Here is a 72,089-nt window from a genome sequence, read left to right on the forward strand (position 1 = left end):
CACTTCGTAAAGGTGCGAGGAGCGAGCGACAGCCCGAACGGCAGCACTAGGTATTCGTAGGCTACGCTCTCGAATGCAAACCTCAGAAACTGCCTGTGTTTCGGGTGTATAGCCACATGAAAATAAGCCTCTGTTAGATCGATTGTCGCGAACCAATCTCCCGGGCCGACTGCATTCAAGAGCTGTTTGAGTGTTAGCATCTTGAACCTGTACGTACGTAGATACGTGTTCAAGACTCGCAGGTCGAGGATGGGACGAAGCCCTGCCCCTCTTTTCGGAACAACAAAATAGCGGCTGTACCAACCTTTGTCTGTCTCCGAAGCGGGGACCACTCGTATTGCTCTTTTCTGCAATAGCGCCTTTATTTCCTCTCTGAGTATCATGGCTGCCTCGATGTTGACAGTCGTGTTTACGACTCCTTGGAAACGAGGCGGCTTGACCCGGAACTGCAACCGGTAACCCATGGCAACGGTTCGCAGCACCCACGGAGAGGGGGCGCAAGCGCGTCACTGAGGGAAGTGAGCAGCCAGCCAGCTGACCTGTAGCACTGTCGGCGGGGCGTTGTCGCCCCCCAGTGTGTCTGCAGGGGACTGCATCACCTGCCTGACCTGGCTCATTCTGCCCGCAGGCTGAGCATTTGTGATTGTTTGAGAATAAACAACACTCTTTATTGATTGTAACATGGGAACATGTACATTCATACATTTTGTTGGAGGCACCTTTTCTGGGGCACAACAATGAGAAACAGCGGGAACACTTGATGTGGTCACCTGAACATTTAACACACCTGAACAGGGAGTTACCTGAGGCATTTTGTGTGCAGGGGTTTTGTGCTTGGGAGACTGTGTTAGGAAAGTGCAGCGCCTTCTGGGGCTGACAACCTGAACAGAATTAAGCGGCACCTCTTGGGCGGCAACAGAGGGGTAAAAGCAGTGTCTCCCTGCTGCTGGACCCCTTCTCCACTCGAAACCACAGCTAGGAGGGCTGAGGCTTCTTCCTCCTGGGCGTCGGGTCCCGCCGGGGGCCCGAGGGTGGGCCTCTGCTCCAGGCCGACTGGCGTGGAGCTCGGGCCGGAGGATGTGCTCTCGCTGGCGGCACACCCACTTCAGCAGTGGGCGCCGGTCTCTTGCCAGTCGGCAGAGGAGCGGCGGGCCTGTGAGAGCTAGCAGCGATCCGAGCTCCGCCAGGCACATTGCCTGGTACGTCTGGAGCATGGTGACGGAGCTCATGGCGCGAGCAGTGCCGGCCTGAGCCCGATAAATCTTCTCCAGCTGCGAAGCAGAGAATCTGCAGTGCTTGGACGGCAGAGTTGCGGGGCCGCCGACACCATGGTTATGGGACTGGGCCAGATAAGCAGCCAGAGGGGGTGGGTTAGCTAAGCCAGCCCCCTCGGCGCCGTCCAAATCCATGTACTGTCCATAGCCGGGCACAGTGACGCGGGTAGACAGAGGTTTGTCCCATGATGCTGTTAGCTCGCAGAGAAAGTCTGGGAACATGGGAAGGCAGTTTTTGGCCGTCGCGGGCTCCGGTGGGAGGAAAAAACCCGCGAACCGCGACGGCTTCTGAGCTGGCGGAGGACAGGGCCAGTCCACCTGCAGCTTCTCAGCAGCGCGGCGAAACAGGGAAAAAAGAGAGGTGTCATCGTGGCCGACCGGCGCAGCAGCGGCGGCACATTGGGCCGACAATGAGCTCTCCTGCTCATCCTCCGACAAACCATGGATGTCCAGGCCGATGTCCAGCACGTCATCGTCTTCCTGGGGAGCGCTGGCGGGCTTCAACCCAGGCTGAAGCCCGTCAGCGCTCCTGCATGGTTCCGGCTCGTCATCGGCTAACCCGTCAACATATTCCATATGGTCAGCCCAGCTAATTGCGGGGACATCGACCGGAAAATCCTCGTCTTCGGACTCAGACGAAGCCGGGGCTCCAGACTCGGAAAGGAGAGGGTCATGCCGTGCGACAGCCGAGCGTCCCAGCACTTTTTCCACAAACGTCACCCGTCTTTCCAGGGTCGAACGCCGGAGCTGGCGACAAAACGCACAGGCTTCGGGCTCCGTCAACGCTCTCCTAGCGTGGACGATCCCCAGGCAGACAGGACAGGCATCGTGCTGGTCGCTGTCGTGCAAACAGAAACCACATCCCTGAGGACAGGAGCGAACCGAAGATTTCTGCTTTGCTCGCTTCGGTTTGGAGTCCATTCCAAAATGCAAAGCGAAACGCTGCACAGGAAAAACTTGAAATTAGCGCTCCGCGGGCAGCCTACACACCAACTGCGCGGTGGAGGCTAACACCAACAGGGGCAGTTAAGCTAAGTTCAAGTCGGCAGACAACGGAGCTAACTAGCAGCAGCTAGCTAGCCCAACTCAGCAGAGGTGTTCTCAGCGAGGTGAAGAGCATAAGAACTGAGGGATGACTGTGATGACAGCGGCTATATGTGCAGGCGGGGCCGTGCGCGTGTCATCACACGTCATCTGCCTTAAAGGCGTGAATAAAGGTTTCTTCAGCCAGGACACGCGAGGGCGTGATATCCCATACTTATGTGCTGTACCGAGTGAATCGACTGAAAGGGAACTTATTCTCTGAATATGTAATGTATGGTGCATTTTGTTTGTATGTTATCTTTACTAATAAAGTTAAAAAAAAAAAAAAAAAAAAAAAAAAAAGACAGAAGCTGTGTCCCAAAACGTCGGCTGCATCCTTCGGAGGACCCGGCCTTCGTGGTCTACGTGGGCCGGGTCCTTCGAAGACCGAGAAGGCCGGAAGCAGTCTGCTGCTCTCGCCGGCTTGAGCGACCAATTGAACCCCCCGGCTTGCTATCGAGTGGTTGGGTAACAGACGTCTCCGAAAATGTCGGCACACTTTTGCAAATATGCGATGTCTTGATAAACCAAGCAGATATTTGAAGTTTACACAGCTACTTTCTCGCCTGAAAATATGTTAAAAGTTTATTTTGTGACCCAGAAAGATTAATAAGACTAATTTTAAAACTTAGTAGCGGCCGCCATTGTTGGTAGCTGAAATTTGGCTGGGTCGCGCTATGAATTCTGGGATATGGTGGGCCACGAAGGACACACCGGACCCATCCTTCAAATTCGGGGAAATGAAGGACGCATTTGTCGGCCGCATTTGAAGGAGTCGACGAATTGGGACAGCCTTCGTCGCCTGGCTGTGACGTAATCGGCCTTCAAATGCGGCCTCCGGAGGATGCAGCCGACGTTTTGGGACACAGCTAGAGCAATCTTGTTTTGATTCGTGGCCTGCCAAGATGGTGCTGTGCTCCCACAATGCATTGCGACATTACGTCAACTCCAAAGCCCTTTGCGTGCAGGAGAGTATGCGCATGCGCATTGCCATGGTGGTTTAAAAAATAAAGATATAATGAAAAGTAATTAATAAAAATTTAATATTTAAACATTCCCACAAATGTGCAATGAACGTTCAAAAATTCTCTTTATTAGTTGTTGCTGTTTCTTTCTTTCTTTCTTTCTTTCTTTCTTTCTTTCTTTTTTTTGAAAAATAACGACGTCTCTGAGGCGCGAATTCCGACAGTGAGAGGAACGGCTGGATACAGGAGACGGGAAGAAACAAGCCGATTATGTTCGCTTTAATTAAGTGGTTGGAAGATGTAAAATTCTCAATTCTGCCAACTGAACATATACGAGATTTTAATGAGGATGAATAATTAGCCGGCATGGAGGAAACGGACCTTTATTTGGTGGAGTGGCGACAAGAAGCCAAAAGGCGGGTGGCCGGTCTATGAAGCCTCCATCATCAAGCTAGCAGGTGCCTTTTCTCATATAATATTATTTTATTCTCACTTATTTGGCACGGAAGCGTAGAGCTGCCACCCAGGCAAAAGAGAAATATAAGTATATCACGTTATAACGTGAAAAGTTTATCGTTCTAACAATATACTATCATGTTTATACAATATACTTTTCATGTTTGAACAACATTGTACGAGCAATGTACATCATTATCACGTCCGTACAATATTGTGCGAACGTGATAATTATGTATATTGTAATAACGTGATATTATATTATACAAACATGAAAAGCATAATGTTAGAACAATAAACATTTCACGTTATAACGTGATATACTTCTATTTTTCTTTTGCCTGGGTGGCAGCTCTACGCTTCCATAATTTGGTAATCAAAATATGTAACTTAATTGATTATATTGTGACGTACTTTTGCCTTTTCTTATTATTCTGCCTTCTCAGAAAGGGAAAAAAAAATACAAATAAAACTGTTTACACTTGTTATATACAATAACTATCAAAACCTATTCACATTTAATTTGGCTTTCACAGAAATCCCACCTGTCCTTCTGGCTACAGAGTACTTACCAAGGTTAGAAACAAAGCACAGTTATGCTTAATTAATGTTCGCTAATTACAATGTTCCACATTTCCTTGCTTTTTAAGTCATTTTTAGGCTTTTTAGAGTTTTTGTTTTTTGTTTTTTTAGCAGTAATGTTTCTGCCTATTTATTTCAGCCCATGAAATCGAATGCAGATCTTCCTGATGTGAGATTTACATAAATGTAAGTAATTTTGTTTGTCATTGTCATTAATGTTGTTGCTGTTGTTGTTTTTGTGCAGTTTGCAATCATATAAACCTAGCAAGCATCAGTCAGCACAGTGACTAACCTAAACTGATTCTTGCTTTATTCACATATATTATATGTAATTATATATACCTGCACATTGTACCTTGGGTTGCAGCCACTTGGCCCCACCCCATTGTTGTGACAGCCCTGATTGTACTTATACACTGCATCTGAACAGGGAACAGTCTGCCACATTAATGTATTTTTAAGTGACTTATTTGTAATACATGAATTTGTTTCTTACAGATGTCAAAGTCTCAACGTCATGCTGCCCTCCCCCATCCTCCTAAAGTAAGTATTTGTTGTTGTAGTTTTTTATACAGTGTCTGTGTCACATGCTAATCATAATTATTGAAATAACTGTTTTCTAACAGATTTTCCAAAACACTAGTTATGTTTGTTGTCATTCAGACCAGTACTACTGCTTAGACATTGCTTAGTGGTCATGCATGTTTGACAAGCTTGTTATGATACCAAAACAGTAGGCCTGTCACAATAACCGATATATCGACTTAACACACAATACATGTACATGACCTCAATAATTGTTGATGATGCAATTTATCTGCTGATAGGTTTGTAGCTTAAACCTATTCGCTGGAACGTTGAAGGCAATGTGATTACACAGCAAGCAAGACACGAGTAGGAAACATTCTTTATGTTTCACGTGCACGGGAGAGAACTGGACAGGCGCCGTTCCTTCGCTTGACCCCAGTTGCTCTCGTCCGCTCTCCCGTAACACTGCTCTTTTATTGTGGTTACATGAATATGCATAGGTTCATTAACATATGACATCTTATAGGTATACATGTGAACAAAGAATACCCTGAGTGTGTGTGTGTGTGTGTGTGTGTGTGTGTGTGTGTATGGGGTCAAGATGTAACCCCAGGAAGACTCCCCAAAGCTGGTGCCAGGAGTCTAGCGGTACATCTGAACAAAAGGCTCTTAGACTCAAACAGATATACGTGTGTTTGCTATACCATATATCAGCAGGAGAAGATACGACCTCTCCTAGGAGGTGTGTGATCTATGCCAGAACACTCTGAAGAGGAGTGAACGCACTCCCCTCTTCATGCTACACAGAGTTGTTACAGACCTCCTAGGATGAGACATTCTTTCAATCTACAAATGATTATATACTTCTAAGCATATATGAGTAAATATTTCTAAGCATAAATGACAATCAACAATACAAATCTAACATTTCCCCCCTTTTGACAATTATGCTAGAAAAGTACCCAGTTATGATCCCGTCATGTCTGACAGTGTCAATGCAAACATTTTTATACTCAGCATATGTAAACGTACACAGGTTCACAAATGTATTAGCAGTTATCCAAGTTCTCATTGATCTCATACAATGGTAACCTGCATCCTACAAGCAAACAAATGAATTGTTAATGGTCATAAGAGAAATTAACATTTTCAAAAACATCCCAGCTTGGTTGTGCTCCTCCACAAGACATGTAAATCACACGTCTCTCTGCAGAGTGGTTTAAGTTCTGCAGGGCATCATAAATGTGTCTTCCAGTTGTTTCCATCACTGTCCATAGGACCAGAGTCGAAATGTATGTAGAATAGACATTCAAACATACCAGTTGAGTTTGTTGTTTGTCAACATGGGTCTCAGCTATCGTGAAAGCTGCAGGCCTCGTCAGCACTCTAGTTTTATGGCCTCTGCCAACCCCCATCACCTCACTTCAGGCCTCCTTGTCCTGTGGGGGATATTTATGACTCCTCCATTGTCCATCCTCTGCAGGAAAAACCCTCTGTGTAAAGGGTGCTGGATCCCGTTATCTTACTGCTGTTATGATTCCAGCAGTCTTCAGTGTGCCATCATGCACAGTATAGTGACACAGCATTAGGTGATGTTCATAGGAAACTGCTGTCATCACCACCATAGCTTCTGGTTCCTGTGCTTTTCACAGAATCATGATGTCATCCTTGGACTCCCCCTGCGCTGTCGGTGGAGCTTGGCACGCTCCCCTCATCCTTCAAGTGCCCGTCTGTTGTCCACAATCTCCTCTGTTGGCCTCTGAAAAGCCCCCTTGGCACAGCTCTCATTCCAACGCAGCTTCGTGGTCCTTGCTGTGGAATCTGATCTCCCAATGGGCCCCAAACAGCTCGACCTTTGACCTCAACCACTGCCTGGGCTGTCAGCTCTGCCTGGAATGGGTTCTTGCTTCTCACTGGGCCTCTGAAGATTCCTTTCAGCAACACTCTGACTGCTGCACCTGTATTTCCTTGCTAGGAGGAAAAACTTCTATTTGGAGTGCATGTAAACCACCATCAAACCACATTCTTTAGTTCAGTGAGCTTCATTTATGGACCATCAAAGCCTCATCTGAACATAGATGCACCACTTGCATAGGTTTAATACCCGTCTGAACTGTTAATCACAAAGATCACACAAAAATCATAAAAACATAGTTCAGAAAACATAGAAAAGATAGTTTCATGTAACTCTGTAATTCTGGACCCCTCCTCTTGACGCATGGACACTCCCATGAGTCAACTCATCAAAACCTAGATTCCTGCCTGAAAGAAAAAGGTTAGCTAGATCATGTCCCAGGCAACATCATGGCATCTCCTCTGGAGCAGCGCCGTAACCCTGCAATAAAAGATGTTAGTGTGTTTTGCACAGTAAGTGTGCTCAACATCTGGCTCTGCGTGGAGCCATCATACACACCATCATGGCCTGGAAAACAAGATCTGGAAGTAAAATCAAACTTCACACTTATAAACAATTGTATCGTAAGTAGCAATAAAGCATTCAGCATCAGCAGGACAAGTACCACGTGCAGGTTTTCTCAAATCAGTAAACTACAATTATTGGCATAATTTGCCTCAGACATGGATCATCCCATGTACTCAGTTAACATTAATGTAATCGGTGACTTCCCTTAAGCAAAGTCACTCCATGTATTTAACACTAGGAGCTCAGTAGTGGCCAGCTAATGAGCCCCATATCAAACTATTCCATAAACACTGCATCTCTTAGTTGCTTTCTCATGTTACTTGTCCGTCTCCGCTGAATCCTCTACATGCACTCTTAGAAAAACAAACATCAGCAACACACATGGACAATCCTGGAGGTCAGGCACAAGTTGACAGGTTCCAGAGGTGCTACAAAAAGACCATAAAATTAGCCATCCATAGCTGTGGAAAGAAGTGACACTAGTTTCAACACAGGGAATGTCTCACATGTTATTCACATCATTAAAGTAACCTTTAACATTTTCCCAACAACACAGTGTAACAGCATCACCGACTCATAACCTGTAAACACAGTTTTCTTCACACATGAACCCAGAAATCCTGTAGTAGAAAACATCAACCAGCTGTCCTGGTATAAATCACATGATCAAATCACATGAAGAACTGTAATGCTGTAGAAATGTTAGCGCTGCGCAGGTGTATACACACTTCCCCACAGTCACCTCTGTGAACAACACAAGGTAGTGAATAACACCCCTGGTAGATGCACAGACACAGAAAGTGGCATTTAAACGGTTAAGTCGGTACAGCCAAAGCTCACGCAACCTCAAATGTTGTTGTCATCTTTCTGCTCCTGTAAAAAGAAACACACATAGATTCATCTGCACCTTTGTCAGGTGGGGGTTAACTTCGCACAGTGATGTCAGTCAGTCTGTCAGCTTCTGTCCGCTTTTACCAGTCAGTCAGTTTTATTTTCTCTCACTCATTCATTCATGCATTCATTCATTCTTTCTTTGCTGACAGTGGGAATTACCGTCGCATTTTCATTTCCACTTCTCAGCAAAATGACGTCATTTCAAAAAGAAAAGAAGAACTTTATATGGGATTATCTCGCTTAATCCTTTTTGGGTAGGGACCTATTTTCTAATTGTCCCATATAAGTGGCTTTCTCCAGAGCCCATTGTAATCTTTTGGAGAAACTCAATTGCAACAATTTTCTCGACGACGCGTCATATAGCGCTTCAGTTCTAATCGTGCAGATCTGCTCAAACAGAGGTTATCAAACAAAACTTTCAGTGCACTATGAAAGTATCAAAATAAAAAGGCCTCGTTAAGTCATGACACATGCTCCTCATCTCAGGAGGGTAAATCATACCATTAGCATGATTTATCATACCATCATACTAATTGGCAGGCTCAACTTCACAACAAAAGAAAAATCATCAGCTAGATAAACTCCAAACCAACCATCAGCCACACAACACACAACATAAGCCTCATGTCTCATTAGCTATGAATTTTAATCCCCAGGACTGTACTTTTTACTCATTTAGGCCACAGATTTTATTTAGTTTTCCTTTTTCCCCTTCATCATAAAACATGTGACATGTTGTCATGCATTTCACAAAAGAAGTTTGTTCTTATGTATTCAGAGTTGTGTATCTGGGTGCAGGATTCACTCGCACATCACAACAGGAAACTCAGTGTTTTAGAGTCTCCACTCTTACACATCTCATTCACTCGTGCTAGAATTCAATCACCTTTCATTAATCTAAGAACCATCAACTAATTTGCATATCAGCTATTAACCCACTAAGATGACAGGACAACAGAGATGCATGTTCAAAATATTATCACAAAAATAGAATTTCCCTCATACAGTAAATTACTTGTGCTGCATCAGTCAAGCAGAAAGCATCTCCCAATTTACTATATTACCAACTAAATTTGTTGTCTGATCACTGGTTGGTCAAACCAGAATCCTTTTTTTCCCACAAAAGTTAAACTGTTGTCCTGCAACCTAGAGAGTTAACTGTCAGCATTGGATAAATTCAGCATTTGATAACAAGCATCTGTTAAATTTACACTACTTTAGCACTGATGAGAGATAACAAGCTGATTTTCATTGCATGTGTGTTTGTGTTATTAGGCAGGTTTAATCAATGTGTCTGGAGCTGCATCTCCAGCAGGGCATGTTCTTAAAGCTGCCTTTCCTACACACTCCTCTGCTATTATTTGATCCTTTCTTAACTAATGTGCTATGAGTCCACTGGTCTTTGCATCACACCAGGTGACTTGGACAAGATGATAAACAGACTCACATGCTCAAGATGGTGCCTAATCTTCATGGGCTCTCTTGTGTTTGTGTTAGTAGGGTTAATGCATGTTCTGCTTGTGTGTGTGATTTTGTATATGTTTCTTTTTGCAGTGTTTCAGACTCCTTCACAATTTTCCACTTAAGCAGTCAGTTTTCTTTTCCCCAGGTTTGCTAACCCAAATTTTGATTTCCCACATTAAACAACAGCACTCTCTGTGTTGTCACCTACTCACTCTGTTGTCCTCTCCCACTTCAACAGTCCAACAGCCGGCAGTTCTTCTTCAGCTTTGTCCTGTGTTCCACTGTCTCTTCTTGCCATTTTCTCCAAAGGCGGCAAATGTCAAACTCCAACAGTCTCCTCAGTTCTCCTCAAAAGTTCTCTTCACAAGCACAGTGAACTTTGCAGCTTGTTGGAAACACAGTGTCATTCATCCAATCAGGATGATGGTTTGCTCTTCTTCTCCGATGCTGTTTGTCCACACTGCTGCTGCTTGCTGGGTCTCTTTGCTCAGGACTTGCTGCTGTCTCTTTATCTGCCATGTTATTGCTCTTTGGAACTGCATTCCTTGTCTTCAGGGAGGAGTGAGAGCTCACTTGTGAGGATGAGGGACACATGGAGCTGTAAATAAGTTAGCCAGAAATTGGCCTGAACGTTTCCAATGATGTTAAACTATAACTTTATTCCGACCGCTGCATGTGGAAAATGGATTCATCTGAAAGTGACAAAGCTAAGACATTTTCATTATTATCATCACTGCTTAACCAACACACATCTCTCTCTCTGTTTTTTGAACTCTCCTTTCTTAAAAGTAGAAAATGAGATTGTAGTTGTTCTTGGCTGATAAACACAAAACCTTTTTCCTATGATTTTTCATCTACAATGTAGATTTTGTCTCTGTTTTACTCTTTTTTTCTTATAACTGGTGACCTGCAGAATCACCGGTCTCACAATTGGAGATAATTACGTTTACACAGCGCACACACACTGCGACGTCAGACACATTCACACTCATTTTTTCATCTGCATAAATAAACCATATGGCTGATGATATGTGCCATGGTGATCCATAAGTATGATCACAAGTTTATTTAATTATTTTTCAACCCAACAAAACAAATAAACAAAAACATGATGCTGATGCTATGAACACTCTACACACATGAATCAAGATCCAGGAAAACTGCTGCGCATCTGAAAGAAGAAGCTGAACTCACAGATACGCTACATACTCGAGTTATCATAGTTCTCTTCCCCTTTCTTTGATGAGTTCTCAGCCAGCTCCTGATCTGATAATGTGTAGCTTGCTCATCAGCTCAGAAGAGACAGCAACACAACCTCACACAGTGGTTGCGTGCTTTGCCCACAGTGGCAAAGACTTGCACTTTCATATTCAACTCAGCTTCTCCATCATGTAGTTTTCAGCTGTTTCACACAGGGTTCAGCATAATAGTTGTTTTCATAGGTGTGCTCTATATCTCAACAATGGCTCATAATAAGACAGTCTTTCAAACAGGTCAAGTGCCTCTATGCATGTAATTAGGTAAAATATTTGCCTATTGTACTTCATCTCATATGTCATTGTACTGAATTTGAACAACCTTAAGCTTAATGCAGATTACTTTTAACAACTGGTTAAAGTAATGGTCTGGAGCACAGGCCATTGTTAATCAGGGCAATCTAAAGAATCATCTAAACATTTTGTGTCAGCACGGGGTGGGGGAAAGCCATTCACCAGAGCATGGCTTAACTGCTGCTGATGTGGCTGGCCTTCTCCACACGCTCTTCAAGGCTGCTGTTTTCCTAAAAACTTCTAACATTTGAGATTCTCCCACGACCAGTTTACGCTCATGACAATTATGAGAATATAAATACCTCGCGCTGCTGGGAGTGCATTCTTGCATGAATGTGTCATCTCCCTGTGAGGCAGTCTTACTTGCTCGGGAACCCATGATAACAACAACAACCGTGTCCCAGACCACGCCTGCTCCGCAGTCATTAACACAGACACACTCAACACAACAACAACAACACAAAATAGGCCTATTGTCCAGCACAGTCTGGACTCCGCGGAACTCGCCCCACTAAGACGGTGAACCAAAAAAGTTCGAACTGCGCAACTCTGCGACTTAATGCTTCTGTACAACAACTTCACTGAGCGGTTTTGTACATCGCCCCACTAAGACGGCGAATTTTAGCCCCACTAAGCGGCCACGGACAACGCTCCACTGAGCGGCGAAGACGTACAGTTATAGAGATGTACTCTAAACTTACTCGGTGTTGCTTAGCGTGTAATATCAGCCTCGGATCCCGCCGATCGTCATTCATCGAAGAGAGAAAACAGACAGCTAATCCACCGGCCCAATGACAAATTCTCACGTCTCGCTGATGTCAGGGTTCTCTCCTCGGTGAATGCCGACTCCAGGGATCCGGCTCGAAGGACCAATTAATGATAGGTTTGTAGCTTGAACCTATTTGCTGGAACGTTGAAGGCAATGTGATTACACAGCAAGCAAGACTCGAGTAGGCAACATTCTTTATGTTTCACGTGCACGGGAGAGAACTGGACAGGCGCCGTTCCTTCGCTTGACCCCAGTTGCTCTCGTCCGCTCTCCCGTAACACTGCTCTTTTATTGTGGTTACATGAATATGCATAGGTTCATTAACATATGACATCTTATAGGTATACATGTGAACAAAGAATACCCTGAGTGTGTGTGTGTGTGTGTGTATCTGTGTGTGTATGGGGTCAAGATGTAACCCCAGGAAGACTCCCCAAAGCTGGTGCCAGGAGTCTAGCGGTACATCTGAACAAAAGGCTCTTAGACTCAAACAGATATACGTGTGTTTGCTATACCATATATCAGCAGGAGAAGATACGACTTCTCCTAGGAGGTGTGTGATCTATGCCAGAACACTCTGAAGAGGAGTGAACGCACTCCCCTCTTCATGCTACACAGAGTTGTTACAGACCTCCTAGGATGAGACATTCTTTCAATCTACAAATGATTATATACTTCTAAGCATATATGAGTAAATATTTCTAAGCATAAATGACAATCAACAATACAAATCTAACATCTGCCATTATATTTACAAAAATAAAATATAATAATAACAACACAATAACATTAAATAACATTGTTTTCTATTTGTTAGAAAATTTACTATTTATTCAAGTTTTTATGGTATCTAATATTTTGATACCTAATTTCCATGATCTAAATATTTATTTATTTTATTTTATTTTATATTTTGTTGGTTTGTCAATTGAAAGTGTGTAGATCTTGCATTATTATGGTGTTATATTATGATTATACATTCAAAGACATAAAATGGTCTTAAAATGACAATGACATAACTTGTCACAATTGTTTATGGGTCAATATACCGACCAACAAAAAGTTGTTATCGTAACAGGCCTTCAAAACAGACGGTTTTATGATTGATAAATTCAAAAAATAAATACATTTAATTTCTCTGAGATTCTCTAATATTCAGTTACAGTTCACAACACAGCTACCTGTACATGCAGTATTATACTGTAAATATAAATCTCTGCATTTAGCATCCCACTAGAAGAGTCACAGTTACTGCCTCTTTTTTTTTTTTTTTTTTTTTACAAATACCTGTACTATTACTAACACATTTACTGTTTTACTTTTAGCCTGTGGATACAAATGCAGATTTCCTTAATGTAAGTTGTGCATTTACATCATGTTATTTTTTATTATTATTTATTTATTTTATTTTACATTCAAATATTTCAAGCTTCTTGGTTAAAGAAGCTTGATTGCTAGTAGGTAAAGAATAGTTCACCTATAATTGATATTCCCAATTAATTTCTCACCTCTGATTGAATGCCTTTGTTTGTTTGCCTTTTTTGATTATAACAAAACATTTTTGCAGGATATATATGGTGAATTTATATGCATAGATACAGTCGTAGTGCTTGACACATGCACAGAGCAGTAGATGTACTAAAAAGGAAATAATTACAATCATGATGTTGATTGCTGATGTCAGTATATATATTTTAGAGGAATGTTTTGTTTTTCACCCAAAATGAACTATGCTTCGGAAGAGATTTATTACCCTACCTGACTCTTATATATTGTTCTGTTTTTTGTTTTATTTTGTTATTTTCAGGTTCAATGGTGCGTGTTCTTCTAATGGCCGCCTTCCCACTGGAGGTTTTGATCCACAGCAATTTAAAAGGTAAACAGCTTTGAAAGTCAGTTCAAATGGTTAGCTAATAGTATTCTAAAAAGCCTACTTCTCTGTCACCAGTTTCTTTACCAAAAAGTACCCATAAAAGTATATCGCATATCATTGTAGTTCAAATGTTTAGTTGTACAAATATCAGATTTTTGGAAATCTAAAACTAGTCAAACACTGAAATGTTCATGCTTTTTAAAGGAGGACAGAGCAAAACGGACATCGGCACAGAGCGAAGAACTGCCCTTCATAAGGACACTATGACAGCCATATATAGTAAGTGAAGACTTTCTGTGTATCTAAAATTGCATACAGCACAAGTAACTTACTTTGCAACCATTAAAATAGGTTGTAAAGTAAGTTACCAATACAAATAGGTGATGGTGCATTGTAGTGGTTGGTCTCAGACAAAGAAGGTCAACAGATTTATGAATGCTGGAGGGTAAGGAGAGACGATCAAAAGGGGTGTTAGCATTACTGTAATGTGAACTGGATAGACTTTCCATCTAGGAAAAAAAAGAGGTAAAATTAAGCGTAAAATATATCTGTATTAATATCTGTATCTATATAAACAGAAATATCTGTTTGCTAAATTAAGCCAGCTAACATAAATCATATTTTTATTTTAATTCTGATAAAAGTAATAGAACTGTGACTTTTGTTTGTTACAGTGGCGGTAAGGAAGAGGTTTCCCAATGTGTCCAGAAGGGCTTTGAGGATTGCAGTGAAAGCTGGGGGAACTGAGACTGCTGGAAAAGGAAAAGAAATTACATTTTAAGTATGTTGACTTATGTTCATACAATCACACACACATATATATACACACACATATATGTATATGTGTGTGTATATATATATGTGTGTGCGTGTTTCTTTTAGAATGTTTAAGTATGTAATGAGAATAAAATTATAAAATGAATATTCCTTGCTTGATTGATATGCTATATGTATGTTTTAAACATCAAATAAAGATTTCTTTCAGCTGTTACATGTGAATGTGTTTTCTTAGAAATATATGAAGGGTTAAATTTATATATTTTTGAATGATTTTAAAGAAGTTTAAATTGTATTTTGAAATATATTTTATAAATATATTTCAAAATATTAAAAAAACAGCCAAAAAATATATGTGTTAAAACACATTTCAAAATATATTATAAATATATTTTTTAAATATATTTTAAAATATACAAAAAATGGCCAAAAAATATATGTGCTAAAATATATTTCAAAATATATAAATATATTTTAAAATGTATTTTAGCACATATATTTTTTGGCCATTTTTTGTATATTTTGAAATATATTTCAAAATGTATTTTAAAATATATTTTTTTACCGTATGGGATACTTTATTGATCCCTGTGGGGAAATTACTTTTTTTTTCTCTGCATTTGACCCATTCACTCAATGAAGCAGTGGGCAGCCACTAAGCAGGCGCCCGGGGAGCAGTGTGTAGGGACAGTACCTTGCTCAGGGGTACCTCAGGGTAGCTGTTCAGCAGATTCGAACCCCTGACCTTCCCATCATAGGGGCGACCAGTCTACCGACTACTACCTACTCTACCTAAGCTTTATTTATGAGAAATAGTGCCTCAATTTGTAACCTCATATTTCTCTCTCTGTACAGACATGTCGACCAAGGTTGCAGTGGTTACTGGCAGTAACAAAGGCATCGGTCTGGCCATCGTCCGAGCGCTCTGCAAGCAGTTCAGTGGAGACGTTTACGTCACCTCCAGAGACGTGTAGGTATCTTTACCTGGTACCACCTGGACTGAACCTGGGTCATGTGGGACAAAATGTAACTGTAGTCACATCCTTAACTGCAACTGGTTATGCTTTGACCCAACTCTACCCAACTATCCAACTCTGTGTAGATTTAATAGCACTTGTCGACATTATTATAATATCCTTGAAAACTGGGTTTTAAGTTTTAAAGATTTTGGAAAAATGTAATATTCATGTAAATATTCATGAATATTCACCAACTGCCAGAGTTAACGTCAAAGTCACTTTCAATGTCAATTTTATTTCTATAGCACATTTAAAACAACAGTTGACCAAAGTGCTTTACAGCTTAGTTAATGAACAAGCGGAAAATAAATACAGCAAAACAAGACATGAGAAGAAGCAAAGACAATATATTGGGGCGATTGTGGCTCAAGAGTTGGCAGTTCGTCTTGTAATCAGAAGGTTGCCGGTTCGTGCCCTGGCTCCGACAGTCTCGGTCATTGTGTCCTTGGGCAAGACACTTCACCCACTACTGGTGGTGGTCAGAGGGCCTGGTGGCGCCAGTGTCAGTGCGCCCCAGGGCAGCTGTGGCTACAATGTAGCTTGCCATCAACAGTGTGTGAATGTGTGGATGACTGAAAGTAGTGTAAAGCACTTTGGGGCCCATAGGGACTAAGTAAAGCGCTATACAAATACAGGCCATTTACCATATTGTGAAAACATAAACAAAAACTTGATGGTACACAAACTGAATTCGAATTAAAGGCCAATGTGAAAAATTGAGTTTTAAGACAGGATTTAAAAGACTGTATCGACTCTGAAGTACGAATATCAAGTGGCGAGTTATCTCAGAGTCTGGGGGCTGCAACTGCAAAGGCCAGATCCCCTCTATGGTTTAATCGAGACTTCGGTTGTACTAAGAGCATCTGGCTCGATGATCTCAGTGCTCCTTGGGGTTAAATATGTTGAGGTGTTTGCTTAATAGCTGGGTCCCATACCATATAAAACTTTGACAGTAAGTAAATAAATCTGAAAATCAAATGCACAGGGAGCCAGTGCAAATTTGCTAAAACTGGAGTGATGTGAGCACGCCAAATAAAGAGAACTGCAGTAGTCCAGTCTAGAGGTGATGTAGGCATGAACACGTTTTTCAAGGTCTTTTGAAGGAAGATAAGTTTCACTTTGGCAATTTCATGGAACTGATAAAAATTTGTCCACACAACTGTGGACGCTTGCTGCTGTAATTTAAAAGTGCTATCTAAAAACACTCTAAGATTTCTTACAGTCTGGGAATGATGACAAGCAAGAGGACCGAGGGTATCTGTTAACTTATCCAACGGGGTATGACTTCATAAATCAATAACTCCAGTCTTATTTTCATTTAAGGTAAAAAAGTTCTGTGTTAACCAGTCTTTAACATAATGTACAGTTAAACAGTGGGACAGACACATCCAATCCAATGGATGGCATCAGCATAACAGTGAAAAGGAATGTGTGGCATTTCCGATCTGGGATTTCAGATCGGCGGGCAGAACACAAAAAATTATATGGAAAACTTTCACTTGGAATAAATATTAAAATGTGCTTTAAATATTAATATTAGCACCTTACTTTGGTCAGTGCAGGGTGTTAGAAATAACAATTCTAAAGAACTGTTATTTCTAGTTCTTTATGAATAAAGTTGGCTTGGCTTTACGTAAATGTAAGATTAAAAGGAAGAGAGACTTAAAAAACCCACTGAGCACTGAGAGTAACAGTAAATGAAACATTTTTGCTCCTTTTGCAGAGGTCGGGGTGAGGCAGCAGTGAAGACTCTGAACTCAGAGGGACTGAAACCCAAGTTTCACCAGCTGGACATCAATGACGTGAACAGCATTAAAACTGCTGCTGCCTACTTTAAAGGGAAGTATGATGGAGTGGACATTCTCATCAATAATGCTGGAATAGCATTCAAAGGTAGAATCATAAAAATGCACTGATGGATGTTGTACTGGATCCACATATACAATAATCTGAAACTGCAGCTATAAACTGAATTTGATGACTCAACATGTAATCTCTTTCCTTTCAGCGGCAGACACAACTCCATTTGGTGACCAGGCAGAGGTGACCCTGAGGACAAACTTCTTTGCCACCAGAGACATGTCGACTCACTTCTTGCCACTCGTCAAAGCTGGAGGTACAGATGCAGAGCACATTCCAGTCTACTGCTGCTGAAGTTTTCTTTGTTTTAATTTTCATAAAAATATTCAGACTAACTGTAAAGCATGGTGGAAGTAGCATCATGCAAGGTGTTGCTTTGGAGCAACAGTGACGGGTAATTCCTACTGATGGTTTCCATAAAACCTAGAGGAAGGAATGGGAAGCATTGCCCAAATCCAGGTCTATAAAACTTTGTCCTACACCACAAACACTGAATAGAAGTAAAGTATAGTACTGAGTACTTTAGGCATCTGTTTGTATGTGTTGTAGGGCGTGTGGTGAACGTCTCCAGCATGCTTAGTGCCAGCGGTTTGAAACAGTGCAGCCCAGAACTCCAGCAACGTTTCCACAGTGAGGACATCACAGAGGACGAGCTGGTGGCACTGATGCAACGATTTGTTGATGAGGCCAAGAAAGGCGAACACAAGCAAGGCGGCTGGCCTGATATGTCGTATGCAGTATCCAAAATTGGAGTGACGGTACGACTAAACACTTTGTCTTTAGGTTTTTACCTGACGAGCTTGCAAAATGGAGGAATATTCAGATAGGGCAGGCTAAAGTCAACCTGCAAAGTGATCATTCAAAACTCAAAAGATTTGCAAAACTTCAAATACAAACTTCAATTAAAATGCTTTTGCTTTAGTTTTAAATTCTTGGAGACTTTCATTTATTACGCTTGTTTGTGTTTAAGGTGCTATCCATGATTCATGCTCGTCGCGTGTCTAAGGAGAGACCAAAAGATGGGGTAACGGAAATTTATGATCTTAAAATCAAATTATAAACAACTGTCTTGATTCTTCTATGCTGCTCAGCATACCAGTTTGTTTTATTGATATAGTGCCAAATCACAACACCAGTTGTCTCAAGGCACTTTATATTGTAACGTAATAACAGTGTGGAAATAAATTAAACAGGACTTAATATGATATTATGTATTCTCAAAGGTTTTGTCCTGTCTTTGAAGCTTCCCTTCTTATACTTGTTATTCTTTTTTACAGATCTTGATTAATGCCTGCTGTCCAGGGTGGGTACGCACGGAGATCGCTGCGCCAGGTGCCCCAAAGTCACCAGACGAGGGCGCCATAACACCAGTCTACCTGGCCCTGCTTGCCCCCGGAGCCACCGAGCCTCATGGAAAGTATGTCTCTGATAAGGAAGTTCAGCCATGGTGATAGAAAGTTGTTCTAAATAAATGACAGTTTTCATCAGCTGATGTTTTAACAAGTGAAAAGTAAACTTGCTGTTTCTGAAGCTATTTAAAATAAAATAAAATAAAATGCTTGTTATTAAAACTTTACTGTGATTTTTTAAAACAACAAATTAACTTTAGGTTGAAAATGATTTTTAAAGAACACAATCGGTTTATACCTGCAATGTAATTTTACACATATATATATATATAAATAAAATTAAACCATGGCGGATAATTGTCGAAAAGCTTGAGGTCTGAATCAGTTTTTAGAGCATCTTGATTTGTTAATTGGGGCAGTGGTAGAGCAGAACCACAAAGGAAGTGAAAACATAAACATCCTGTCCTGACAAAATGCTGTTTGCTGGACAAAAGCACATACTCTGTTCTAAGCCTCATACTTTTATATGTCAGTAGTGCTACAGATTAGAGATGGACCGATCTGATATTACGTATCGGTATCGGTCCGATACTGACCTAAATTACTGGATCGGATATCGGCGAAAAATAAAAAATGTAATCCGATCCATTAAGTATCAAAAAAAGCATCTCACAAAACTTGCAACACGGCGTAACTCGGCTCATAACCGTAGCACATCGGAGCAGTATGCCTCACGTGATTGAGCGGCTGTGTGTATTTGTAGCCTCGCTACCAAACCAGCATTTCATCTCCGAGGAAGTTATCCCAGAGAGAAGTAAAGCAAGTGTGTAAGTTCATCTCTGAATGTTTGTAAAGCGTTCCCATGTTAAGCTTAACAACCGATATATGGAGTGACTGCCTCTCTCTCTCCCTCTCCTGCCGCTACTTCAATCGTGAAACTGCTTAACGATCAGCTGATCGGCTTTTCTGTCGCGAGTCCGTCTCTCTTCTTTGTTTTTGGCCCACTTTGCACCAGAAAGAGGAAACCAGCGGCGGAACAACAGCAGCACGTTTAACCTTGATAAGCTGTTGTTAGAATTTATTTAATATTACTTTCTACACCAGGATCCTTTTCTACGCAGCTGACGGCTGGTAACTGTGCAGGGGCGGATCTAGCAAAGTTTAGCCAGGGGGGCCGATAGGGCATGAACAGGGAAAAGGAGGGCACAAAGACATACTTTTCTTTCTTATTCTCATTTAAAATATGTAGCTTTTAATAAATAATTATCTGAATCTTACACCCAAAGTTTTAATCTGATGTAAAATGTATAGAAGTCCATTACTATATATAGTAACTCTCAAGTCTATATACCCTAGTAAGCTATACTACTTTTTCCTTTGGGAAGGTACCGTCTGTGAATTCTGCAATTCTGTTGAAGAAAGATGTTGAATCTATTTAATTATTCTTGAAAAATAATTTGTTTCTGTGCATTTTTTTCCACCCTGCATCAAATTAAAGTTGATTACATCGATTAAGCATCAAGAGGTGGAGGGTGGGTGGTTCCCTATTTTTTTTTTTTTTGCTGGGAGTTTGCAACCCTATTAGTTAGGTTGCTTAATATTTCTGCTAAGTACTCTTTAAAATACCAGAATAGGGAGGATGGAGTAGGTTTAAGTTAGGTTTTAAGTTAGGTAAGGTTTATTAGATTGATCAGTGTTGCTGAACTATGAAATATTTTGGGTGCAGTGTATTTTTTACACACAGGTATAACAGAATAGCTTTAGTGTTGTTGTTTATTTAAACTTGAGTATGAACTTATACAAAATGCAGCAAGATATTAAAAAAAACAGTTTTATTGATTAAAAAACACAATATCGGATTCATATCGGTATCGGCAGATATCCAAATTTATGATATCGGTATCGGTATTGGACATAAAAAAGTGGTATCGTGCCATCTCTACTACAGATGCAGTTATACGCTCCACGTTGGCCTTTGACCCTCTTGCTGAATGTGTAGCTGCAGCAGAGGATTGTGGCTCTAAATGTGCAGAAAGGCTTGCTGGTTTGCAAATTGCACAATGTGATCGGATCAATAGAACAAACTCAGGCCACTTGTTTAGACGCGCAGAGGACTTTTTGATTTGTGTGATTTGACAGTTGACTCGAGTACAGCTGCAGAAATCACTCTGCCAAGTTCACATGAGAGTAACTGGGTGTGTCTGTTTCTTTAGTTTGTATAATTCAATAGTTGGTGTTTAATCAGCAGGCTCTTGCTCACATATCTAACTAAAGAATATATATTACAGAATGGCAGCTTCAGAGGCCTCAGAGATAAAGCAGACACTGTTTTGCCTTCATCTTTATAAATGCATCAGATTAACAGAAAGATACGTTAGTTTAAAGTTCCACACCCTTCCACATAACCTGTACAACTTGCTTTTGTGCTGCATGGGACTCACCTGAAAGTATGTTTAAAAGTGAAATGATTAGAGAAATAGGTGAGGCAGCAGCAACAGGCCTAAGCATTGTGCAGCATATCAGTGATGTATGTTTTTAAGGACAATGTAGTCATTAATATGGGCTGGCTGAAAGCAGTGGAATGAAAATTTGCCGTTGTGCTGTGCCCTGACTCTTTGCACGTTAAACTCTGTGTGACCTTTTGATATGTGCAGCTGATAATGGGAACTAGACACTGAGGTGCAGATGCATGCACGCAGGTGAGGTGGAGCAGATGCTTCTTTGAAGTCATTTTCACTGAATAGAGTTTCCACTGTATGATCTGTGTGATCTGATACCCTATAAACTTTATTTTAAATTTACACACACACACACACACACACACACACACACCCTCTGACAGCATGTCTGAACAGTTGGTGACTTATCAGATTGTAGCAGCACAAAACAAAATTCGACATGACAGAGAAACAGCAGGTTTCACTGCATGTATAATGTCCTGCAATGAAAAAGTTTTGATTTATTCCCATTTTTTTTCTATCAGTGGTTCCCTTAAAACTCTGTCCCGGTTCGTACTGGTTGAAGATCACAAAACACAAACTGCTGAATCTTAAGAGAACATCATTCTGTTAATATCTGCATGAAACAGCTTTCATTCTGATTCCCATTCAGTGAAGCAGGAAGCATTCAAAACATTTAATAAACTTGCTAAATTACTGTTAATTAAAAATAATCAGAAAACACCCCCTGGCCCACCAGCAGCCTCAAAGCCACATTTCTACCCCATCTAAAGCGTCTTATTCAAAGGATTTAAAAGCAATGTCAGTTAGTTGAGTTTACACTGCTAACACGTGTCAGTGAAAGCAGAAATAACTGGAATCAGTAAAAGAACTGGTTTTGTTTACTTAACCGTCCACGCAAAACATTTCAGAATTTTTCAAATTTATTTCCAAATCAAAGAAATTAAACTAACTTTTGTTTTCTTCATAAGACCTTCACCTTTGGTGGATCGACTCAAACTCTGATTTCTTAAAATGTTTTTTTTTTTTTTTTTGAACTGATTAAACACGATCTTGCATTAAAAATGTACCTGGCTCTGGGACCTGGGTCTTCCGGGTAGGCGGGGTACTGCTGCGCAGAGCTCCCTCCTCCTTTCTCCCTCTTCCAGCGCTTCACTCCTGTGGTAATCTTCAGTCAGGACGACAGCTTCAGCCTCAGGTAAGAAACGTCTGCAGCCTGATTAATCTAACCGTGTTTTTTCCGTCAGGGCGAAGAACCTGCAGTCCCCATTTAAAGGTTTGCCGTTTTGACAATTAGGTAACAAACTTTTCCTGTTTTAATATCACTTCACGTTAGTTTATCACGTTACAAAAGTCGTTATTTTACAGAACGTGCCCGGTTAAAATCCGTTGTTATAGCAGAGTGGCTCTAATATCAGACTGTCGGGTGGTAGAATGAGAAAGGTAAGGCGGCCTGGAGCAATGAATTAAAATACATGAGAGGTCTTTTAGGTTTTAATGGCTATTTGCTTCCACTTTGTTGAAACTATCATTGTGCGTGTGCGCGCGCGCGCGCGCGTGTGTGTGGTCCATGTAGAAGCCCTCTCATGTTGTACCAAGTGTATTTACATAGTGACAAAATGCAGAAAGAAAAGAACTTTTATTTTTTGTAACGACTAAACGTTAAATCCCCAGAATGGGTTAGATAAGTCATGGATGCATGACTGTGTGTGTCCGCGTGTGTGTGCGTGTGCGTGGTAGTAGTCTATCATTGACAATAAATGCACCAGCTGGTAGTGTAATGGCATTTGTACTGCATTATGATTATGTGTTAGACTGGGGGAAGTGGGGCCTAGAACATCTGGTGTTATGCATTTCAGTCCGGGATACTCTGTCTCTCCGGATATGAGAAAGTACTAATAACAAGATGAATAATGTAAATGTTTTTAGTAACGAAAAAAAGAAAAATGGAAACTATGTCCTAAAACAGGAAAAAGTCATAACAACATGGAAAAACCCTAAAAAGAAATGCAAATGTTTTATCTACGTTTGCAGGCTTAGACAGGCTGGACTTTATCATCTAATCACATTTTATTCTTCTAAACTTTAGAACTTTAAAGAAAATATGTATAAATGTATATATGTGTGTGTGATGGAGCTGACAGTCTGACTGTCACCATCAGAGGAGGTAAAGTCCAGTAAACTCCTTCACTAATCGTCTATTTGATGGTGATGAGGATGTTAATTTGCCAGCCGCTGGGATGGATGCTTTGCCTGAGTTTTGATGTGTGTGAGCCCCTGAACGCTATTTGCACATTAATTATTGTTTCAACACTCACCTGGGAGTGGGACTGTGAACCAGTGATACAGATAGTGGGGCAGAAGAGTTACTACCTGTCAGGCAGACAGAGAGAGACAGGAACAGGAAGGTGTGTCTATGAGGACAAGTACATTAAACAAAAGTATGAAGAATATGGATATTATATGACAAATCTCTGGCTGGTCCATTTTCCTCTGAATATCACATAGTTCAAAGGTTTTATTGGAGCTGTATTGATTTGTACTTTTCATTTCCCATCCAGAACTGTTCAGTGTACACATGTACACAATCCTTTGTGTTATGTTTTAGTACTGAAGAAATAAAAGTCAAGTCAAGTCAAGTCAAGTTGGCTTTATTGTCACTTCAACCATATACAGTTTGTACACAGTGAAGCGAAACAACGTTCCTCCAGGGCCAAGGTGCTACATGCAACATAAATTTACAACATAAATTAACAGAAAAACACTAAACTAGCTAACTAGAGACAGGACAGACTGACCTAACATAAATTACAACATAAATTAACAAAAACTAACTATCTAACTAAAACTAACTATCTAACTAAAACTAACTATCTAACTAGGTAGGTAGTGCAAAGGAAACAGTAAACATAAAAATATTGTGCAAAAAGAGCATTTACAGGTTGATGTGTAAGTCCAGTCTCACTGCTTTGAGGTAGTTGAGTTGAGCTGAGTGATAGTGTGTGTGTGTGTGTGTGTGTGTGTGTGTGTGTGAATCCTTGACCCACCAAACACTTGTGTCCAGGCCTCTGTGTGGCTGTGAGGGTCTGAAGTGGCCCAGATGTGTTTGGAGCTTTCATACTACAATTATGTCCATAGTTTGGCCTTCTAGTGATGTTTTTATGAGTTAGCCAGTTTTATATAACTAAATCCTGCAGGTCATCTCTGAAAGCTAAAGTCAAACACTTTAAGTACTAACAGCCTGAGTGTGGTTGCTTAAAAAGCTGTCAGAGTGATATTTGTGGGGGCGATCGTGGCTCAAGAGTTGGGAGTTCGCCTTGTAATCGGAAGGTTGCCGGTTCGAGCCCCAGCTTGGGCAGTCTCGGTCGTTGTGTCCTTGGGCAAGACACTTCACCCGTTGCCTACTGGTGGCGGTCAGAGGGCCCGGTGGCGCCAGTGTTCGGCAGCCTCGCCTCTGTCAGTGCGCCCCAGGGTGGCTGTGGCTACTATGTAGCTTGCCATCGCCAGTGTGTGAATGTGTGTGTGAATGGGTGGATGTCTGGATATGTAAAGCGCTTTGGGGTCCTTAGGGACTAGTAAAAGCGCTATATAAATACAGGCCATTTACCATTTACCATTTATGCAGGGTTATTGCAATTTATTTAGCTAGAAGTTTGTGTCACACCTGAAGGTCTTAACAGTCGTTCCAGTGCTGAGCGTGTGACTCTTTAAATCATTGCTTTAGTTTGAAACTGTTGCTGTCGGGCTGGTTCTACAGCTATAAACCACACGTATATGTATTATTAAACTGGAATAAAAATGTGTTTCTATAAGCAGCCCAGCAAATCCTTTAAGAGTACTTTTACTGCATTAGCTCTACCTAGTGTTAGCGGAGGTGACTCAGCAGTTATTTGGAAGGAGTGGACGTCCCTGGCCTTTCATAGAGTTTATTTGTCTGCTATTGATGAGTTTAATACTTTGTGTGTTTAAGCTGCTACTTCACGTGTTGCTCTCTTTGTGAACAGACATGTCGACCAGGGTTGCTGTGGTAACAGGTAGCAACAAGGGCATCGGTCTGGCCATCGTCCGAGTGCTCTGCAAGCAGTTTGAAGGAGACGTTTACCTCACTGCCAGAGATGTGTAAGCACCACAGCTGGTAACACCTGAACCAGACTCATGTTTGCACCTGATTTTACTTCAAAATCATTTCTCTGTTTTACTTTATTGTTTTAAGAATGCTATTTTTGGTTTATTTCCATGCATTTGATGTTTGCATTTAACCTTTTCAAGCACTTAAAAATCCTAAAAAAGGCAATGAAAAAACCTCCACCCCTTGAAAACATAAAGTTACATCAGTATTAATTTAAATCTGCAGAAAACAAGGTTGCTTTTGAATTAAAAAAGATCAGAACTTTTTTTCTGTAACAAAATATTTATCTCTAAATTACAAAACAATTGTAGGTATTAAGATGAAAAGATTAAAAGTGCTGAATCACAGTGACTCCTTCTGTTTAACAGGTTTTAATTCAGTGCAGATTGGCGACATCTGCTGGTCACGTTGTGGTATTTATTTTGATGTATATGAGTTTAGATTTTTTTTTAAGCTCGTTTGTAAATTAATTGCATCTAGCAACAGATTTGATTACATATTGCAGTTATTTTAAGCCAGTAAGAAGAGCGATGAGCACACACAGATGTTGTTGTCCACACTAGGAAGCTGAGTGAGAAACAATAAACCAAGTTGTCACCAGCATCGTTTTCCGAGGCAGACGGTAACGCTTTGTGTGTGTTGCAGTGGACGTGGTGAGGACGCAGTGAAGGCTCTGTCCTCTGAGGGGCTGAAGGCCATGTTTCACCAGCTGGACATCAACGACTTGAACAGCATTAAAACTGCTGCTGCTTATTTTAAAGGGAAGTACGGCGGAGTGGACATTCTCATCAATAATGCTGGGATAGCATTCAAAGGTAGAATTAGATATATACATTGATCTTAACTGTATTGTGCACTACAGCCTTATGCACAGAAAGTTAAATTACAACTTCTAGTACTACTGACACCACCACTATTTCTTTTTATCCCAAATGAAACATAAAGCTGCAACTTGCTGCGACCGATCTAGAATAAGAAAATAGGTTGTTTATGTGAGGAGGTTGTTGGCCTCTTGCACAACCATTAGTTTAGCTCCTTGCCTTTGACTAAACTGGCATGTTATGTAGAGCCGAGGCCCTGGGGGTCTCCAAGCATGCAACCCTGTTCACCGTCGAAGCCAGGATGTTAATAGTGCTGTGGCTTCTGTTTAGACACACTGGAAAAATACTGCTAAGATTGATGCTGCTGGAGCATCAATCTTTATCTAGAATTTAAAACATGAGCTGTTTTTTTACACTTGAGCAGGTCATGATTATCCAAAGTTGTCCTTTTGTCCGTTTTTGCATGGATCGTAATCAAAGCGGGCAGAGGAGGCAGCACGGTCACTCGGCGGCTGTGAAGTCAAATGGACACACACAAACTTTTTACTGGAGACCTGAAAAGTTCAAACGATTTAATGTTCAATTGATTCTTTGTCAATATTTGAAAAATATTAAACTATCCATAAATAAGAACCATTTGTCCTGTTGTGGTACATTTCCTTTCCCCCACGTTTAGACCTTTTCGTTGCATAAATGATTATAAAGCCCTCTGGCTGTGATTGTAGCTCACCACACTCACCGTGTTTGGAGCAAAGGGTGGCGTTTTAAGTTAGCAGCTAAAGTTAGCAAGCTTAGTTAGCAGGCTGCAACAGTAGACTGTATGAGTCCGAACGAAAAGGCACCAACACCACAAACACATTCAAGAGGCCCACTTCAGGGACTCCAGTTAGCTGAGGTGAAGCCAAGCCGAAGCTGAAGCTCTGTCAATGAAAGTAGCCACGCCACATATTCCCCCAGCTGGGATGAAGGGAAAGTAGGTTGGGCATTTTAACGTGGGAGTCTGTGGGGACTGACTTGCTTTTAGAAGCAGCCACCAGCGGCCATCAGAGGAGATGCAGGTTTTTACACCTCCGCACTAGCTTCAGTTTTTAGCCCTCGGGGCTGCAGCTTCATTGTCACATGCACTTCCATCATGCATGTCCTTAAAAGTTCAGGGTTGCTGTGTATGTGTGAATGCAGCTATACAATAATATAAGAAATGCTGTGGTACATATGTAAGTGAATTAATGTGTTGTAGTCATCCTGAAACCCATCAGATATTCACCCGTAGAAGAAGAAGAAGAACTAAACATTCTGAAAATTGTCCTGTAGCTCTGAATAAAAAGAGGATTTTTAATCAAATAAATTATTAAGGATGTTGTGAATAAGGAGGTGACAACATGTGAACTTTCTTTTCTTCAGTGGCAGACACAACTCCATTTGGTGTCCAGGCCGAGGTGACCCTCAAGACAAACTTCTTTGCCACCAGAGACATGTTGACTCACTTCCTGCCGATCGTTAAAGCTGGAGGTACGAACACGAGGCAGGATCCAATCTGCCGGTTGTGCATGTCGCTGCTGTTTGAATAAACAGCCTTTATTGTTGGGATTTACAAGTGCTTGTTCTGGTCAGCGTTTCAATTTGAAGAGAAGTTTGGCCTTGATTCAGACTATTAATGACTGTGGATGTTCTAAAATGTTCTCTGTAAAAAGTGTGATCTTATCACAGCTGTTGGCACATCTTAAACATTTTATCTGTAATTGGAAAGCGATATCAAATTACTATTTATCTTTTTTGCCCTCAGGATGTGTGATCACAGTTTGCTGAAAACAAAGCATGACAACAATTAGACATAAAGGCACACTACAGCCAACTCACATGTAATTTTTCCTGGAAGATGATGAGTTTGCTTGACGTGCTGTGAGATGCACATGAAGAGGTTTGGCACCCTGTGTGTGTGTTTCAGGTCGTGTGGTGAACGTTTCCAGCTTTGTCAGTGCACTTGCGTTGAAGAAGTGCAGCTCGGAGCTCCAGCAGCGTTTCCGCAGCGAGGACCTCACAGAGGAGGAGCTGGTGGCGCTGATGGAGCGATTTGTCAGCGAAGCCAAGAAAGGCGAACACAAAGAAGGCGGCTGGCCCGATTCGGCGTATGGAACATCTAAAGTCGGGGTGACGGTACGACTGACGTGAAAATGAAGTTTATATCAACATGTAAAGAACCTGCTCTAAATCTTAACTGACGTACTTCTTTGATTATGATTATGAATGTGTGTGTTTTCAGGCCCTGTCCATGGTTCTTGCTCGTCAAGTGTCCAAGCAGAGACCAAATGATGGGGTAACTATTTTAAAAGCTTTAACATTGCCAACAATATTATCTCCTAGTTTCTGCTTTGTTTCCTTTTTATTTTGTGTGTTTTTTATTCTTTTAACAGATCTTGGTGAACGCCTGCTGTCCAGGATGGGTGCGCACCGACATGGCTGGCGATAAAGCCCCGAAGTCACCAGAGGAGGGTGCTATCACTCCAGTGTACCTGGCCCTGCTGCCGCCCGGAGCCACAGAGCCTCACGGAAAATTTGTGTCTGACAAGCAAGTTCAGCCGTGGTGATGGGTGTGTGATTGTCAGCGTTTCCACCCAAACGACATGTCAAAGATCCATATGTAGAATAGATGAACCTGAATAACCCAGACACATTAGTACAGCAACCTGAAGGTGCCCGTTTTTCAAAACAATGCATTTTAACATTTTGTGTGCACGTGTGTATCTGCTGGATTATAGCATATACAGTAATTAAACTTGTGTTTGTGTAAGTCCTGGCCAATGTTTTTGATACATCACTTTGCCTGTGGCACTATGAATGTTTGATCATTTTTTACATGGAGGAAAGTAAATGTGCTTTATGTGTTTGAAATATGAATCTCCTGAAGAACAAATAAACAGTTTTCTGCAGCACAGGGCTCGTGCTTGTGCATTAACTGTTATGAGCAGAATAGAAACATTAAATTTGTTACAATGATATAGAAGAAATGCACATAAAACCAAAGACTTGTCTTCAGTTAAAAATAATGACATTTATTGTTGGCTGAGGATGAAAATAATTTTGTTATTCAGGTACGTTTGTGCCATTAAAAAGACTAAAACCTTAAGCAAACTTGCTGGTGGAGAGAAAAGGAAGTGATGAAGCCAGTTTTTTCCTGCTCTTCCATCAACTCTTGAACCAGAAAGCCAACCATACGAGCAGCATGCAGATACAGATTATGATGTAAATATCATGTTTCTGTGCGTCAGACTGGCAGCCCGTCCTGGATGTACCCTGCCGCTCACACGATGACAGCTGGGATAGGCTCCAGCCTCCCGGCGACCCTGAATTGAATAAGCGGAAGAAAATGGATGGATATAATATTGGAGATTATATAATGAACTTGGAACAGAGCGCTCTGGCTCTTGCTGCAGTGGCATTCTGGGATATGACAATCAGATAATCAGCGAAAAGTAAACACAAAGCACTTTCCACAACCTCATCTCCAGCTAAAGTTATCAGCCTCTGATAAGGATAATGACTTTTATTTTTGGTCACTGGAAATGACAACTAAAAACAACAACTGCCAATAAAAGCAAATAATTCACAGCAAAATGTCATAAGTTGGCTGCGTGAGCTGATTATTATGGACCAAAATGCTGATTAGTGGTAAACACTGGAACAAACAGGTGTTATGGATTTAAAGGGAAACTCGAATCAGGAAGTTACAGAGCTCGGGGTTCACATAGTTATGAGGACGATCCACCAATCAACAGGGGTAAACAGAGACAATATGTGCACTCACAGGTGGGCCCACAGCTGGAGAGAGCAGACAAAATGAGACAGGGTGAGTAAATTTAACAATAAACTAAAAACAAAAAATATTTTTCATCTTTTCCCAGGATCTGCAGCTATGGGAAATAAATTTCTCATAAATAATACATTTAAGTCATGGCCCTTTTATACTCTTTGTTTTCAGCTCTGCAAGTTATTTCCCCCATTTCTGATATTCCATTTGAAGGGTTCTTTCCACTTTCCAGTTCCTGATTATTAGCTTCAGTTCTGGTGTTTAAGCATTTGAAAGGCACTGGTCTGTTTCATGCTTTAAGTCACCAAATTGCTTGTTGCCTCCTGTAACTCAGACACTAAAAATGTAGTTTGTCTTTGTGTCACCGTACCTCTATATTCATTTCTGCGTCAACATTTAGAAAACATAAAATTTTAAGTGTAAAATCATTGTCTTAAAATTTTAACAACATGGTCATTTGAACAGTTTTGTGCAAAAGTCTTGATCCACCATCTATTTCTTTATATTTTGTTTGAAAACAGCAGCACTGTCTTGTAATTAAAAAAAAAAAAACAAAAAACTGATCTAAAACAAAAAAAAGCATCTAACTGGTGATGACCTGGTGTTGTGTTTACACAGAAAAGACCACTTTGTAAAGAAGCAATTTTGCTTTTGCAGTTTGCCACAAAACACATCACATGTTCCTATTTTTTAGCTACATTTACAAACAATGGCAACCATAACACAGTTTCACAGACACAGAAATAAAATTGTATTTTTTTTCTGCACCAGCAAGGTGATTCCCAACATGGTATTAACTGAAAACTGAAAAAATCTCAGCACAGTGTATGTCCTTGTCCACCATTGCAGGACTAAAGAAGATGAACAATATCTACAAGTCATGTCCTTAAGAAATAAGAAAACATCCAGCAAAGACCTGACACGGGACCTGAGAGATGCAGCTGCCCCATCAGTTGATCCACCCACTCTTTACTGAATAATCATCAGAAAAGAATTCAGTAGGATGGCTGGCCATTCTTAAGGAATGGAAACAGAAAAGAAACTCTGGAGGTGCCAAATTACACAAGAGCAGAACGGCAAACAAGGGAAAATGGATCTTATGTGGAGTAATAAATCCAATTGTAGAATTTTGGGTTTAAATAATCATCAATATGCATCATCCAACAGTATTTCCATCTCTTTTTGCACATTGTGTAGGGGCGTGGTCTGCGGTGCCGCTGCAGGGGAGGCGGACGCACCTGAGCGGCATGCACATTCACACCTCGCCGGTCGGGTTAAGGTCTGTACTGGGTCCTGCTGTAGTTGTTGGTGTGTGTGTGTGTGTGTGTGTGTGTGTGTGTGGGCGGCGGGGGTGGGGCGCGCAAAGCTGCAGCCAGTGTGTGAAAACGGCAACCGTAATAATAAAGAATGCTGGACGTGTCCTGTCGTGGGTCTGTTACACGCATTTCAGTAAATCACTGCGCCCATTTTCCATTTTCCTTGGAAAAACTATAAAGAAATGTGGGTTGGCTCAAGAGTTTGGCGCCTTAGTCTAATGTGTGGTTTAACGACTTCTGGTAGGAAAAAGGGGGTGTGGTCTGAATTTGCTGCCAAAAGTCCGAGAGCAAAATAAAAGTGCAGCTTCATGGAGATGTCACGACACCTGCTGGCGATACTGCACATTTATTATTACCAACACTTTTATATTCAAAACGATGAGTATTAACTGTGATGCTAAATGTGAACAAGAGCAAATCAGATGGGCTCAGTTTCCAAAGCAACAACACAGATATACTGCGCAGTAAAGGTCAAGTCAAATGTAGCCTTGTAATTCTAATTCATGAGTACATTTATGTTAGGAGACATAACAACATGCACACAAAGGCAACAATAAATGACTCCCTGAAGCAACATTCACAGAGCTGACATGTTTATTGGGGCTGATGTAGCTGCGCAGCTGGAAAAGCAAAGCACACAGAAAGCCGAGCCTGAGGTCTTCTTCTCCCTTCACGTTATATTCAGTCTGTGAAACAAGCTTCACAGTAATGCTGATGTTCTCTTTTAGCATGTCTTAGTGCATGTAAAGTAACCGCCTCACCGCAGATATTATTAAATATAACGCCACTTTTCAAAGGACTGCAAAGTGATGCCAAGTGTATCATTTTTAATGCATGACTTTTTAGTTTTTAAGACCTCTAAATCATCACCATGTCCCCCCCAATAAATAAATAAATAAATAAATTGCATAATACATTCTTAAGCAGTAAATTACACAAATATATATATCTATATGTTGCAAAAATCAATCAATATCTTTTTAAACCAGAAATTACCCAAATGCACAAGTTATTTTATTTTAATTTATTTTATTGTTTTTTAATAGTTTTCATTGCTGGATACAGTAGGTGTTTCAAAATGCTGTTTATCTTACATAAAAATATACATTACATTTCATGTTTCCATGCACTATATCCTCCATAAGTGGCCAAAGTTTAAGATTTCTTTAGCCTGAAAACATTTCATCCTGTCTTAAAATAACAGATAGATGTAATATCTACTGTGTATTGTGTATGCAAACCGCCCCCCGCCCCACTAATTCCCTTAAGTAATGCAAAAAAGGACCTTGGTGTCCTTTACAGCTATGATCTTGCTTCCATTAATAATTTATGTGCCAGCTCAAAATTTCAGGAGGAAGAAAAACAAAAGATCACTCAGTACCAGCCCTGGTTCGTTGTCTGAGCTGTATTTTGTCACTACAATAGCTCTCTACAATAGGTGTTGAATATATACAATATTTACCTTTGGATTTTGGTATCTTTCACCACTCCTGGAATGAAATCTGACTGCTCAGAGTGTTTGTTTATACCAAATGCAAAGAACGTCAGAGAAGGAAATCTCATTCAGGTGGTTTCATATTGTTTGTGTGGAGATAAGAAGAGATTTCATACAAAATAATTCCTGTGGAAATCCAGATTTTTCTGCTTTATCGCATCCTTTTCTGCCTGGTTTAAGTCTCTGAGTCAATATCGCAGTAGACTGTGTAGTGTTGATGTAATCTCTGTGTGTATCTGTGTGTGTGTGTCTGTGTGTGTAAAACTGTGGGAGTTGTAGTCCTGTCAGACAAGAGAAAAGCCCCGATTACTTTGTAGATAAAACCTAATCCAGGGAGCGAGAACGATAGAGAGATGGCCAAAGACAGGGGAGAGAAATAATCCTCTAATCCCTGCTGCCTGCCAATGGAAGCCCATCACACGCTCACTTTGATAATCATAATGATCGTCATTGGTCGTAAGTGCTGCACAAGCGTTATAATTTCTTTATTGATCCTGCTGCCGGGAATTCCCTCAAAGCCGAAACACAATTCGTAGACTCGAGAGCTTGAAGAGAAGGCAACCGGGTTTCTTTTTGGTTTGTGAAGATGTTTCCTCTCATCCAGAAAGCTTCTTCAGTTCGAAAACAACCCACAGAGAGTCCCGGGTTTTTAACCCCTCGAGGTGGTATTCCTGATTGTCATTGACCCAGTATTGATCACGTGAGTGTCAAACCAGTGTAAGATACTGCCATCATCGTGTGAACTACTGAGGAAGGGTGTGAGTGGGCGTTTAAATGCCCGGGAAGGGAACTCAAGACTGCATTGTAGATGGCTGATAACTGATGTCGTAAACCTCAATCTCTTTTCAACGTTGGTCATTCCCAGTGGATTCCCAGCTGGTGGCTCTCCTGTGTTGTGGGCTGATTGGTTTTTCCTGGGTAAAAGCTCCAAGCACTCATCACTGCACGTAACATACATGTTGGTCTTTAGCTTGTGTTTGGGTGTTTTGTCCTTGGGATGAACCAGTTTTTGCCCGAGGTGCACTGGGACGTTAGGTTTCTGAGTCTGGCATGTAGGAGATTTTGTTTCCCCCGGCTGCTGTCTAAGGTTCTTTCCTGTACATCTTCACCAATTTAATGAAAGCCCAGTTAGGATAACCACATGTTTAAGGTACTTTCTTAATTTCTGTCCCATTCTTGTCAGATAGAGGATTCTAGCTGCCCAACAGTCCTGGTTCTTTTTTGTTGTATTTTTCTTTTCATGATGTGTCAAATAGTTTTCAGTGGTCAAAGGTCTGGAGTACAGGCAGGCCGGTTTAGAGCCATGCTGTTATAATAGCTGCTGCCTGCAGTTTAGCATTGTCCTGCTGAAATATTCAAGGTCTTCCCTGAAAAAGATCCGAATAGGAGCATATTTTGAAACTATACTTGATGGCACTGATGATGCCTTTCCAGATGTGCAAGCTGTCAATGCCACTGGCATTAATGCACCTCTGTCCCATCAGAAATGCAGACTTTTGAACAGAAGGAGGACACAGACTCATGTTTTCCCAAAAGAATTTCAACGTTTGATTCGTTTTACCTCAGAACTATTTTCTGCTTTGTCTCGGGCCATTTTCAGCCTTTTCCCTCGCACACGGAGAGTCCCTTACATTCTCTGAACCTTTTGATGATGTTAGGTACTATACATGATAAGATATTCAAGTCTTTGCAATTTTACATGGAGAAACAAAATTCTGATATTGTTCCACAATTTGTAGACATAGTTTTTGCAGATAAATGAATCTGTGAGATGTTTTTTGATTTTATAACCAATCACAGTACTGATCTGTTGCCAGTTAACCAAATTAATTGTAAAATGCTCCTCCGGCTGTTTCTTTTTAGTACTGCTTACTTTTCCAGCCTTTCGTTGCCCCTGTTCAAGCGTTTTTGAGACATGTTGCTGACTTCAAATTCAGAATGAGCTAATACTTTTCATGAAATAGTAAAATGTCTCAGTTTAAACATTTTACATGTTTTTTGTGAATTAAACAAAACAGCTTTATGGGATTCGCTAATCATTTGATTATATTTTTGTTTACAAAGTTGGAGCACACAGTGGTCCAACTTTTTTGAAACTGGGGTTGTAAATCCAAAAAAAGAGAAACGTGCACAGAAATGTGAATGAGGCACAGCTGAATATAATCAGGGTGATGACGGGGAAGAAATAAAAATCCAAGCAGGAACAAGAAACTTTCAAACTAAAACAGAGAAATGAAAACTTTGAATGTGAAGGCTGAAGACTCAGAAGTGATTATAAAAAGGTCATAATATTGCAAAACTAAAATGAGTCACAAAAATGATAATAAAACCAACACAGGCACCCAAAGTAAAACACAAGAATCCAGAACTCAAAACTGAAGAATCAAAGAATGCAGAAACACAAACTGAAATATATTTATAGATGCAAACTAAAAAAAATGACCAATCCCAGGGGATCATGACAACCGTATTTAAAAACAAGCAAACAAAACCCCCAAACAACAACAACAACAACCATATTTAGCATTATTTTGTTTTTTACTTGACAGATTGGGGTAAATTCATTCAGATTGTATTGCACTCCCTCTGTCACAGCTTTGATTTGAACTCCCATATTCTTCCCATGTTTCATGTTTCTGTGCAGCAGTGCTCTCCAGGAGATCAGACAGAATGAGGAAGAAACTCACCTTTATAAATTGAGAAAAAGTCAAAAAGTTTCAGTTGTGTGCAAAAGCAAAAGAGAGGCAAACTTAAAAAATGGCACCATGGAGACCAAGATAACAGCAGCCCGACGTTCTCCTTGGAGCAACACATTACAGTGGGGTTCAAAGGTTTGACACCAAATCAAAAATCTGTCATGAACCTGGAAATAAGCCATAAAATATGCACAATGAACAGGAACTATTTTAAGTTTCTGCACATATACCTCGATCAGGAATCAGATTTAAGCCAGTTTGGTTCCTTTGTGTGAGACATTTTTTTTGATCCTTCAACTGAAGCAGCATTCAGATGACAGCCAGGCTGACGCAATCACCTCATCAGGGTTGTACTTGTACAAATAAAGTTGCACACATTGTTTTAAATACGGCTGTGCCTCAAATTTCCAGCAGACCCTTACTAAGTACACCTGCGGATCAGAAAGTAGTAAAAGCATCAGAAGACAAACTCTGAGGAAACTTTTTTAGATCCAAATCATCGTTCGAGTGAAGCTGGATAAGAAGTGTTGACTCTCACGTTTAATTTATAGCATAGAGCACATTTAAACATCAGAAGATGACCAAAAGCATTTTAGAGAAGCAAATCTCCCCAAAACACGAAAAGCTGGTGTGTTTTGTTGAATATATATAAATATTTAGATTATTTAGTGGTTATTAAAATGTGTCTAGAATTCACAAATTTATGATGATTCATCTTATAAAGCATGACACACTGCTCTTATAAGCTGCCAGTATTGTATTTATATTGGTATTGGCATCAGCAATATTAGCCCTGTATTTACGTGATATTGGATCGATACCAACATTTGCAGTATTGCACAGAACGAATAGAAAATCTAAATAAAGAAGATAAAAATAGCTGTAAACAAAACACAGTCAGGCAGAGTGAAGGAGACCACCATCCACAGCTGGAACCTTAACCAGTTATATGATTAATTTGTGAAATAGTTAATCTACTAAATATAAATCAATTAAGAAAACATGAAATAAATTAATTAAATAATTTGAAATGACCTTATCTTGATGATAGCTAGCTAAACTAATCTAACATGGAGCTGCCAGCATGTCATCATGGTTTTTAATTCTGTCATCATTTATAATGCTACAAATGCAGCATTGAAAATTAGTTTAGAGCACTGGACACTATTTTGCCCTGTGTCCCAAATGTGTAGAAAAGACGCACTGAAACAGATAAAAAGGACATAAATATGAGAGTAAAATTTATATGTGAATGGATGTCTGTCTCTCTGCAGGTACAAATAATATATAAAATAATAAATACATCAAATTTATGAAATATTAAATAATAATATGACATTATGTCAGTGTAAATTACATATCTGTCGTGCTTCCTCCTGACAAAGTAAAATTAGCCATGTCACATGATGCCTAAGTCTCCTGGGCTGCACAAAAAATCCATTGCTCTACATTTACTGTACATTACGATGGTTTAATATTAAACAGCTGCAAAATTACACATATCAATCCAAACAAACACTAATTGTTTAATTCAATTATCATTTGTACACCGCAGGGACCTGCGCACAGGGACGACACATGACATAAAGCTTTTAGCCATATATCTGGTACAGTATATTTATATTATTTATAGGATTTTACCTGCAAAATGAAATTAAACAAAAATAAATAAATAATGCACAATTTTCTGTCCCTCATGTGGAGCCCTCAAATGTCAAAAGTCATCCTTCAATCATTTCCCAGTGATTTGTGTGTTATTCATAAGGCAATATTAAGATTATATTGTTGGAGTTCAATATAATACAAAAATCATCGCCCGACATCACACTCGTGTTGTTTTAAGTCTTTAATATATGAAACAGCTCATGGACTGTTTGATTGTTTGCCTTATGAAAAAAAAGGCTGCAGGGCATCTGAGCCAAAATCCATTTGTAGGCAAGTTATTAATATTTACAACAACAAAATGAATGGATTTCTAGGACAATTCTTTATGAATATTTTATTACCTTCAGCTGCATTTGACTTTCTGACTTTTGCTGATGGCGTGTAAGAAAATGAGACAATGATCTAACTGCTTAATAATATTTCACAGGTAGTAAAGTTATTAGTCTCTGAAATGAATGAGTGCCTGTAATCCTCTAATAAATCAGACGGTGGCTCCTCGTGAACACACAAACTTGTCACGAGTCTTGATCAGTGAATCAGTTGCACCGATCCTTTCGCATCCCGTTGTTGTTTTCTTGTGATTACGTCTTGTGAGGACTATTTTACACTTAAACTTCTCAGGACTTTCTAAATGTTTCTTCATTTAATTGACACTTCTGTTGCTTATAGTTTGGGAATATTTAGCACAGGGTACACCCTCCCACATCCTGCTTCTACTTATTCAGAGGTCAGTTCCACCGCTCTACCGGATGAGCTAAATGAATCCTTCGCTCACTTTGGTTGGGAAGCTCATCTTGTAACCGGAAGGTTGCCGGTTCGGTCCCCAGCTCTGTCTGTCTTGGTCGTTGTGTCCTTGGGCAAGACACTTCACCTTACTGGTGATGGCGCGATATGGCAGCCTCGCTTCTGTCAGTCTGCCCCAGGGCAGCTGTGGCTACAACTGTAGCTGCCTCCACCAGTGTGTGAATGTGAGAGTGAATGAATAGTGGAATTGTAAAAGCGCTTTGAGGGTCTCGAAAAGCGCTATATAAATGCAATCCATTATTATTATCAATACACGCAAAGCCCCAGGTCCTGATAACATCCCTGGAGGAGCACTGAGACACTGTACTGTGGAACCCACAGACATCTTAAATACATCAATGAGTCAGGCTGTTGTTCCCACTTGCCTCAAAGCCTCCACCATCATTCCAGTACCAAAGAACTGCTACCAACTAACGTCCTGGCACACTCACCTCCATCATTATAAAGTGTTTTTAACGGTTAGTCATGCATCAGATCAAGACATCTCTCTTTCCCCTATCATGGATCCATTTCACTTTGCATACCGATCAAACCGCTGGACTGATGATGAAATTATAACTGCCCTTCACTCTTCCTCACACATCTAGAAACTAGAGTCTCATATGTTAGAATGTTGTTCATAGACTTCAGCATTCAACACGATCGTTCCCCTGCAACTCATAGACAAACTGGATCTGCTGAGGGTCAGCACCTCGCTGTGTAACTGTGTGCTGGATTACCTGACAGGAAGACAGCAGACAGTACGGCTCGGCAGCAACACCTCCAGCACAGAAAACTGAAAATATGGGGGCTCCCCAAGGATGTGTGTTGAGCCCCCTTCTCTTCACTCTGCTGACCCACGACTGCACACCATCACACAGCTCCAACCCTTTCATCAAATTTGCAGACGACACAACTGTGGTCGGTCACACCAGCAACAATGATGAGGTCTACTACATGAGTGAAGTTAACCATCTGGTCGAGCGGTGCAGCGACAGCAACCTGTCCCTGAATGTGGAAAAGACTAAGGAGATCATCACAGACTTCAGGAGGACTCACACCCTGCACACCCCACTAACCATCAATGGTGCTGCTGTGGAGAGGGTAAGCAGCACCAAGTTCCTGGGTGTGCACATCTCAGAAGATCTCTCCTGGTCAAAAACACTGCATCACTGGTCAGTAAAGCCCAACAGCGACTCTACTTCCTCTATAAACTGAGGAGAGCGACAGCCTCAACCCCCATTATGAGCAGCTTCTACAGAGGCACCGCTGAGAGTATCCTCACCAGCTGCATCACTGTGTGGTGTGGCTCCTGCTGGAAAAAGCTACAACGAGTAGTGAGAGCAGCGGAGAGGATCGTGGGTGTTTCTTTCCCTCCCTCCAGGACATCTACTGCACCCGCCTCACCCTAAAAGCCCTCTGCAGTTCAGGTGACTCCACTCATCCGTCCAACAGCTTTTTCAGTTTGCTGCCATCGGGGAAGGAGACTGAAGAGCCTCGGGGCGAAAACCAGCAGACTGAGAGACAGCTCCGTCCATCAGGCTGTCAGGATGCTGAATTCTCTCCCTGCTCTGTCCTGACTCTCACACACACCAACTAGAGACCTTCATTCACCTCTTCCCTCTGCACCCCCGCAACACACACATACACACACAGACAAAAAAACTCTGACCCTGCACCATCGCCCTTCCCTGATTCAGCCACCCTACTTGCACATGAACTCTTGCCGATGCAGATGACTTATAATAAAGTGCCAGAAAAAAAACATGGCTCGTTATTATCATTGTTTTTTTCCCCGAGTTGCTGATGACCAAATAATTTTACTTTGGCCACTTACTTTTACCAGTTGATTATAGAGACCTGACTCCTGTTTAGCAGGTCTCGTATATAATTAGCTTTTTAAATGATATGCTCAAATCTGTAAAGGTTGCTGAAGTAATGACCTTTATCATCAATTAAAAGGAATGAGATGACTCCAATTTAAATGGGTGATTCAAATGTGTCTGTGTGGCTATAGAGATATGGTTACTCCCAGAAAAACACTGGATGCAGCTGCAGTTATATGAGTATGGGTATCTCCATAATGGTCTTCATTATGTGGAATGGCTAGAGTTGGCTCTGAAGAGGCCGCCTCTTGACTCTGACCCTGGTGTCAGGCTGATGAATATTATGTGAAGAGCTGAGGAGCTCTGAAAGCCAGCAAAGCTTCTGGGTGCATGTATTGTTTCAGTTAAATAAAAGCAATCAGTACTGTGCCACAAAGCAAGAAGGTCCTCGTCGGCTGGAGCGTCTATCTGCGGAGTTCACGTGTTCTCTCTGCACCGGTGTGGGTTTCCTGCAGATACTCCGGCTTCCTCCCACAAACTAAAGCATGTTTGTTCAGCTTAAAATCATTTATAACCTTTTGTAGTTTTGATATACTGAAAAACTTGAGTTGATTGCACACATATCTGAGCACCTTAAACTTGGAGTAATGAGCTGGGCTGACAAAGGCAAACCTTACAAAACTGTCACAGATCTGCTTTATATTAGAAGTCGGAGGTCAAAATTCTTTTCGCTGCCCTCTGTCTCTCCTCTCTCAGGTGGAGAGGTGGGCCGGCCTACCGGTGGCTTCTGCTGTTGCACCTGTTTTCTATCTCCTCATCAGCCTGCAGTCTTTAATGACCAGCTTGTGCTCCCACTCTCTGCTGGAGACCCTTTCACCTTCCCTGCTGAAAGGGTGACTGAAAAGCTCTACTGCTGATCCTAGTGCTCCTTTGGGAAACTTATCTCAAGCTTGCTGCTTTACTCACCTGCTTCCACAAGCTGGTCCCCTACCTGCAAAAGAAAATAGCTCACCTGTTACTCACTTGCCTCCCCTCTAACTATCTGCTGAAAGAAAAAACCCAAATCTTCAGTGAAAGTCACATAATCTAATTGCTCTTAATTACCAGAAAACTCTGATAACACTTAACTCTGACTGGGACAACTTGTCTCCTCTGCTCCCAGAGCTCCCTGCCTTGTTCCTGTAGAAAGTCTGCTGTTAAAGTTCTTTAAACTGCCTCTGGTTTCTGCTTTTTGAGTAAATCATGACAGACTGCCATCTTTTTGTTATTAGTTATTTTAATTTAAACTCAAAATATTCTGACCAATGCTTCATTTGGCCCATTTCTCTTAGCACAGCAGCAGTAAAGCCATATAGTCAGAAACTGTGACATTGTTTCACAGTCCATGAACTTTCACTCATGCGTCCCCTGGGACAGTCTATGTCAAGACATTAGCAGCTACTCTGAATTTGTGCACAGTTATGTGCTCTTGTGTTCTTTTATCTTTCACCAAACAGATTTTAGACTTGGATTTTTCAGCCACTGTACTGAGCTTCATTTGCTGCCCCGTGTTGGGAGAGACAGTGACAAACAAGGCAGCATTATAATACATGGATTTTACTCCATGGGCTGCATTTTGAGCATAGAATGAAGTGCTGTGTGAATCTCTGTGGAAAACAATAGGCCAGTTTTTTCCATGACTTTATCATAGCCGATTCCCTCGTTTTCAGCTTTTATAATGCTGCTGCAGGACTCACGTGATGGAACATGTGATGCTTTTATCCAATAATGATGAAGCTTTTTAACTTTGGTTTAAACTTTGGTCTCTGCCTTTTTTGGGCCTATTTTAAAATAATGAAACCTTTCGGTCTTTTGAACCAAAGCAAAAATAATTTCACAGTTTAAAACAAGAATTGTTTGGACACCAGTTTGCAGATGCATTGATTTCACTTCCAAAAAAATAAATGAAAGACCGTCAGTTGAAACGTTTTGACTGCAGCGTGTCTGCTGGATGAGCTGATAAGGACTGATCGATACTGAAGTGTTGGACTGCCACAGCAATCATCCATAAAACAACAATTTAGTTTTTGCACTTTGTATATGAGGGAAAAAAATATATCATTACCCAGATCTCCTTGGTAATGATATATTTTTTTCCCTCAGTCTTTGTAGTTAGGTTTTGCTAACTTGCCTGCATTATATTTTAAGATTTGGGTGTGAGAGTCGGCAATAATCTAGCCAGAGAGCCAGTTTAGGTATCCTCCTGTCTTTCTCAAAGCTTCACCAATGAGCCTTCAATGTCTAAAAAGATTCACCACCTCGCTTGTATCTCTCAGATGGTTAATTTGGGTGCTGAAGTTAGATCTTTTTCTTTATTCTCTCCACTTTTCTCTTTTTCAAAAGAAAGTGGAGCCTTTTGGGCCCAACCTTTGATTCCCCACTCCCTTTCAGACTGACACAACGCCTCCAGAACCCGTTAACACTGAACACAGCCTTACATCCACTGCTTCCCGCGTTTATACGCCCCATCTAATGCATCTTTCACATGAACCTGTAGCTCAGTGATAAAGATCTAGCAATAACAGTTAAACCGTAACAAATGAATTGGCCTGAGTCAGAGAGCATCTTTCAGATCGCAGCTGCACTCACTGAACAAAGGAAGCTGGTTTTCTCCTCTAAAGATTAGCAGAAATAAAAAAATATATAGGGAATATATTTTGGAAATATAGTTTATTCTGTCAGACAATTAACAAAAAGCCCTTAAAAAAAGAACAAAAGACCAATAAAAAAAGAGTCATATTTGTATAAAGACACTGGGGTGCTGACCCCAGTAGATGATAATCACACTAGATTGGTTTGCAGCTGAGTGTGAAGTGGCGTGGATGAGAATCAGCACCCCCATAGCTCTCAGCAGGAAAAGGGTGTAGTGCCCAGAACTACTTCTCCAAGCCCGGGCTCTCACCCTTAGCCAAATACACGCTCAGCCAAGAGGGTCTCAGAGTAGAGCTGCTGCCTCTCCAAAAGGAGCCAGTTGAGGTGGTTCAGGCATCTGACCAGGATGCCTCCCAGGTGAAGTCTCTTGAGCTTACCCAACTGCGAGTAGACCACAGGGCAGATCCAGGACATGCTGGAGAGATCATGTCTCTCGCCTGGCTTGGGAATGCTTCCGTGTCCCAGCAGAGGAGTTAGGGGTGGTAGCTGGAGAGAGGGAGGTCTGAGCAGCTCCACTGAGACTGCTTCCCCTGCAAGCCCAGACCCAGATCATGGCATAAGATTGATGAATGAAAGAGGGTTAAAATCCCCCCACTTAAATGTATGTAAGTGTTATTTAACAAAATTTTAAAGACTTTCATGCATCCAGGATATCGGTAAAGTAAATTATAACACTGGCAGATGTTCCAGTATTAGCCAATTGTGATTTTACAATAAAAAACACATCAATTGATGAGCATGTGAAGAACAAAAGACGCAAGGATCTACTTCTGTTTAAATATTATTTGTCTAGAAAAGTATTAACAAAGCAGTTGTTGAATGCATGACCTGCTTAAATAAACGCCTGATTAACTGGTATAGTTATGACTTAAAAAAATATCCAGCATTCTCAGCTTTAGATAGAAAAATGCTGCATTTTGGTGGAACAGAGGCCCGTCATATTGTCAGGTCTTTAATAAATAATGCTTCTGTTTCCACTGTAGCCCCTGCACAGTTTAAAATACGAATTATAGATACCACTGTGACAGATTTATTGACATCACTATCGTTGGAGTTCACGCTGCATACCATTAGATGTCAGTAAAGCAGCATATCACGCCTCTGCAGGATTCTGCTCATGAAAGATACCTGTGCTGCATTTTAATATCTCTCCCTGCTGCAGCTGGTGTCTCCACATGATCCTCCTGCTTACTCCAGTCTGTCTTGCTGTTAACTGGAGTCAAATTTTGCTAAATAAAAACCGACATTTCTCAGGCAGTAACCCTGCACACGAGTCTAAACCTCAGGTGTTTGTTCTTGAATGACCTTCAGGGGAATTTGGCATCCTCACAAAGATGGAAATGTAGGATTGGAGTCATTTTAGTTCAGTTGCCATTTGGAGGTATATTTTTTGCTGCATGGTTCATTTTTGAATTTAGCTCATGCTAGGTTAAAGCTAAGGGTTAGTGATTAAATGTCAGATTAAATGCCATGTTTAAATGTCAGGGAAGCAATTCGAGCCCTGAAATGCAAGACAACAAAGTTAAAAACCTTGTTTTTATGCCATTTTGTCCCCACTGCTCTAAAACAAATGCACATGGAAGCAGTTTTCTCCCTTTCTCTGCTCTCGTCCAGGAGCATAAACATAACATCAAAGTCGGTAGCTGCTGCATGGGGGGGGTTTATGTTGAACCAAAATGATCTGTCAGCTCGACAAGAAGACTGTGTCCACTCCAGAGACCTGTCCTCACAGGACCTGCTTCTTATTCTCCTGCTTTGTAATGGAAAGGACAGCGTGCTGACATCAGATAGAGCCGTGCATCTTTTGAGCCCTGAGATGTAGAGGCGAAAAAAAATTACAACATCAGCAGGGGATACACTTCTGTGTAAGACACACAGCAGGGAGCTGGCTTTCAGAACACAAGATGTTTGAACACGACTGAGGCTGTGGGGGAAAGACCACAACCTAATGGACGAACAAAGAATTACATGTCTATTTGAATATTGCACAAAGCAGCTGTATTAGTAGATGATGTGTGTAAATAACGACACTTTTATAACAGCACTACAGCATCTTAATGGTGCTTTTCTACATCATGTGACTTTCACTGTTATATATAACAATAATTAATATAAAAGGCTGTGTCTGGTTTAGTTTGAATTGAAAGTGATGACACACAATGAGATTTTACTTATTTTGATACACTAGCAATGTAATTATAGTTCTGTAAGGCAAATTCTTACACTTATCGTGTTTTTATAACAATAAAATTTTATTATTCTTTTTTTTGTTCCATGTTTATTATCTGCCATTCATCTCGAAAGATGAAGGCAGTCTAAGTTTGCATGCAAAGCAGTACATCTGTGGAGTTCTTTTATTATTAGAATTGATAATTTCATGCACCCACAGCTTTATTAAAGGTGACATTTTGCCTCTGGCCATGTCGCTTCTTTGTCACTGCTGTGACAGAATCTGTCTAAGATTAAATTTGTCTTCTGAAAAACACAACAGCAAAACACTCGTGCTGACAATGTTTTTAAACCTTGTCTTTTTAAATCTGTTATTTATTGTTTAAAACAAATATGGGTCAAACTGCAAATGTCTCAAGATGCAGGTGTTGGTTTTATCAGTATCGTTTTTCAATAATAATAATAATAATAATAATAATAATAATAATAATAATAATAATAAAAAATATATATATGGCTGAAGAAGCTGACTGCACTCCACGAGCGTCTGGCAGCACAAATGAACCAGCTGCTAGTTAACGAGAGACACCCAGAATGGCTAACCGAAGGTCGGACGGTCCTGATCCCCAAGGACCCCAAGAAGGGACCGGTCCCATCCAACTACCGACCAATAACCTGCCTCAGTACTACATGGAAGCTCCTGTCAGGCATCATATCGGCTAAGATGAACAGGCACATGGGTCAATACATGAGCGGGGCACAGAAAGGGATTGGCAAGAATACCAGAGGCGCAAAACACCAGCTACTGGTAGACAGAACAGTCAGCCGAGACTGCAAGACCAGACTGACCAACCTGTGCACAGCCTGGATTGATTACAAGAAGGCCTATGACTCAATGCCCCACAGCTGGATACTGGAATGCCTAGAATTGTACAAGATCAACAGGACCCTAAGAGCCTTCATCAGGAACTCAATGGGGATGTGGCATACAACACTAGAGGCCAACTCCAAGCCCATAGCACAAGTCACCATCAAGTGCGGGATCTACCAAGGAGATGCTCTGTCCCCACTGCTGTTCTGCATAGGCCTGAACCCCCTCAGTGAGATCATTAACAAGACTGGCTACGGATACCGACTACGAAACGGAGCAGTTGTCAGCCACCTCCTGTACATGGATGACATCAAGCTGTATGCCAAGAGTGAACGAGACATTGATTCACTGATACACACTACCAGGCTATACAGCAATGACATTGGAATGTCGTTCGGACTGGAGAAGTGTAGTCGGATGGTAACAAAGAGAGGGAAGGTAGTCAGAACTGAGGGGATTGAACTACCAGAAGGCAACATTGCAGACATAGAGGACAGTTACAAGTACCTGGGGATCCCGCAAGCGAATGGGAACCATGAAGAGACCGCTAGGAAAGCTGCAACCACCAAGTACCTGCAGAGGGTCAGGCAAGTCCTGAGGAGTCAGCTGAACGGTAAGAACAAGATCCGGGCCATCAACACCTACGCCCTGCCCGTGATCAGGTACCCTGCTGGGGTAATAGGCTGGCCAAAGGAGGAGATAGAAGCCACTGACATAAAGACAAGAAAGCTCCTTACCATGCATGGAGGGTTTCACCCCAAGTCCAGCACCCTGAGGCTGTACGCTAAGCGGAAGGAAGGGGGCCGGGGACTGGTGAGTGTCAGCACCACAGTCCAGGATGAGACAAGAAACATCCACGAATACATCACGAAGATGGCCCCAACTGACAGTGTGCTCAGTGAATACCTCAGGCAGCAGAAACCCAAGAAAGAGGAGGAAGGCGAGGAACCATCATGGAAGGACAGGCCCCTGCACGGTATGTACCACCGGCAGATAGAGGAGGTGGCTGATATCCAGAAATCCTACCAGTGGCTGGACAAAGCTGGACTGAAAGACAGCACAGAGGCACTAATCATGGCAGCACAAGAACAAGCTCTGAGCACAAGATCCATAGAGGCTGGGGTCTATCACACCAGGCAAGACCCCAGGTGCAGGCTGTGTAAAGATGCCCCAGAGACAATCCAGCACATAACAGCAGGGTGCAAGATGCTAGCAGGCAAGGCATACATGGAGCGCCATAACCAAGTGGCCGGCATAGTGTACAGGAACATCTGTGCCGAGTATAACCTGGAAGTCCCGAGGTCAAAATGGGAGATGCCCCCAAGGGTGATGGAGAATGACCGAGCTAAGATCCTGTGGGACTTCCAGATGCAGACGGACAAAATGGTGGTGGCTAACCAACCGGACATAGTGGTGGTAGACAAACAGAAGAAGACGGCTGTAGTGATCGATGTAGCGGTTCCGAATGACAGCAATATCAGGAAGAAGGAACACGAGAAGCTGGAGAAATACCAAGGGCTCAGAGAAGAGCTCGAGAGGATGTGGAGGGTGAAGGTAACGGTGGTCCCCGTGGTAATCGGAGCACTAGGTGCGGTGACTCCCAAGCTAGGCGAGTGGCTCCAGCAGATCCCGGGAACAACATCGGAGATCTCTGTCCAGAAGAGCGCAGTCCTGGGAACAGCTAAGATACTGTGCAGGACCCTCAAGCTCCCAGGCCTCTGGTAGAGGACCCGAGCTTGAAGGATAAACCGCCCGCAGGGGCGAGATGGGTGTCTTTTACTACTGCTACTAATAATAATAAATCCATGTTTTGTGAAAGATGCCCTCTGCAGTCTTTTAGCTCTAGGAACACTTCCACATCAATGGGTATCTTCATTCTATATTTTCTCTATATATTCTATATTCTTGTAATCCTCATACTGACCATCTTTTTTCCCCCCACTTTTTTTTGTGCCCCTGGTAGCAGCAAAAGCACACTACACCACCCAGAGTAACAAGATGTCATCAGTCTTGGTCAAAACCAAAGCAAAAGCTGTGTGGCTGAGCCGCAGCATAAAAGTGCAGTTCCTTGAATGACCACTTGAGGCTGGCCCCACCGACTCATGTGAAAGTACTCAATGTTACAGCAGGCATAAATGTGTGTGTGCTTTATTTATTCATTTTTACATTTTAGCCTTACTTGTTCCTTTAGTAACAAGTAAGTAGTGCTAAGACTACACACCATTGGAGCGGGAGTCGCTAGTTTGATTCCCACCTGGGGGTGGTATCCAGTAAGGGTCCTGGCTAAATCAAGCCCTGAGATTGTGCGGCCACCTCTGCAGCCTGTCTGCTCGGACACAAGCATTTCACTGCATGCTGTACTGCTTATGATTGTATGTGACGAATAAAATTGGCCCATTACTGGGCCAAATAATGAATTTAAACTGGACCTCTCATCCATGTTTGTGATGCATTTTCACTGCAGAACATAACACGGCTCCCAAGTTAAATATTATTTTCAGTTAGCAGTTATCGTGTCTCAGAGTTGCAGATACAGATGGATGCAGCTTTCTAACTAAGCTTCCGGGCCTTAACTGATTACTTGACAGCATGCCCTCTCCTCCAAATATGGTCTGCTGTTGGTTTAAAAACATGGGCTGGTTGTGGCGGCATTCTAAATGTAATAAATTACAACAGTACATTTTGAGTACATTGGGACTTTCCAGATTTATGCAAAGTGACGGTCAAACAGTGAGGAATATGGCTTGGGAGGAAAATCAAAATTTCAGCTTTTTATTGTTTCTTGTTCAGAACAGTTTCATTTCTAGATTTTAGTGTTAGATTTTACAACACAGAGGACATTTTTTTTTTTCAGAGGAAAGATTTAAGAAGTTCAGAATGGGTAAACAAACATAACTTTATGAAGGTGTTTCTGTCACGCTCACGTACACATCGGTCTCAAGAAACATGAAACTCAAGAAGCTTCTCAGGCTTGATGGGTTAACAAATTTAAATAATATGAAAAAAACTACAGACATCCTCTACATTCTTATCTTGGTTCACTTTCCAAACCATTAAGCTTAAATTTTATTTCTAAACAGTTTTTTCCCTTTTAGCAGAGCTTTAATTAACTATAATTTTGCTACAAGTTTCTCTTCATTGATTTTGTTTTGTCTTCTCTGATTTGTAGAGCATGTTATAGAAAAACAGCTAAATGACACCTCTGAGGATTTGTGTGATTGTGTTGATCCTAACTGATGAAGATTAAATTGCGATTCATCGGGATCTGATCAGCACAATGATAATAGCCACAACTCATGAATATAAACAATGTCAGTCATAATTGGAGAGTTTTTTTTATGGATTTCAGTTCCAGTTTGGGATTAGGTGGAAGCAACAGTCAGACCCATCGAGCCATGTCAAACACTGTGAAACAGTTCACTTTGTAAGCATAGATACAAATTACAGATCGCACAAATTTCTCAGCGCTGCTCGTTTCTCTGAGGTGATGATGGAGCTGTGTGGTGGCCGGGGGGCGGCCACAGCCTCCACAAACTGCGACCGGGCTGATGCTTGACTGCGCACGCAGATACTGACAGCTGTGGACATCATGGAAGAGTGTGTGTGATCCTATTTTATTCATTTCTATTAGCTTGGAGGGTTTGTTTCAATTTGTTTGAGGAGTACCTTGGCAGTGAGCAGAAAATCAAATTTCATTGACATTATCACTGCTGGAAAGTTGAAGTCTCTGTCCTGGTGTATCGCAAAGCTGTAGAGCCAGCTCGGGAGGGAAGCAATTGGGAACCCAAACATTACTGACTGCTGCACTTCTTCTTCTTCCAGTTGTGAGGTAATAACGGACCTCTTCACACATCTTCTCATCAAATCCAGCATCCACTGCGATGCCTTTGAGGCGCTGTGGTTCCACAAATGTCTGCACAGAGCCTTGCATTCACCCCCTGATGACAAAACACGACCCTTACACATTTACAGATGTGGAAACTAGAATGCAAGCAATTGTAAGGCCAGTTCGGGCTAAGCACACACAGTCACTGAACTGGAATTGCATCCAAGAGCTACTTTTCTGGGAGAATGTATTTGCAGACACACACTTATCTACATTTGTTCACACACACTGGGACAAAATGTTCCATTAAATTGTAAGGCCCAGTACAAGTGTCCACCCTAATATAAATGCTCCAAGACTGACATGACTACACCTGTTTGCACTGCAGTAGTGCTCCGGTGTGAGTTCATAAGACTCAGAATGATGGGAATAGAAAAGTGACAGCTGGTCAACCTTTGCTCACCTCACCTACGGTCATGAGCTGTGGGCGGTGCGGCAAGAATGAGACGGTGGATATAAATGGCACATACGAGCCTTCTTTGACCTGTGTGTGTGTGTGTGTGTGTGTGTGTGTGTGTGTGTGTGTGTGTGTGAGTGAGTTAGAAGACCTTGATCATTCAGGTGGAGCCAGTTAAGATGGTTGGTACATCTGCCAGAATGCGCACTGACTTCTTCTAGGTGAGACGTTTCAGACATGTCCAACTGGGAGGAGAAACAGGACACTGGTCTCTCCAGAGGAGTTGGAGTTGCTGTGGGTGTGGGCATCTCTGCTACCACTGCTGCCCACACGACTCTGACCTGGGTAAGAGTCAGTAAGGAGACAAACACTCAAAGATGGCTGGTGTGGAATAAAGCATGCATTCCTCTGACGTATATAAACTTATTGTTCCTCGTACCTTTTTTGTTGGCTGTGGTGACTGCAAGCGTGTGTTTAATGTCAAAGTACTATGAACTGATTCCCTCAGGCAGAGTCTGCAGTAATACAGACTCGGGGGCAAAAAAAGGACTCCAAATGTCTGCTAGAGAACCCTCATGCACTTGATCTGACAGCGGGGTGGTGAGTCTAATTATTTTATAAGCTTTATCACCATGAGCCACACCAAACTGTTAAATACATAAGCACTTTCTCTGTGCAGTTCTCTGGACTGCATGTCTACTCAGTTGAATTCAATTCCATTTTATTTATGCATTTCCAGTTTACAACAACAGTCATCTAAAGGAGCTTTGTACTTTAAAGAACCTTCAATATTAGAGAGAGAACCTCAGTGATCAGACAGTCCCACTTAAGCCCAGTGGTAGGGCATGCATTTCTCTGCATTACTTTCTGGATTTTCTGCATGTCTGTAAGGTGATAAGCACAAGTTATGCACACTTATTCTGGAATAACTGTTCTAATTTGCAGTGTGGTGCAGGGAACATTTATGTTGACCTCACAGGAGTTTTCGATGTTTTGTTATTTGCAACTTGCAACATGAAGCAATGAAATTTACAGCCAACCGCTGTCATTCTGTCAGTGAATTGAGCACTTTTGTACAGAAATCTCCAGCGATTTGTTGTGATAAACAATAAATTTAACCTTTTGATAGCATAATTTAAAAAAAACTCTAAAAAACCCTGCTAATTCCATATTGCTAGAAGAAATGAAAAATGCATATCAAATCAAAACTTAGCAGGTTAAAATAATGGGACTAAAAATTCCACAGCCAATAGTAACATTGCAAAACAAGAACGATTCATCAATACAGCATCACAAAGGAGCTCCTGCTGCACTGTTTTCATACAGTAACAATTAAAAGTTAACGAGGAGAAAGTCTGGGAGAAACAGACATAAGTATAAGTGACACTTTTTATTAAAAATTAAAGTAAAGTACTCAAAACAGGGGCCAGATAAGGACAGAACAGATACCAAACAGACTTCCTGCAAGTCTTTAAAAATCCAAAGGAAAAAGATTAAATCACAAACGCAACAGAAAAACCCCCCAAACAACAAACACTCCCCTTGTAAAAGTGGGTAAAAGCCACCAGGCTTCATTCACTATAATAGTGCACACAAACAGCCTGAATGCTTCCCAAATGGCCCACTGGCTTCAAGCAGCACTTCCTTTTTCAGCTTTTGTTGCCCGGGCCTGATGAACAGGTGGAAACACCTGCGTCCGATCACCTGCTGCAAAAGGGGGAAGGGCAGAACCACAAAACACACACATGCAGCTTTGCAGCACACAAATGCACATATTTTCATGTATTATTAAATGTGCACGTTTTATCAAAACACCATTATGTCGGTTGAGTGTATTATCAGCAGGAAAACATCCTCTCAGGGCCTGTAAAACCTATTACAGTGTGAATTCAGGGCAGAGGCTTTCATCTGTTGACGACTCTATTTCTGGGCTTGTGAGAGATTTTGAAGCGAGTCTCACGCTGGGAACTTCTTCCCCACCTAAAGTGAGTTTTGATTATGTGATACCTTTTAAACAACTATTTTTTTAGGTGACCTGACTAGAAAATTGGTTTGGATACTTAATAACATATTTAACTGATACTAAACAGTGCTGAGCATTTTTCCAAGCCCATTAAACATGTTTAAAATGAAATTTATGTTCATGTATAATTTGAGTGGACTGAAAATGTTGTTAAACTGCTCTGCAGAGCAAAGAATCAAAGTGCCACCCTCCCTTACTTGGTGTTTTAAACTTGGACCTGATCTTGGCTGTGACTGTGGAGCTAATCAGATATCACTGTTGGTAGGCATTCTTTCAAAATGTGCCTGTGTTTTGAAAGGGGTAATAAGATGCCTGGGGGAGACATCGTACTGAGATGAGAAGGTGACTGATCAAGCAATGAAAAAATGATACTCCTCACCTCTCAGGAGGTGTTTTGATTTAAAAACATAACTTTATGAATTATAATAACACAAATATAATCTGCACACATCGTTCCAGGGTTTTCTGTGTGCAGTTGTACTATACGTTATCTGTTTAGACATTTAATTGCTTGGGAGTTATTTGCAATTAGCCTTCTCTAACGCCTGAGGAGAAATTCTTGAGAATCTGAAAAGTGAAAATGAAATGGTAATTTCAGCTGAAGAAAGGGTAATTAAAGACTAAACAATCTCCATTACAACATACTGCAACTACTTGTGATGTCCAGCATCCTCGATGTTTGCCGCTATGGTAGTGTGGTTAAATACGTTTGTTACTTGCACATATGTGTAAGTATTTTTTTTTTGAGGGAAGTCTGTTTGGAGATACCAAAGTGCTGCGTCTGCTGCGGTCATCATGTGGCGATAATAAATCTGGATTCCAAAGCCCTGATTATTTGCTGTTGACAAGTGCTGATTAGACAGTTGTTTGTTCCCCTGAATAGCTGAGATGCCTCTGGGGCAGCGAAATGAACTCTGATGGAGTAAACTCAGAAACACTTGTGGTATGTTTTCCACACTTCAGTGAACACTGATGACTTTGCTAAAAAATAGACAAAACTCTTTTGGAGATTACCACGGCCGAGTTCTGGCGCACACGCCTCATATGGTTTGGGGACGATTATGCTGAGTCGCATGTCTCAGCGGCGCAACGTGTAGCTGACACCTCACACTGTCAAGACGCATCCTTGGGGCCACAGTGTCCTAATGGAAGAAAACATCTGCCTGTGTTATGTGGTGTTTTATGGCTGAACATTATAAGTTTTTCCCCTCCCACTGAGATCTCTTTTGCACTGCCCTGCTCTTTGTGAAATGTAGCTATAAAGCAGGAAAAACCTAAACATCAAGTAGCAGGGGGAAAAAATAACGACAAGAACTGGATAAAATACATGAGCGACAAAAAGAGGGGCAATTTTAAATAATTAAAAGTGTTATATTCAGGGATTAAAATGGACAGGAATGATGGAGAACTGAGATCTTCACTGGCAATTCTTTGCAAGATTGCTGTCACTGTTATGGTGAACATTAGCCGCCCCCCAATTACCTGTTGTTTGCATTTGCCTTTCTGTAGTAATCCCACATCTCTTCATCTCTCACAGTTACCTGCTCCCAGCTCTCTTGGAAAAATCGCCTCCTTGGAAGTGGAAAACTCCAGTCAAGGTTGGACTCAACCAGCCTGCTTCCTCTCTGCCTCTCTTACCAACTTTTGGTTTGCCTCTAAACTGCCCACGGACCATCTCTACGACTCCATTCTCCAACAATACAAGTAAGACTGACACAGTTTATCAGACACATCTCTGTCAGTAATAGCTCTTTCTGGATGTCCTCTCTGCCAGAGCGTCGTATGCGAAACAACTGAGCTCCCACCTCTTATCCATTAGTTGTTCAAAATTCACCAGTTGTCAATAAACACCTTAAATTTCCCAGCTGTTGCTGAAGTTTGCTCTCTGGGTCTGTTGTTAGCCACATGATGACAGGAATAGCTTCCAGCTCACAAATGCTTGCTTAGCGCTAAGAAAATGTCATCCTTTCACCTGCTTACACCTTCAGCATGCCATTTTTTCCTCTTACATCACTGTGATGCGTTCACGTTGCAGACGTTGGTAAAGCTGTGGTCGAAACTTGAGTGTCTAGCTGAAGGTGCAGGTTAGCACTACAGAAGACGAGCAAACGCTATAACATTAACACTTATTCTTTCATAATAACTTTTAGTACTGGCAGGTATGCTCAGTCTCAAACATGTCGAAAGAGAGGAAGAGATATTAGGTTATGTCAGTTTAAATTTAGCTAAATTGAGTTTGTAGTCCAGCCACTAGGTCACAGCTTCTCAGATCCACCCTTGTCATCCAGATATGTTCATAAGACGTTTCAAAAGTAGCATCAACAAACAAATCAGTGATACCCCAGCAGCTATGTCAATCTTTTATATAGTCTGTTGGTTTAGTCTTTGGTTGAATAAAAAAGAATGAACGCCCCATGTCTTTTCCTAATTGTGTTTTCCTGACGTTGAACAGGTTCATCATATTCTATGGAAAATGCCATGAGGCTAACAAGGCTCTCAGAAAGATTGTGTGAAGGAGAGCAGGTACCCAGAGCCAAACTGCTTATCCTCTTCATGGTCATAGGATGGCAAGAGCCCGGTATCACAGGGGAAGTAACTGGCAATCTGTCCAGGGTGTACCTCCCCGTCACAAATGCTATAAGATGTCATTTTCAGAATGTTGAATTGCTCATTTAAACGGAGAAGAGGGAAAAAAAGCAGCATTTGTTTGCGCTAATGCAACCCAGGTATCATCTGAAATGGCTGTTTCTGCCTTCTTAATTTCTTTACTGATGGCTTTTGTCGGTCTTGATTGCAGCAATACTGTTTAAAATTTGATCATTTAGCATTCCACAAACCACAATTAGACATAAATTGAATTTCATCTTAAAGAAAGTAAACAAGTTGAAGTCTGATACAATTAAAAATATCAGATGTTGTCGCCCCGCGGATACCAGGCTCACCTTTTTTCCACACGAAACATTATCTCATATGAATAATTTCAAGGACACTTTCATTACACATTAGAGGCTTTAACTGCACAACAATATATTACAAATGCCTCCATTACATCTGCATCAAATAAAAGTAAATATAAAACATTAAATAATGTGCCAAGTAAGATGCATAATTTTGCAATTATCTTCGTAGATCCAGCCTATACCACTTCGTAGTAAACGAGGCAGAATTCTATAGTAGATTAGTCAGGCAGTGTCTCATTTAGATGAGGATGATGGGCAGAAAATTACCCGTTTCACATACCTCCACTATTTATTTAGGCTGCTATTTCCACTCTGAAGAGCTTGATGATAGAAGAGGAAGATGAGTGAGTGTCTGCCATGCAGATAGTTGAGACGTGCTTTTATGCAAAGCTCCCATTAGCCTGCAGCTCTGACACACAGCCAGCATCTCACCTGGAAACTAGAAGCTCTGTGAGCGAGTTCAACTTTAAATAATTTTTCTCCTGCTCCAGGTCCAAAAACTTTCTAATATGTTGTTGCATTTAAAAATGAAATACACAGTTCTAGGTTAAATATCAGCTATATGTGTTTCTAAAATGTAATTTCTTTATTTACACAGTTTGTTTAAATGTTGCTACATCTAGAGAGATGTTGAGCATTGGGCAGCAGAAGAGAGCTGTTGCAATTTTTTTCAGGAAGTGGGTCAGTTCCATTGAAGTCTTCAGTTAATTGTCAGATCAAGAATACTCTGTGGAGAAAAGCATCAGACTGGAGAGAGATTGTCGGCTCTCATTACAGTGCAACTAGGTCAATGGCAGTCAAGGAGCGTTAGTGAGGGATTGTACTGACTGCTGATGACCTCCACTGGGGGACTTAGACCAAACATGATATACTAATATGAAGATGAACAATGCCTGCACTCCTGCAAGGGCATTAGAGTTCCTGCAGTGGATGTGCGCACACACATGTTTAATGAGTCCGATGGAAGCTATCAAGATTCATGTTGTCAGAGGAAAATGGGGGAAAAAAAGTTCAGCGTGCTGATGATGCTCTTTGATCAAAGTCAGAAAATACATGTGGGGCAACATGTCTTATCTAACAGCTTCCTCCCATGGCTACTCCAATGTTCTTAAGTAATGTGTAAAACCTCTGGGATGGGGTTAAAAGGTAAACTTGCAGAGGCAACAAATCAGTGGTCCGACTCAAACTGGGCTTTCAGGTGGTTCAGTGGGAATTTAATCATTTTTAATAAATTCCACCATTTGTCAAACATATTAAACACACAATCTGAAAGTCATATAAATTTTAATTGAAGGAGAATCCCCTGTTTCCACAGCCAGGAAATGGGGCTGAAGAGCTTTTGTGCTGTTGAATATCCATTTCAGATTTGACAGTGATTTCTGTAAAGGTCCATAAAGAAGCCTCCGGCTCTCACATGTATTGATTTGTATTTAATTTTAGAGAGTTAAAGTTCTCCTGAAGCCTGGTTTGGAAGAATTAAAGGCGAGAAAAATATCGACTTCTTAGATTTCACCTACCTTTGGTTAAGGTTAATAATATAATCTTTGGACGCACAGTTTTTAAAAGACCACCCAATAGACGAGACACTCTTTCATACAAGGTTAAAATAAACATTTCTGAACATATTTTTCTGCATTATTAGAAGTGTGTACATGTACATGTGTGCATCCAGAGAGGCCAAATGTTTTGACACATCCTTCTGTCCACAGTCCTCAGGAGAAAAGCTTTCAGTATCAAACACCTATCTGGCACAAATGTATGTAGTTTTATCACATTTTATGAAACCTCTTATTTATTTACTAACTGATACATGAACACCCCAGTCTCGAGTGATGAAATGTTATGTATGGATCCATTTCATGGACAGAAATCATCCTTTTATCCTTATCAGTCCAAATGACTTTGAAACCAATCTAAGCATGTTTTTCATGCCACCTTAAAACCAAGAAAACTGAAGTTTGAAACAACCAAGAATCAGTTTGTTTTTCAGGTGAAAGACACATGAAACATGGACGTAAACAACATGACGCCAACGAGGGCTGGGCCGTATCATACCGTTCACGGTAATACCGGTATAATGTTAGGCAATGATAAGAAAATAAAATATCGCGATAGAATATGGGTAAAACGCGCATGCGCAGTGCCTTTGTTTTCATACGCACATGGTGGAAAAAGCATGGCGGTGATGGAGAATGAGAAGGGCGAAAGCGGATCGTTGAATGAAACAGATGAACCAGAATTGGTTTGTAAAAATGCTGCAACTTTCATCCGTCAGATACACAACAAAGCACAATTTTTGGTAGAGCATGCTAGCGGGCCGTCGTTATTACCGTGTTTTTCAGACAATACGGCACACTTAAAATCAATTCTTTGATTTTCTGAAAAATCGACAGTGTGTCTTATAATCCGGTGTGCCTTATGTATGAATTCTGGTTGTGCTTACTGACCTCAAACCGATTTTATGTGCTACACGGCGCTCAAAAATCTGTCAAAAAATGTTTTAGTACGACTTTGATAAGCTATGAAGCCGCACCGCTTGATGGATTGTCGGAACATTACGGCTACCGTAGGCAGGAGCCTCGCAGAGTGATATGTACTGTGCTTCAACATAATATTACCGTATTGTGTGTGTATAACCTCTTTTTAAGTTTTGTAGATATTCTACATGGTTATGCTGAGGATATGTCAGCCAATTTCCACTTGAAATGCCTTTTGGTTAAACTGTCAGCGAGGAATTTGCATTTGCACTGTTAAATTTTTATATTGCTTTAATGCACATAAAAAAAACAGCTGCTTGTTTAAGTGAAAATACATTGATGGTTTTTTTTTTTTGCACTAATAAAGTTGTGGAGTTGTAAGGTATTTTGTCTTGCGTCAATTATATTGTCAGTTATATCATTATTGCAAATTTTCAAATATATATCATGATAAATATTTATGGCCACACTGCCCTGCCCTAATGCCAACCACAGGTTAGAAAAGCCTTTTTGAGAAGCTTCACCATTAGTTTTCTGGCCACCATCATGGTTTTATACAGGGATTTGGGGTGCTAAGTTTAGCAAGCATTCATAAGGGCCTTTCACACACAGTGCAGAAACCTCTGCCCTCTGAAACCCACCCTTTCTACATCTAGGATTTGTTTAACATGTGACATGTTTGTGGACTAATACAAACATACTGGCAAATATAAAATCCACGAGTGGCTGTAAAAAAATAATAATAAATAAATAAATCACATGGTACATGTGGGACACAGTGGCCAGCAAAAAGCCGATTCTGGGCCAGTCAGAGAACCGAGTGGTCAGTGCAATGCAAGCTGCTTTTTATAGACTGTATGGATGCAATGCTGACACACCGATAGCAGCCCTGCAGGTTCTCTGTGATATCAGCCTGCAGGGCTGTTTTGTTGCTCATTTAAAGTGGAAGAACTACAATTTGTGACTATGGTCATGAGTGAATTGATCATAATTCATGAACTGCTGTGAGACTGCATGAGATGTTCCAAGAAGATCTATTTTCAGTTAATCTGTTTCTATTTCATGTAGTTTCAGTGACACTGGGCTATTGAGTGATGATTGGTTTGCACTTTAGGGCTGAGAGTTGCTGTCAGAACAATTTATCATCAGATCTAGGTGAATGGAGGACACGGGCAACTGATTGCTAACAGCCTGCATCTCTTTGTGTGGTCTCATTTCCCTCCTGGTCATCGGTGTTATTTGATATTCCAGGTGTAAAATAATCCCAGATTCAGTCGCTGGAAGGAAAATCAGCGGGGCTCTGAATCCTGACCACCAGGATCAATACTCACTAATGTATATTATTTCTCTACATGCACGCGTACACACACACACACACACACACGCACACGTGCGCGGTTGGCTTATTATACTTGTCAGGATCATACACATGGTTTAGATCATAACCGGCTGCATTTATCCCCCCCTGCTACTAATCTCTAATTACTCAGTGTCACATCATACCCTAATCTAAATGTAATCCTAATTAAACTTTAAAGGACTATTCTGGTGGTTTTAGCACATTAATTATAAACCAGATACATTTAACATTGTGGCAAATTAAGTCTAGGCGGCCATTTGTTTCTACTGATGTCAGAGCAGGGTAAATTCAACTTTCAGACCTGAAACTCGCAAGTGCAGCTGTTACATTTTAAGACATAGCTCATTCTTGAAGTTGGGTAGAGTATATGTGGAAAAATAATTCCAATAACTCCAAGGTCTAGTTACTAGCTTCTTCAGAGCATTTTGATAATGCACTGGAGAGAACTACAGATGAGAGGCAGTGCACCTGAAGAAACATCACCGGCCTGTGTACAAGACTGAAACTGAAGACTCTTAATAGACCACTACAACCTGTGAGGCCAGGATTATACTTGATTGTGAAAATGCACATAGCTGTGGAAAACTCTAAACAATTTGTCGGTTTGTCTGTCGGTTAATGGCCATTTTGTTTTACAGTTTTTTTATGATGGTCAAAAGGACATGTCACCCTCCAAACCAGAAAATGTATGCTTTAACCTAAACCATCATCTTTTTCTAAACCTAAACCATTAGTTTTATTGCCTAACTCTGGCCTAGTAGGTTTTAAGGATGATTAATAACAAAATTAAAGTAACACAACCAATCTGTCCCTGGGGTCATCGCTATATACTAACAAAGAAACATAATTTAATAGATTAAGAATCCTGTCTGTTTCACAAATACACCCTTGCTGTAGGGACAAATGAGGTTACATCAGAAGACCTAATACTGACACACTGACTAACTCATTACATTTGCATTTATTCGTAATACTACGTTACTAGTTTTGTTCAGCTGTGTTTTAAATAAATAGTAAAAGTCAGCTACAAGTTACCTTGGCTTAAACTTTGCTTGGGTTTTTTTGTTGTTGTTCTTGTTGTTGCAAAAACAAGATTGGGGGTGTCAACCTGCACTTCATGGACTTTATCTGCTGACTGCAAACACTGACTGAGCCCAGCTGGAACAGACTATCAGTGGTCAGGATCATAATCAGTCTGACAGTCGTTATGTGTGTGGTCAGCTTAAGTGTGCTGTAATAATCAACGTGCTGACGGCATGTATGTTTGAATTTCACGACAAAGCTAGCAGTGACCAAAACATGGATGACAGACAAAGCTGTCTTGCACTGTCTCAGTCGTATATGACAGAGATTCATATGCTGTAGACCTCTGTATTATTGTGATAGTAATAAAAGTGACGTCACAAATATGTCATATCACCAAATACTGGCTGTGTGGCTAACCCAGCACAAATTGCCTTTGTGGGCCCAAAGAGACTCACAGTATGGACACAAAAAGGACATGTTAGCTGGGAAAGAGCTTATCACATAATTAATTTACGTTACACAGACGATTCATGGAGTCTATAGGTGAAAAAACTACAAAGGTGGTTAAAAAACTGATTGTGACCTTTTGGTCTGTGTCATTCATTCACTAAGAGAATTGCTGACATTACTCATGAAGACACAGACACATGAAAATGTGTCGGTGTGCATTGCAGCAGAAAATCAGCTGTAATGCACAGTTCAATTCAATTCCATTTTCAATCCAGTTTTATTTATATAGCGCCAAATCACAACAACAGTCACCTCAAGACACTTAATACTGTAAGGTAAAGACCCTACAATAGTACAGAGAAAGTCCAACAATCATATGGCCCCTTTGAGAAAGCACTTTGGCAACAGTGGGAAGAAAAAAACTCCCTTTTAGCAGGAAGAAACCTCCGGCTGAACCAGGGTCAGGGAGGTGCTAGCCATCTGCTGCAACTGGTTGGGGGTGAGGCGAGGAAGACAGAACTAATGCAATCCACCAAGTATCTGGTTTTTAGGGCAGAATAATCTCAGTGTTAGCTGAATTTAGAAGCAGGAAGTTTGAGGTCATTCAGGCCTTTATATCTTTGAGATATTCCTGCAGTTTATCTAATTGGTGTGTGTTATCTGGCCTTATGGAGATAGAGTCAGGTGTCATCTGCATAGCAGTGAAAATGTTTGGTATGCCTTCTACTGGGATATTTATAATTAGAGCCATTTGTATTTCTTACAGCTAGTTTGTTATATTTTGTAACTTTGTAATATATTGTTATTGATCTTGTGAAATGTGACCATGTAATTTCCTCTGGGATTAATAAAGTATCCTGATTCTGAGTTCACAGAGTTCACAGACCACCTGTTGATCAGATCATCACCATATTTCCTGAAGGTTTGCTTAGACTATAATAGAAACAGCTGCAACTTAGCTATGAATCTGGTGATAGTGCATAAAATTAACCATGGGATTTTGGATAATGTCAACTAAAGTATTTTGTTATGTTGGATAGCTGGCATGCAAGGGTGTAGCATTAAGCAGAAGAAAGCCAAATAAAATCATTCGATCATTGACAGTATAAACACTGACATAGCTGATTTGAACATTTAGGTTTAAATAACTTTGCATTGACTGATTATTATTATTATTATTATTATTATTATTATTATTATTTTTAACTCTCATTAAAAGGCAACAACGGAGTGATGGCTGTTGTTGCTTAAAGACTTCTAGTCCTGCACAGACCTCTGTAAATACTTCTCTGCTTTTGGTATCAGTGGCTCATTTCAGGTCCTATTGATTAAGTCAATTTTGTAAATTTTGGTCATTGTAAGTTTCATAAATGATGATAGCAGGGATATGCTCAATAAACATGATCACTGATCACATCTGGTTTCAAAGCACCAAGAGGCTTCAAAATGGGACTTCACTATCCAATGGGCATCCAATTGTCCCTTCAGCAATGTCCATCTTTTGTCTTATATACAGATCTCAAAATCATTACTTTATAACCTTTGAAATTCTGCATATCTCTTGAAAATGCTCCTGCTCTTTAAAAATGTTAACAGAACCTTTTAAGACAGTTTCATAGACATCATTGTCTGGAAAAAACTCACGACCTGGATTACTATGATAACACAGTAGACAATAAACTGAGTCAAATATTCAGTTTTTAATAAACAGTATAATGGTAGTGACTTGAGCTTGAACTGAAGTTTGTACTTTTTAATGCTGCTTTGTGGCGCTGACTAAATCCATAAATTGGATGTAAGAAAAATCTGAGTTATTTCATCAGCAATTATTTATATAACCAAGGACATACAGACATCAGACAGCAATTCACTGAAAGTCACGATCGCATATCTTTTAGTACTTGGAGCACACACCCACATTCACACAGTCTGACTCGTATTAAAAAAAACCCTCCCTCTGCAGTGGTAGTCTTCCCACGGTCTTCATACTTCAGTTCAGACACAGAGGAGCTTGATTTAATAAGAAATAGACAAAAGTGACGACTAATGATCTGGAAGATCTCATATGGGGTAACAGGTCTAATTTACTGCATATCAAACAGACCGCAGATCTGCCTTTTCCAAAGATCCTCGCTCTTGTAATGCCATAAGAACATTCACTTACTGCCCCGCTTTGGGAGGGTACATCAGGGTTAGAATGTGCTGAGGAAATGAAGTGCAGCGAGCTTCAGAATAAATCTTTCAATACTGCAGGAATCATCCCGTGCCAGAAGGGAAGAAAGTAAAGTCAAAGCTCAGTCAAAAATAACATCAAAATGACATTTAGAAATGATTACTGGTTGTTTACAAATTAATCAACAGAGGAGTTGGCTGGCTGAGCACAGGGGAATGAATTACAGTAGACAAACTCTGTAGTTTACAAGCAGGCAGTGGGTTGTTTGCAGTGAAAAATAAGGACCACACCAGCATCTAAAATGAACCAAATAACATTTTCAGCTTTGCTTATGTGCTGTTTAATGGGTTGCAGCTAAAAAGTCAAGGCAAGGTGCACGACAAAATGTTTGCTGATGTTTCCACATTAGATAAAAAGGCAACTTTAGCAGGAAAGCTAAAGTGTTTTTTCTTCTTCTTTGTGCTTTGTAGCTGGCTGCTGTCTGGCTCAAATTGGCTGTTTTCCAAAGATGGAACAAACACGTCCAACGGGAGGCTGAAATTTGAGTCTTGTCAAGGACCATTTTTAAGGTTCGCTTTCACTCGCTGAGCATTGGGCTGCACCAAGCACACAAACTACTCATTCGGGGTTAAGAAAACCTTGTGAAATCGCACCCTTTTGCAGCATTAAACATGTGAGAAACCTCAGTTTTCAAGGTTGTGTTGCCATGTTTGCCACATCTAAAGATGAAAACACCAGCCCTCATTTTAGATGATGTTGTTAATACAACTGCTATCAGTCCCCTAGCTTGAAAACCGAACTAGAGTGTTAATAACGGCTTGCACAAACTGCCTATTGAATCATTTTCTCAGGGAAGACTGTCTCAGTAGAGCAGTGACCTTATCACTTTGGCAAATATGGTTTAGAATAAAGTCAACGTCTTCAAGAAACTCAGAGGTTCAGTCCTTTTTTTTTTCAGGCTCCTTAGATTACAGTTACCTGGATGACTGAGAACCTGCACAGACAGAATAAAGTCATTGGCGAACTGATGATATGTCAAAACAAGTTCATCTGATTACGGTCATGGCTAAACATTCGCTTTTAATCCCACTGTACTAAGAGTGGCTGCAATTAAACCGGCGTGCAGCAGAGACAGTTTGCAGGACGGTCCTCAATTGAAAGATTGAACTCCTTGGCCTGAATAAAAAGCTTCATGTTTGGAGTAAACCATGTACTGCTCATCACCTGGCCAATACCATCTCTGCAGTGAAGCATGGTGGTGGCAGCCATGGGGATGTTTAACTATAACAGGAGCTGGGAGACTAGTTAGGATTGAGGGCAAGGTGAAGGCAGCAAAGTACAGAGACATCCTTGATATTAACCTGTGAGCTCCAGACTTTGGATGGTGGTGAAGTTTAATCTTCCAACAGGACAAAGATAACAAAGGAGTGGCTTCAGGACGACTCTGTGAATGTCTTTGAGTGGCCCAGCCAGAGCCCAGACTTGAAGCTGATTGAATGTCTCAGGAGAGAGAACAATGGGCCAATCTGCCTAAAATAGGTGTGACAAAGTTGGAGCATCAAAAAATGTGTGGCTGTAATTGCAAAAGTGCTTCACTGCACCACGCAAAGGCTGTGGATATTTATGCAGATTTTTAATAATATTATTTTAATAAATTTGCAAGAATTTCAAAATAATTTCATCTCTTTTAGAACAAGGCGGTAACATGAAAGAATGCAGAGCAAGTGAAGCTCTGTGAATACTTTCTGGACGGACTATAAAATGTGCGCATTCTGCTATTGCACGCTTACTAATCGGTTAAGGATTTATGAAATAGTCCCTAACAGCACGCATTAGTTATCCGCATGATACGGAGCAGGTGGTCTGGGTGGTTGAAGGTGACACAATCAGGAGGTCAGAAGCTGACAGATATTCTCTGCTGCTGCTCACTTCATGGCTGAAATAATAAAAATGGTGGTTGGTGTTGGCGCTGTGATTATCCTAATATTTACAGAAGGGTATCGTACTGTAGTACAGTGAAAACGAATTCAAAAATATAATATGTGGAAATGTATTTGTCTCGATCCCTTTGATCAAATGAAAAAAATTTTCTTGTAAAAAATGTTCATACTATCCACAGGATATCATTCATTCTGGACTACGTTGCGATTCAGTCCTATGAAAGCAGAAGAATAGCATCTCTTATCAATTGGATGCTGGTATCATTCTTTCCTGTAAAGACTGCTGTGGGCTGCTCTTCTTCTTCTTCTTGGAATATCATTGTTTAAAATCACAAATAGCAATATGAGTTGTTGTCGTATTTTTCTCCTACTGAAAGATAAATAAAGCACATGTACACGAACAGCACAGCATGGGGGACGTTAAAGTTAAAAATGAAATTTTGCTTTGCTATTTGTGAGGCTGAGCAGCCAACGCATCAACACAAACCCTGACTGTTGCATTTAGAAATCAAACTTTAAAAATCTGAGGAAGTGAAAACACATTTGCAGCATCAGCTGACTCGGAGGTCTTACCTCCTGTCCACAGATGCTTCCACAGCTATAGCTTGACCCCAGCTCAGGTGGATCTCCAGGGATCTCTTTGGCTGTCACATCTCATCTCGTCACAGCTTGGCTGGCCCATATGTTCCTGTGGCTGGTGTCCTCCTCTCTGTCACCTTTGTGTCCCACGCTGCCCCTCTGAAACTGGAAACCAGAGTGTATTCCATACGGGACGCATGTAACCAGCAGAGGCAGTGGCTATTTTAAGGACCGGTCATATTTGGAAAGAAGAATTCATCAATTTCTGTTTATTTAAGCGCATTCGTGGGACAGAAACATTTCTGTTGGCCTGCTGAGACTGGACTGGGTGACAAAAATTAAAAAAAACATATCCCATAAATAATCCATTCATAATTTAACACCCCAAATTTGATAATTTCTTACTTTATATTTAATTCATCTGTACAAAAAGGTTTTGGATGTTCATTTAAATTAAAAAAATGAAAGCAGTACTGACACATTTCAAGCTTTGAAACAAGCGTTGCACATCACGATGCCGTACGTCTGCAGAGCACAGCGAATCTCAACCACCAAATCCATTTTTCTTCTATTGCTTTTCACGTTGTGTCGGATGCAAGTTGTATTTCCATGCCTGCTTGGCATCTTTCCTCCTGCTTCTGTTTGTGCTCTTGCCTTTGGCTGATGGATTGAAAGGCTGGTGAGGCCTGAGCCAAATAGATTTCTGTTCTGGACTGAGATGGTTTATTGAGTGGATTTTTCTACCTGCTGGGAAGCTGTCAATATGCCAAAATCCGAAAGACTTCCTTTTGATTTGTTACTCTATTCCATTCAACCTGTTAGAGGACAAAAGGTCACATGTGTGTAGTTTGTCAGCGTTGATATACACATGCTGATGTGATGTTTTTGGTGCAGCAGTTACAAACGGGGGAAAAGCAGTTCCATTTTAATCTAAAATACACTGTTTTGGCAACAGTAAGGCAAAAGAATGCTGAAGGGTTTGGCCTGGCAGATGAATAATTGAATATTAAGATGCTAATTAATTATTCTCCTTTCGAAATAAAGTCCAATGTTTCACTTTAAAAAGAAAGTCTAAACAGACAATATAATTGCAAAACTGCTTTCCGTCTTGGCATTTCAAGAGGCCAAAGGTTGAGGCAGAAGTTAAAGAAGGACTTTTTTCGAGTCTAGACGTGATAGATATTGATTATCCATGTGTGCCATTTAAGGTGGAAATTGTGAGGACAAAAGATTTAGAGGCCTTTGGCAGCAGTGGTGCCTTGTTGGTTCATGTCGCGGGTATGCCTGTGTTTATTTTTTGTTTTAGATGCAGGAGTGCCATTTTCAAATGCCAAGTGAAAACTTTTCGGTTGCACATTTTCTAAACAATGTTGCTTCATCTTCATTACGTATGAGACAAAGTGACCAGCTGAGATCTTTCACAGCGACTTTAGCGCGTCTTTCCCTCGTAGACTTGAGAATTTTGATCTTATCGAAAGCCTGGACTCCCAAACCTAACCTTTTTTTTTCCTTCACTGCCACTTTTAACTTTAAAGTTTTGCTTTTATATTTTGGCATTTCAGTCTTTCATTTAAAGCGTTATGAATACCCCAGCTGTGCTCTTCTTACACTGCTTTGCTTCTTCCACAAAGCCGAGGCCGTATACTGTAAGCGTAATAATGGAGCAACACCCAGAGGACACCCAAAAATTAAATCCAAACAGAATAAAAATGGCCCTGAAAGTCCAACAAACCTGGTTCATTAGAAAAAGAGAAAATGGAACTGATGGCATTGATCCTAAGGTCAGTTTCTGTGATGCAGCAGAAAACAGTGAAGTGTGAATCCTTCACGATTTGAAACATTGCCTGCTCTAATGATTCGTGGCTGCTGTTATCTCACACTGATGAGAACACTGGAGAAATGGGTTCATACACAGAATAATGCTTTGAGGCTTTCTTAATCACAGTAGGAGATATTTTTTAAGTCTCCTCGCCCAGCAAGAAAACAGAAAGCGTAGCCAAATGCATGACTAGCGAATAATAAAAAAATATGGTTAAATAATAATTAAAAAAGGTGGTAAAGTTACTCCAGGTCAGTAAGATCAGGTTTGAAATAGACGGGTAGAGCTTCTTCATCCGATCCAAACAGACCCAGACAGAGAGAGCTCCAACCCTGGATGCCTGTCAGCGCCGTGTTGCTCTGCCAGTTAATGAGCAACCGTGGTTCAAAATAGCAGCAATCATTTTTCACTTATTTTTTTCTGCACATCACAGTTTCCACTCTGTGTCAGCTCCAAAAACCCAATTTGCTCTTGTGACATATCACATGATCAGAGCTGTCAGGTAGACATTTATTTACAGACACGCGCACACCTCCCCTCCACAGACCTGTGGCGATACAACCACCTGTTTTCATCAAACCAGAGTCGGTATAATGTAAATCTGGGTGTAAGTTTAGCTGCGACTTACCACAAACTAAATGAAACTTTAGCTGATTTTAACAGGTTCACTCTGTAATTTATTGGTAAAACATCAGCAGCACAGCTTTAGGCCCCATGTAATAACCTACCCTAACTTTCTAAAGATTGTTACAAACAATACTCAGTTAAAAGTGCGCTGTTAATTATGGGCTTTTCATTTCATCTCATGGATTAACTAAAGAGAGGATCCAAACGCAGGGCACTGGGGTGAGATAAACCAAAATCTAGCTCAGGAGTAGGCAACTCCAGGCCTCGAGTGCCGGTGTCCTGCAGGTTTTAGATGTGTCCTTAGATGTGTCCTCCAGCTGATTCAAATGGCTTAATGACCTCCTCAACATGTCTTGAAGTTCTCCAGAGACCCTGGAATAAACAACATAATCATTTGATTTAGGTGTGTTGACACTAAAACCTACAGGACACTGGCACTCGAGGCCTGGAGTTGCCTACGTCTGATCTAGCTGAAAGAAAATGAAAGAAAAATACTTAAAATCAAAAGGCCCATTTTAAATAAAACAGAAATCTAAAAGGGGCACAGGAAAACAAACAAACAAAGTCAAACTATACAAGCTGTTTGCTGGCCGTACTCACCCAGGGCAGCAATTAGCAGAGGCTCCACTTGCCACCAGACAAGGCAGGCAGCTGTATGGAGCCCCAGGCCAGCGGGGGGCCCCTGAGGGCAGTGGCAATGTGCAAAGTTTGCAGTAAGAGTTGGAGAGGCCCGACCTCCCTAAGGTGGCCCCACCTGACGCCACTAACTTTCATTGTGGCGAGCGGTATTAATAATTCTGTTTAAACAAACCTAATGACTGATGGTAGTGAATGAAAATGAAGTGGAGTTATCCCCCCAAGAAAAGAGGAAGATGAGCAGAGCAGATAATAACAATGAAATAAATATACAGCTAAGCTGCTAGAGCAACATAGCTCCCAGCGGTATCATATTATTTATTTTACTTTCACATTCAGAGCGGCCTGGTGTGTCCATCTCTGCTGGCTGTCATGAAAAAAAAACCATCCACTCTAGAAAATAAACTCAATTGAACTGAAATAGAAAAAAAAGTCAAATTAAAACAGCTAAAAACACAAAACTGTGATTGAATGGAATAACTTGTATTTCTTTACCTTGGTCCTCATCAAACGATGAATGCTGGCAGTAATGGACATGCTCCTCTCCTGGGACGCAGACTTTATCCTTAAATGCCAGGACTGACTGGGCAAAAGTCTAATCGCTCTGCTCAGATCTGTTTTTGTGCTGAGGTTGAGTTTTGAAGGGATTAATCAATAGGAACCTGTTTGAGGATGGAACATTTACAAATAGATCTAATCATAGATCGATTCATCTAGACACCATAGACGTAAACACTGCACACATAAAAGCATAAACATGTGAAGCAGACCACTTAAAGCATGTACAGGAACCAAGAACACCACAAATAAAATCATTTGACTCCAAGTTTGTTAGTGTGGGGGATAAATTCTGCAGTAATGAAATCAGTCATCAAATGACCCTCGTATCTTGGTACCACAGTGTTTACAGTTGGATCGGTCAGTACTCTTTATGCAGCCATTTCTTGACTGCATAACCGTATTTTCAGTCATTTTTGTAGATTGTCGTCTTTGCTGTGTTTTGCAATACTGTAAAACTGTGCTAATATGGGAGCAGGCAAACAAACAAAAAGATGGAAAGGCGTATCATCCTGCTTCTATGTCGGCATCTCTGCAGCTGTAGTGATGGCGTATGCTCACTGTAAGAGGCTAGAACTCAATTTTTTTCATGCTCAGTAATAGATTTTAGAGGGCTGAGGAATCAAAACCATTTGTCATCGTCGACAGTTGTGCCAGCACTAAAAGCAAGGAACCTCCTGACACACTGGACTGACTTATGAGCTTGTGGGTCTTTTGGGGAAGACAAAAAAACTCTCATTTCTCCAGCTCATTCTCTGAATCTTTGGTTGCTGTTTTTAACCTCTTAGTCCACAGACATCTAGAGTTCAAACTCGGCAGAGCAAATGAATGTTGCAGTTGTCTCTGGAAAGCTGTTCTGTTTTTCCCTCATGTCCAGATTTACTGCAGAAGTACGGCGCCCTTTTCTCTTACTCAGTTCAATGTAAAAAACCCCTTTTTTAAGTTTTCCAAGTCCAAGAAACAAAGTAAAGACAAATTCTATTTTCTTTTCTTTTATATTAATATTCTTTTGTTTTTGGCACAGTATGATTACCCTAACCCAGTGGTCCGATCAACCAGAGGCCCTAAACACCAAATTTCTGCTGGTTTCTGGTTAATATTATTGGAAATATGTAAAAAAGGAAAGATCTTCAAAGTATTCCTTCCTTTTTTGGGCACAAATGTAAATAAGTATACTGAACTATAATGTAGCGCATTAGATTGACGATTTTCTTTCTAATAATTTCAGCATTACGACAGCCACCACGAGGGATTTGTGGAGCCAGCAGACTTGGTTTGGTTAAAACGCAGACACACATCATGCTCATAAATGATTTCACATTTCACTCTCCAAATCTGAAGCACGGACCTGTTGGATGATACCACACCTGCAGACTAGACAAAAATGCTCCAAAGGCACTAACAGCACACACACAGTGAACAAGTCCAGGTTAATGACTTGAAGCAGCAGAGGTGAGGCCTAACCGACACCTATCGGCTCCACCTGCCTCTGCTGGGACGCCTGTCAATCAACTCTAGTATCCAGAAAAATGATCCAGTTTTTTGGCCCTTCCGTGTTAGCTTCTGAGGAAAAATAAGATAAAATGAAGATAGAAAAATAGAATATTATCTGTGAGGCATTTGGTGTCATTTTGGTCGAGACTCTAGAAGACATCATGTTAAAAGGTTTGGAAGTTTGCCTTCGTCTTCGCTTCTCCTTCAGTTTTAGTTATATAACAGCAGTTCAGAAACACACACAGAAACAGACAGAAAGAGAGAGAAGAGCAACCTGGAGCTGTTAGAAAACAGTCTTCTCAAAGCACTTTCAAATGTCACGTAAAGACCCCGCAATATTAAAGACAGAACTCAACAAAAGAGAGCTTTCCTTTCCTCAAATATGTCTCATCATTTAAAGGAAAGAATCATAACAAGAAAAGAATAAAGGAGAACTAGAGGAAGCAGATCAAAAGTGAAATAAAGATTAATTAAAACTGAATAAATAAGGTAATAAAAAAAACACAACCATAAAAAAAGGTATTAGTATTTTCTCCTCTTATAAGTGCTTTCAACATTGAAGTATAGATCTATACCAGTGATAAAATGTGGCCTATTAAAACGCAGTGGTTTGGTGCAGATGCCAGTGAGCGAGCACAGGAACACAACTGGAGTGAAACTAAAACAGAATGTACCAGAACCTGCCAAACAAATGCAGGTGTAACCAGTCACACCACTGCCAGCAGGCCTGCATTACAATAATTGCATCGCATTAGTTCCCCCCGTGGGACTGCTAGCATTTCTAACTGGGTGGTCGGAGAATATTTGGGTAGAGACTTTTAGGTGCAGTGCTGTGGGAACAGAAGGAGATTATTTAAATGCTGTGAGAATGGCTTAACGAATACCTGGCGACCAGTGTCATTAATGAAAGCAGCAGGAGATTACAGAGGTGAAGGAAGAAAAGCCAAATAAGTAGCTGGAAACTCGGTGCCACAAATAGAAACAGTAGGAAGCTGCAAAATTGAGGTGGCTTTGGCCCGAGTTACAACTGGAAATTGTGAGAAAAAACTGAAGTAACACACCGTGGAGAATAAGAGTGAACCAGTGTGTGTCTACCTAGACTTCACTTCTAAATTAGCTTCATTACCTTAGCCTAAAATGTTGAATCTTTTTTAAACCCACAGGTGAAATTTCCACGTGCTGCTGCAAACCTCGAACAGGCCAATATGTTGGTGCACTTAATGGGACACTGTGTACATACAGAGGGAGGTAATGGGTTTTGAGCAGGGGCCCAGGGTCCATTTTTCCTCTCAGGTCTTCTGGAGTTAATACAGTAATGTGTGTTATAAAGAGCTGGCACATTGTAGTTTCCAGGCAACAAGAGTAAGTGTTTCCTCCTCTCAATGCACTTCTTTAGAAATCTCTGTGTCAAGGTTACCATTACCTGTATAGCTCTCCTCTCCTGCTTTGCCAGCGGAGATGTGTTGTGTTTCTAGAAAATTTCTCAAAGTGCAATTTCACCTGTTTGCAGTCATGAAAAAAAGCAGCCGAGCGCTGCAGTGACAGCTGATCCCGCAGGCTGCCCGAGTCAAAGATTAACGGCTGTTGAACTTCCATGGAGGACTTGTAGTCAGAAAAGTGAAAGTTTACTGCTTTAAAATATTGATTGCTTGAAAGTCAGTCATTTGCAAGACCTCTGTATATGGTATAATAAACCATGATATTAAATGTGCCATCCTCTGCTCCTACATACCGTACCTCAGAGAAACGGGAAACATGATCCCTTTTATCAGGTCGGCAAGTGTTGGTATATTCAAAGAGACTTAAAGACTGGAAACAAGATGCAAAAAAAAAAAAAAATTCTCATGCTGCTGCCTGGGTGTTGCGCCTAGTAACAAGTTGCTTTAAATATAGGAGAATGATTGTGATCATTAGTATGAGCAGAAAGCATCTTGGCAACAAGAAAGCTGGAAGAAAACTGTGTGGTCCACCTGCCACTTCACAGCTGCATGAAATGACTGCATGGAAAATGACTGTTTAATCATTCAACGCAATGCCTCACAGAACACGTGCAAATTGTCCCCAGTGGCTTTCTTTTGTGTAGCCTGGCATTG

General features: G+C 40.9%; 2 protein-coding genes across 4 annotated transcripts; both read left to right on the plus strand.

Moving 5' to 3' along the window:
• Positions 1 to 3,457: 3,457 nt before the first annotated feature.
• Positions 3,458 to 19,042, plus strand: LOC100694734 (carbonyl reductase [NADPH] 1-like). The gene is made up of 13 exons (XM_025897689.1): positions 3,458 to 3,780; positions 4,315 to 4,354; positions 4,500 to 4,903; positions 13,313 to 13,342; positions 13,795 to 13,863; positions 14,065 to 14,139; positions 14,535 to 14,641; positions 15,493 to 15,607; positions 17,380 to 17,549; positions 17,665 to 17,772; positions 18,066 to 18,274; positions 18,487 to 18,540; positions 18,794 to 19,042. The coding sequence occupies exons 8-13, from the start codon at positions 15,495 to 15,497 to the stop codon at positions 18,965 to 18,967; spliced, it is 828 nt and encodes a 275-aa protein (XP_025753474.1). The 5' UTR covers positions 3,458 to 3,780; positions 4,315 to 4,354; positions 4,500 to 4,903; positions 13,313 to 13,342; positions 13,795 to 13,863; positions 14,065 to 14,139; positions 14,535 to 14,641; positions 15,493 to 15,494; the 3' UTR covers positions 18,968 to 19,042.
• A 3,363-nt stretch (positions 19,043 to 22,405) lies between these two features.
• On the plus strand, positions 22,406 to 29,201 carry LOC100694465 (carbonyl reductase [NADPH] 1). Of its 3 annotated transcripts, none has more exons than XM_003438352.5 (7): positions 22,406 to 22,522; positions 25,329 to 25,443; positions 26,099 to 26,268; positions 27,676 to 27,783; positions 28,220 to 28,428; positions 28,535 to 28,588; positions 28,686 to 29,201. In XM_003438352.5, the coding sequence occupies exons 2-7, from the start codon at positions 25,331 to 25,333 to the stop codon at positions 28,857 to 28,859; spliced, it is 828 nt and encodes a 275-aa protein (XP_003438400.1). In that variant the 5' UTR covers positions 22,406 to 22,522; positions 25,329 to 25,330; the 3' UTR covers positions 28,860 to 29,201. The 3 variants fall into 3 exon arrangements, with proteins under 3 accessions (XP_003438400.1, XP_005473785.1, XP_025753473.1); XM_005473728.4 differs by having other exon boundaries at positions 22,472 to 22,621; XM_025897688.1 differs by lacking the exon at positions 22,406 to 22,522 and having other exon boundaries at positions 25,326 to 25,459.
• Positions 29,202 to 72,089: the final 42,888 nt, after the last annotated feature.

This window comes from Oreochromis niloticus, linkage group LG13, assembly GCF_001858045.2.
Source record: "Oreochromis niloticus isolate F11D_XX linkage group LG13, O_niloticus_UMD_NMBU, whole genome shotgun sequence".
NCBI lineage: Eukaryota > Metazoa > Chordata > Actinopteri > Cichliformes > Cichlidae > Oreochromis > Oreochromis niloticus.

Bases quoted from the DNA above. Each gene is read 5' to 3' on its own strand.
- LOC100694465 (XM_003438352.5), top strand. From the start codon at position 25,331: ATGTCGACCAGGGTTGCTGTGGTAACAGGTAGCAACAAGGGCATCGGT. The intron at 25,444-26,098 runs GTAAGCACCACA...TGTGTGTTGCAG, and splicing joins TACCTCACTGCCAGAGATGT to TGGACGTGGTGAGGACGCAG. The intron at 28,429-28,534 runs GTACGACTGACG...GTGTGTTTTCAG, and splicing joins CATCTAAAGTCGGGGTGACG to GCCCTGTCCATGGTTCTTGC.
- LOC100694734 (XM_025897689.1), top strand. From the start codon at position 15,495: ATGTCGACCAAGGTTGCAGTGGTTACTGGCAGTAACAAAGGCATCGGT. The intron at 17,773-18,065 runs GTACAGATGCAG...TATGTGTTGTAG, and splicing joins GCCACTCGTCAAAGCTGGAG to GGCGTGTGGTGAACGTCTCC. The intron at 18,275-18,486 runs GTACGACTAAAC...TTTGTGTTTAAG, and splicing joins TATCCAAAATTGGAGTGACG to GTGCTATCCATGATTCATGC.